We start from the raw sequence: 72,089 nt of genomic DNA, 5'->3' as shown, positions 1-72,089 counted from the left end.
CCTTCAATAACTTAAAAACTTATTTTTCAGAATAGGCTACAGTAGTGTTTCGGATTGATTCACCGGAGACTAGCTAAACATGTGTTTTCCTTTACTTTCGTATTACGTTTTATAACGCACCGGCAGTGTCTCATTGCTCTTTTTACTGAGCAGGAAGTTCAGATATTCACGGCGTTTTAGACGCCTGGTGAGTTTTTTCTCTCGTTCTTTTCTCTCGTATTTTGGTTTAATCTGATGGTATTTGCAACTCGCGAACACCTTTCAGCTTACACTCATTTTGGTCTCACAGGTTTTCAACGACCCGTTTTGACAGCAGCTCTGGGTTTAGACCCAGCTCCACATGTGGACTTTTTAATAGGTAGATTCTCATTTTGCATGGTACTAGGCACAGCGTTTTTTCAAGTACTTTGTGCACTTGGTGATTTGGCACTTTTTGGTTTTCTGTGAGCCCCGTTATCGTCTCACGTTACAGGCATTTCACATTGTGGCTAATTACTAACTTGCTCACTTCAGTTTACCCACGTTGTAGCTTTTAACCCTCCTGGATTACAGAGGTCTATCATCTTACCTCTTTTTCTTGTTTTAGTTCAATACTAAAGGTTTATTGAATGTAATAAATGTGATTAATTTTGCTGGTAAATATCCCCTGACGAAGGGTGGTGGATACACCCGAAATGCATTGAGATTAAGGAATGAGTTCCACCATATTGTTTTTGATTCATTTTACGGACTGTTGAAATTAATTTTGATTTGGATCTTCAATAGACGTGCCTATAAAAGAAGCACATCAAGAAGAAGGACACCGCCTATGGTTTATTGTCTGAACAGTAATATTGGACTGATAGAATGTTGATTGTGAATAACATTGTTTTTCATTGTGTAAAGCAATTAAGTCTTTGATGAATTGGTAATGCACACTCATGCATGAGTGTATTAGGTAGTGCGCATCCTGTCTAGAACACATTGGTCTAGTTTATACTTCTTTACTTTCTAAAAGTGGCATTTTCAAACACATCATTTAAAAAAACATCATTATTAAAGGATGTGTTATTAAATTCTGAGTTCAGAGAGCCTAAACTTTATTTCTCTTCCATGTCCCAATGGGAAGTTACACTTGTAAGATGTTACAAAGTATCTAACGTGTTATCATATGCAGCAGATAGTCTTTCAATAGTGAAAAATAGAATAAACTGTATTTCACTATCACACACACAGGTACATGTCCTACCTTTCACATACGCTGGGGGTACCTTGGGCCTACCATAGGGGTGCCTTACATGTAAGAAAAGGAGGGGTTAGGGCCTGGCAGGTGGGCGCAATCATCAGGTTGACATGGCAGTATAAAACCGCGCGTCACTACTGTAGTGGCAGGTCTGAGATAACTTTTCAGGGCTACTCATGTGGGTAGCACAATCAATGTTGCAGGCCCGCTAGTAGCATTTGATTTACAGGCCCTGGAACACTTTACTAGGGACTTAACAGTAAATCAAGTATCCTAATCAGGGAGAACCAATTATATTACAAATTAACACAGGGAGTACTTGTACTTTGACACTGATCAGCAGTAGCAAAGTGCCCAAAGCATCTAAGCCAGCAAAAAACGAAATCCAGCACAGCATCAAAAATACAGGAGGTAGAGGCAAAACATCAGGGGAAACCACGGCAAAGATGCCAAGTCGAACAGTCTTGATTACTTTAACTCTATCTATTTATTCTATCTACACTCAGTATCTCTGTATGTGTAGATAACACAATCTGTCATGCCAGATGACATCATCCATCATCTTTCATAAAGTCCCTTTTTTTACTCATTAGGGCCGTGGGTGTCTTGCAGTTTCTTTCTTTGGCATCTTTTCCTCTTCGTCTTTACTGTCTATGCAATTAATATTCAGAAAACTAGTTGCATGTGTAGGTTTAGCATCAATTACAAATGTAAACTCACTGCTAACATAGCCAAAAGAATATAGCACGAAATAGAAGGTCAGAGAACTCAAGGCCTGCACAAGTAAGTCCTAAGTTTTAAGAATTTGGGCAAAGAGGGTAGTGCAAAGAGCTGAGAACTTGACCTTCCTAGTTCTCACTAATTTGGATGAACAAAAACACAAGATACACAGTAGCTCAGCACCTACCTAAAGGTCAATATATAGCAAAAAATTAGAGAGTGTAACGTCTGGAATACTAATCAAACATGAAATGATCTCCCAAAAGAATGAATCGAGTCTTACGACTTCTTGTGAAAAGTTATTTTCCTTTTTTATCCATTTATGCGATACTTCTGATCTCTGATCTAATTGTACAGCCCCGGACGTCCGACCACGCATATTCTTGTCTCTGTTCTAATGTGGGGCTTCTATACCCCTCAGCATTATCAGCACACATACATTGTAAAGTGGTGCTTTTTAACATAAGAATTAGATTTGCAGTATTTCATTGGCCATAATGGGATTTGATCTTGTCTACTACAATTGTGATGAACTAAAAAAACACAAAAAGGCTTGAAGAAGTCCCGTGGGGACGAAACGCGTCACGTCGGCTATGGCTATGAACATTGCATTGTGTTTTTTTATGAAAAAAAAATCTGATGAAGAAGTATCACATAAATTAATAAAAAAGGAAAATAATTTTTCACAAGAAAACGGAAGACTCGATTCATTCTTTTGGTAGATCATTTCATGTTTGATTCGTATTCCACACGTTACACTGTATCATTTTTTGTATTATATTTACCTTTAGGTAGGTGCTGAGCTACTGTGTATCTAACATTCACAAAACCTGGTTTTGCATTTGTGAAGTGATTTACTCAAAGTGTGAATATCTTTACAAAACCATTTCTCAGACAAAATCTCCTTAAAAGGACACTCTCCCCCACTACTTTCTGAGCACTAAGGGAGAGGAAAACACCCTTAGTTCTGTTTGTGACAAGCTCTTGACACGTCATATGCATCAATGGCTTCATTTATTGCTTGAAGACCTGCCTGGAACAAACCTGAGTTTTGTGTCATGCTCGAAATATGTCAACATTTTCTTCACTCATAGCAAACACTTTTGCCAGGAAGATTCTAAATGCATTGATGGATCAGTAGCACTCACAACGCAATACTGTTATGTGTCGTTGAACGGAAACTGCAAGTCTTCTCAGACCTCGCTCAGGTCACTTGATCAGTGGGACCCATGGATTCCACATGACTCATAGATACACCGGTAACAAACACAAGACTTTGGGGAAATGAGGTACACCTACCTTCATGCAACACACCTAATTGTTGAGGCCACACTTCTTTGAACAATGGAAAAAAGGAGATAAATGTACAGCAGTGTTTTTATTTGTTTAACAATTCTTTATGAAGTTATTACAACATTTGCACATTTTGTTTTTCTTTTTATCAAGATGAAACTAACTAGAATTAACTATATTCCTTTAACACTCTGTGAGAAATTGCTTTGTTGGTTGGCTTGGGTGTGAGCCCTGGTCAAGCAACCACTACACAATACCTTGCAGGGTGAACCACAAAAAGTCAGTAAATTAACCTGTACTTAAAGCTGGGTAGCTTGGCACAAAAAGCAGTCAGGCTTAACTTAGAGACAATGTGTAAAGTATGCATGCAGCACATAAACAGTAATAAAGTGAAAACACAATGCAAGAAAACTCCCAAACCAATTTAGTATAATAGAGTACATTTTAAGAAATTGTTTGACTCCAAAATGACAAAATTCCAATTGGTAGAACAAGAGTTTTGAATTTTTTTTTTTATTGCAAACTAACCCCTAAAAGATCAAAATGCCAACAGTGGAGATATTGTCCAGCAAGGCAAGGTCAAAGTTGAAAATTAAGGCCGACCACGATGAAGAGCGGTTCAAATACAAGAAGTGGATTGGGCCTGGTCAGTGCTTACCTTTGGACTTAGAAAAATCCTTGAAGAAAAATATCTGAGTTCAGTGGGGCAAGGAGGTGCCTGAGGAGGGTTCATTGTTGTTGGATGGCCATGTGCCTTGTGTCTTGTGATGTGAAGATATCTTCGTTCGGACTTAGTCGCTGACATGGTAGCTAAAAAAAGGGCTGTAGCCGAAGACAGTTCCACGAGGTTAGATAACCCTTTGGTGAAGGACCACTGAAACAGATTTTCTGCTGTGGAGTTGAACATAGCAGGAGAAATCGCAAAATCAATCTGACCAGCGATACACCTCGGGCGGATAGGTGAGCAGGTTTGTGCCAATCTTCTCCTGGTTCTCAGAGCACTTTTTGGCCAAATTTTGTCTAAGGCTTCAGTTTCGGAAATTGCCATTTGGGCACCTTTAGCACTACATCCATGGGTCCAGGACAGGTAGGACACCGCTTGCACCTCTTGGGATTCAGGACTCACTCAGGCTGGGTCCAGGTGTGAGTTCAAGATGGTGGGAACCTTTTATGTTCCTGTGGCTCTGAACAGGAGACAAGAGTGGCCTAAATGTCCATGTGAACGTGGGTATTAACACAAAGTTTAAACAAGCGTTCGCATGGAACTCATATATGAAAATTACAGTACGGCAGCAAAATAACTGTTATGACTCAAGCTGCAAAGAAATCTGAAGAAAACCAGCATGAGAGCAATTCTTTCAATTAATTTGAATTGAATTTATTTGGAACACGAGAATTCCCTTCAATGAGCAGAGTTGCAAAAATGAGTGGTAAGTGCACAATGCCACAAGTGAAAAAATCCATAACCAGGCAAATGTTTGCGGGAAAAGTGTGTGTGGTACACGTAAATTGATATTAGCAGGCAGCCATATACAATATTTACCTCTACAAAATATAGTAACACTGAGGAAGATTTGCATAGTGTTATTTCAAGCAATTGTCTATTTGTGGAGATGCCGACAGTGTTACGACCCTGTGGGAGTATATTAGGGTCTCATCAGGACTGGGGATGACCTGGGGAACTAATGGTAAAAGTGTAAAGTTAGCTTTGAGGAATACTCACAAGATTCCAAAGGAATCGAAGGAATTGAAAATGGACATACATGTTAACTTGCGAAGAAGTGGAAAACTAGCTAAGCGAGTCCCTGTGTGGAATTAATGAATACCAGAAGAAGGTTAAATATTTATTCATTATGTTTGCATGAAAAACAATGCTTTACAGCTATTATTTATCTCCTATACATGCATTACATTATACATTCCAGTAGATACCATTGTACAATACGGCCCAGATTTATGAAGCCCTTGCATTGCCCTTTTGTCACGCAAGGTGACTGAAGGTAATTCAAGGGTTTCAGTGAGATTTATTAAGCCATGCAAAGCCACCTTGCGGGGCTCTGTGTTGTGTAATAAATCCACAGCAACTCAAGGCAGTGCAAATCGCTGCCTTGCGTTACTCTGCCTTAGGAAGGCATCCATGGATGGCGTTACCACTCATCCACCAATGAATTTTGGCGTTATCCCAGATTTACTGGGGAGTAAGCCTTGGATTACATCAAAATGGTACGCCATCCTGACAGAGGTGTAATACGGAGAAATATGTTTCATTCTCCTTGTTATTTCCTATATATGTGTGCTGCACCCTGCAGCACATGTAGAAAGAGGAAAATGTTTTGGGGTATTTTCAATCCTGCCTGTAACGCAGACACCCTTGCACCATGGCACCAGGTTACCTGCGTTGGCGCTAGGCAACACTCAGTGCAGCAGCGCAGTGAGAGAGCAGGAATCTGCCATATTTTAGTTCATATGGTGCATTCCGGCTCTCTCCATTTCACGCAGGCAGCCCAGCGCAGCAAGTTGCCTTGTTGCATTAAATCAATCAGGGTTCTTGTAAAGCAGGACTACTCACTCGTAAGGGTCTCAGGCACTGAGTGGGGGAGGGGAGCTGCAGTTCAGTTGAACAGCCAGGTCTTGATGTCCTACCTGAATTTAGGCAGCAACTGTGGTTGCCTGAGATGTAGAGGCAGGGCGTTCCACTCTTTGCAGGAAGGTAGGATAAGGATCTTCATCCAGCTGTGGTCTTGCGGATCCAAGGGATGGTGGCAAGGGCCAGTTTGGCAGAACAGAGCTGTCTGATGGATGTGTAGAAGCAGAGGTGGTGGTTGAGGTATGCAGGGCAGGCACTGTGGAGGGCTTTGTAGGCGTGCATGAGGAAGATAATTCTTTTGTTGATAGGCAGCCAGTAAAGGTCTCTCAGGTGACCGGTGATGTGGCTGCGGTGGGGGATGTTACAGGATGAGTCTGGGCAGAGGCATTCTGAATGTTCTGTAGAAGTTTTTGGGTGGTGCCGGCGTAGAGTGAGTTGCTGTATTCAATTCTGCTGCTGACGAGCTCATGGGTGACCATTTTCCTGGGCTGGGTGGGGATCCACTTGAAGATCTTCCAAAGCAGGTAGAGTGTGTGGCAGTAGGAGGACGAGACAGCGTTGATTTGGTGGTTCATTGAGTGTGAAGAGTCCAGGATGATGAGGCTTTATGCGTGGTCTGTGGGTGTAGCGGGGAGGCTTCAGAGCACTGCAAACACCAGGAGTCATACCAGGCAGAGTGGAAGGAGCTTTGGTCTTGTCTGAGTTGAGCTTGAGGCAGCTGTCCTTCATCAGGTGGTGCTGTGTCAAATGTTATTAAATCTGGCCCTGTGTGTTCTCTCTGGCATACCAACCCATTTCTTTAGATTCATACTTAGGCTAGTTGTTTCTTAAGGGCCCATTTAAATAAAAATGAAACAGTCTAACTGCTTAAAACAAATTTCCATTCCATTGCAATACATTGCTTCACCAGTATCAAAGCCAAAGCCATACGGAGGCTGCTGTGTTTTTTTGGGTAGTGGGGTGAATGCTTAATAAGCAATTAAGTCGGTTCTGGGGGAGGATGATTCCATTAACACCTGTTACACAACTCAGTACCTCCCTCTGCAATTCAGTAAGTATTGGACATATGACCTATGCATTTCGGGGTTAAGTAATATGGTGTAGAAAAATAAACTTTGTGTATCTAAGCCTGGTATTTTTTAAGATTCATTTCACTGAGCCTAGACTTTTTTTCGAAATGTCAAATGATTTTTTGTCTTAGTTTAGTCTTCTACCATTCTTTGAGTGTCCCTGACTTGGGTTAATTTTGTTCTAGCAGTACCTGGTTCAACAATGTTATCGCCTTCCTTTTGTGACCATGAGTTACCAATACCATCAACACAGGCATAGCCGTAGGCATATCACTCACAATTCCCCACATCTACCACATCAAGTAAGTCAATGCAGTGTATAATAAGGTTTGCCCTGGTCCCAGACCGTACGTTTCAGTCAGGTTCTCAAAGGGCTGCAGTTGCCCATCTTCTGCCAAATCTCTCCCCACCTCCAATCCCACCTCCATTTGTCTGTATGATATAGGGTCCTAAGAGTTCATGTTAGACCTATCAGCCTTAGGGTGGTCTTCCCCCAAACATTTTACCTTCACTCCTGTTTTGCTGACCCTGTTCTTATTGTTTTTTAGGACTCTGTGTACTTTACCACTACTAACCAGTGCTAAAGTGCATGTACTCTCTCTCTAAAACATGGTGAGATTGTCCTACACCCCACTGGCACATTTAACGTACTTAAAAGTCCCTAGTAAAGCGGTATAACATGTACCCAGGGCATGTAAATTAAATACTACTAATGGGCCTACAGCACTGATTGTGTCACCCACTTGAGTAGCCTTGCAAAGCATGTCCACAGCCTGCCATTGCAGCCTGTATGGGGAGTTTTAAACTGCAATTTTGACGTGGCAAAAGAAACCTTTTATCAGGCCTAAACCTTCCTTTTAAATACAGATACTTCACCCCTAGTGTAGGCCCTAAACAGCCCTTAGGGCATGATGCATTGTATTTAAAAGTTAGAAATGTACATTTATGTTTTATATGTCCTGGTAGTGCACAAAATACCTAAATGTATTTTTCAGTACTGGAGGTTCCACCTCTCCCACAAGTTAACATGGGGTTACTTTATTATATTTAATATATAATGCTTTCGCTAGGGATTAGGAAATTCATGTTTGGTGGCTAAATAATTGTAATTTTGAATCCTCGTTAATGGTATAGTCAAATATTAAATTGCGGTTTTAAAAATGTTTCACTTTTAGAAAAGTTGGCATTTTCTTTTCCTAACTATTTGGTGTGTGAAGCCTGACTCCTGAGCCACATGACTAGGTGGTATAGTTGGGTTGGCAGGTAACCTTTGCATATTCCTCCCAGACTGTGGCATATAGAGGGACTAGTTGTTGGAAGGATAGTCCATCTCTGGCAGGATTGGGGGTTGAGCTGTCACCTACCACACTTACACTTCAAAGGTTCTGGCCCAGCACAGTAACAATTAACTTCACACTTACCTATTGTGCCCTCAAACAAACAGGGATAATGGCAGGGAAGCAAGAAATTCCAGACACTTCTGTAAGGAGAAAACTCCAGAAGCTTTTTCCACTTTAAAGGGGGCAGCAGGTATAAAAATAGGACTCTCATACTCACTCTTCAGTACACTCCTGGACTTATGGATGCTACAGAAGTAGGACTGCCCGCTGCCCTACCGCTTGAGGCCTGCCCTGCTGTCTGAGAAGGAAGACTGGAGCTGCAACCTTCATCCCAGGCTGAAGTGACTCCAAGGGTCAGCTGACTTACTTCCTGTTCTGATCTACAGGGACACAACAAGCTCCAAAGACCTGTTTGCAACTTTCCAGCTGACATTCTACAACTAAGCGAGTGAACAGAAGAAGTATATAATGGGGGGACAAGCTACAAAATGAAACCTCAACACAGTGAAAACTCAAATTGATCACTAGTATAATTGTCTATTCATGACACAGTACGATTTATTTATTCATAAGCAAGCTCCATAACCTTCGCCCACTTCAATTGGATCTAAGAAAAATATGTATATTACCATACAAATACACATACGACGATGCACATACAAAGGGCATTAAATATCCCTGTTAACACATGAATACAAACAAATACATAAAATCACAGAGATGTGTAACAATTAAATACTCAGACCTGTCTTTCAAATGTTTAAAGTATATATGGCTGTTTCCCTAGTTGAGTGCGTGCAGTCCATTGCAGGCGGTAGTTTTCACACTGAGGATACATTTAGCATCTGGTTCTTTGGTGTGTCCCCCAAATATTTCTATCCAAGGATCAGATTCAGAGGCCTCCTCCAACAGAAGGTGTCAATGCATTTGGGCCCTTTCAATATGGGCCTTCTCAGGACTGTGGAAGAGTGAAAGCACCTATTAAAACAATATGCACAAATTGTAGCTTCATTTGTGGGTGCATACTTGGATATGGTGCACCCAATTAACCTGCTACAACAAGACCTGCCTGCACCTCCAACTGGACCTGCCTGAGCCCTGCTGGCATCTGCTGTAGTGAGTTTCGTGATACCCAAGAGGTGCCTCTCAGGTCCTGGACCCTTGGTGTGGTATCAGTTGAGCTCCTCTTTGAAGAAAAGGAGAAATCTTGAGGTTTTAGGCTGTTCATGATCATTAATGGGCACATTTGTGTCCGCGAACCTGACTCTATGTGCTACAGAGACCCCCGGCGATGACCAGCAACGTGAGATCTGCACTTTACGCTACAGCTTAGACAGCTCGCTGTGACTGTCAATGTGAATCTACAGCAATGGCCATCCATGATGCCAGCCTGTACTTCGCGCTACAGCTATGACCATCTGCAACGCTCTTCCTGTTCCTCACAGCATCCTCCACCGTGAGCTGGACTCCTCGTGCTGGACTTTGAGAAGCTAACATTTTCAGTGGGACTAACCTGGTCCTTGTATCCAGCCCCCACTCCATCACAGTCAGCCTGAACTTATGACTTTCACCAGGTGTTGCCGACCAGATATCCTCAAGTGGTCCTTTGTGCTCTTAGTTGCTCTACTCATCTTAAATCTTTAAAATTGCATATCTCCGGCTCCACAAATTAGATTTTTGTTGTTCTGGTGTCAAATAGTTTATTATGATTTACTCTATTTCTCTAAATTGGTGAGGGACTTTTCTAGTGTTGCGTTTTCTGCATGCATATTTTACACATTGCCTCTAAATTAAGCCTGACTGCTTTTGTGCCAAGCTACCAGAGGGTTAAGCACCAGTTAATTTAGTGACTTTTGTAGTTCACTCTAACAAAGATTGTGGCTGTTCCTCAAGAAGTACTCGCATGCCAGTCAACCAACAGCCCGGTTTCTCACAGTTCTACATTTAGGTTGCAACCATATGGGTAATTCATGTGAGCAAGGAACAGAGCTGGGAACCTGATTGTGTGTGCATGACCACTAGCCCCATTTAGATATTATCAGAAGCTTGTTGTATTGCTTTCTGGGCAGCAGGGAGCCCCAAATCCTATTCAGTAGATTATGTCCCTCAAGATCCGCAGGCACATCATCCAGCTCAGAATTATCCACATCTCCCTGTCATCCCATCGGCCATTGAAACTGCACTGCAGCATAATAGAGTTTGAACGTAGGTGCCCTGACCCCAGTGCTTAATTTGTAAAATAATAAGTGCCGGGGCTCAAAGTTTTCTCAAACGCTTACAGGCAGGCGCTCTGCCTGTAGCGTATTCAGTTGTGGTGCACGTGCCATAAAGATAACCCCAGCAGGATGCCCTTCCCGTGCAGAGTAAAGAGTTGTAGGGAGCCTTTTCAAGCAGATCAAAGCAACTGTGTGTTTTATTTGCCAAGAATACACATATGATCCTTGGTTTGACATTCAGAGTTCCTTGAGGTGTGCTTTGCAAGCAAAATATCTGGTCCTGTCCTGAAAATCTGGAGAATGCTGAAAGAATTCTCGGCTTTCATTCTACAGGTCTCCGCACACTGAACTCCGATAGCTGTGCATATTCACAAACCACGTGTTAACTGACTAATCTACCTGGGATTGCCAGGCTTATTTGGAGCCCTCAGAAGTCTCCTTTTTTCATAATGATAGCGTTTTTAATTTTTTCTGCACTTTGTCTCCTGCACGGCCCAAAGCATTTAACTCCAGCTGCCCCACCTTGGTGACAATCGTCAAGTAATATAGGTTCATTTCCTACAGTAGCTTCAAAAGTACTTACCTTTAGATGCATGTATTGTTTCAATGCCTACTAGCTACCAATCTGGTTCCCATTTAAAACTGGGATGTTCAGGGGGTTGTAGAGGCGAAGCACAACTAATTTGTATACATTTCCTCCGTCTGCATCTGATGACGTACAAATCGAGCAAACACAAACACCCACCCTGTCAGCCCCCTAGACCTTAAGTAACCAATAGGGAGCTGCTGAAGGCCTACGTGACAGGTAACCGACACGAAGATTCCAGCGTACTTCCAATCCTTACTTCCTCAAGAGGCTCTCTAACTTGCTTGGAGGGTGGAGGATTTTAACCGCAGAAATATAGATGGCTCATGGAGAACCCGTTTGCTTTTTTTATTTCTTATGAAAGCTTGAAAATTAAATCCAGTCACCGGTGTGCCAGGCAGGGGTGCCTGCATTGACGAATGTGTGAGAGTGAGTGCAGCACAGACAACATAGGAAGAGACTTGTGCATATATATTTTTTTAAATTACATTCACCACCACTGCCACGTAAAAGAAATTTATAGCCCCGGCCCTGTCAAAAAAGTGCCGGTGCTGAGCACCGGAAACCACCGGCACAAATTAAGCACTGCCTAACCCACCCTTCACTTGTGGGGATTATAAGTTTTCTAAGGCAACCCCGTGTCTGTCAGACCCCCATATCAAGGTTCTGCAGTCCCTTAAAGAAGAGTGTATTTAAAATTATTGGTAGGTTTTTAAACAAGTATAATGATCTGGGCAGGATCAACATCTTTGAAATTGCCCCTCTGCCTATTGGTGACAAAGGAAGCTGACAAAAATGTAATGTTACCCAGAAAGATGAGATAGCCTTTTCCAGGTTCTTCTCGCAGTGATTGTTCTCTGTATGGTAAATTTTAACTCTCAAATATTTTATAGTGTCTACTGTCCTTTGGAGCGGAGAGACTGATAGTGCCCGAGTTCCCTCCTCAGTTAGTCTGACCAAGGGAAGGAGGAGAGACTATTTTGAATACTGAAAGATGGCCAAATTCAGAGAGTAATTCTATCAATTGTGGGACTATGCCCCAGCCTGTCAATATATTAATGCAGCATTAGCATGGAGGGATATGATATGAGTCCCCAATGGGGTCCCTTTATTCATAGCAGCCATAGCCAGAGCAAAAATGATAGGTAGCAGTGGGCAACCCTGTCTGGTGCTTCTTTGTAATTGGGCAGGCTCCGAAATCATTCTTCCTGTTCAAAGCATAGCTTTTGGATCTTTATAAAGTAACTGCACCCATCCCAAGAAATCTGGTCCTAAACCTATTCTCCTCAACTCCACCAACAGGTAGGGCCAGCTCAGAGTATCAAAAGCTTTTTCAATATTGAAGAAGGCCACCCAGGCTTTAATACCACCTTGTCTGACCTAATACATGAGTCTAAAAAGTCATCTGACATTAAGGAATTGTGGGGCTCATTTATGGGGCCCCTTGGACCGTTGGAAAGTCACTTTTTGTGACCTTCCGTGGCGCAGGAGCCTGCTCCATATTTACAGGGCAGTACAAAGCCACTTTTTTGGTCTTAATGCTGCCTCGAAAATATTGTCCCCTTTAACGCAGTTTTCTACGTTAAAGGGGCATGCAATGGGTTTTCCAGGTGGCGTTCCTAGCAACATCCATGGTATTTTGACACTGCCCTAGACTTACGAGAAATCATAAATCTAAGGCAGCGCCAAAACCTTAAGTCTCCCATGGGAGGTGTAAGGGAGGCACAACAAGGAGAAATATTTTTATTTCTCCTTGTTTTTCCATTCTTTCAGCACACATAGAAAAAGGAAAAAGCCTCTTGCGATTGTTTTTGTGCAGGAAGGTTTCCCTTCCTGCACAAAAACAATCATCTCCTAAGTGCAGGCACCTTTGCACCATGGTGCATAGGTGCCTGCATTGGCTCATGGCAGCCCATTGTGCCCTGGGGGAAAAGGACGGGATTGCGCCCTATCCCATAGATACGGCGCATTCCTGCCCTTTTCTTTTACCGTAGGGCAATGCATCAGGGAGGCCTGAGGCACTGCCCTTCGGTAAACCTCATAAAAGAGGCCCTGTATCTTAGAAGTCCAAGAGAAATACAGCATTTAATGGACTCTACCTGGTTTTGTAAGGACTACAATCACGATATCCCTTATTGTTTCTAGCACTATTCCCCTCTCTTTGACCAAAGTAAAGGCCTGCAAGAGTCGTGGGCCAAACTAGATCTATATGCTGTGTAAAACTCTAACAGAAACCCATCTGTCCAAGGAGTTTTACATCCTGCTATTTGTATAAGTGAAAGATGGATTTCCTCTACTGTAATGGGTGTTGCTGGATCAGGTTTATAATTTACAGCGGAAGCCTGGCAAAATGCTCTATGACAGGAGATGGATCAGGGCCCACTGGCGCACTATACAAGCCCCTGCAGTAGTCCTTAAACACTTTTTAAATCTCTGATAGGGAATGAACCAGCATACTTTCCATGACTGAAGAGTGCACCTATAGAGAGTGTAGGGCTCAGCCTTTAATAACCATCCCAGTAGGCTACTGGATTTATCACCCTGTGCATGCTGGCGGGCAATGTATTCCCTGTAATCCAGGTGACATCATCTATTCAGCACCTCCTCATTTTCTATCCTATGTTTACTAAATGCCTGTGCAGCCTTAATGGGCAGTGGAGATTTCCAATATATGCATGCACTCCTTTTTGGTCACCAAAAGATCCCTCAACACCTTCTTTACTCTGTATCTCATTTTCATGCAAATCTCCTGAATTACTACCTTGAAGGCGTCACACTCTATTGAAATATCTGAGGCTGTGCCCGATTTTAAGTAAAATATTTCTATGGCCTCTCCCAAACATGTGTGGAATGCCATCTCTTCTGATACCTCACACTATTATTGCCATATTGAGTTCCTTGGGCGCGGCCTACCCCAGGCTAAAGTTAATTTCAGTGAGTTGTGATCAGAAAGGCTGTGTCCCAAATACTCCACGTCCACCACCTTCGACTCAATTTCTGCTGTGCAGTTGGCAATGTCAATTTGCGATTTTGCCTAAATTCAAACATGTGTCTTGGGGAAGCCACAGCTTTGTGCTCCACATCAAATCCTCCAAGAATCGTTTGACTTTTAGAAAATCTCTCAAAACCTGGCTATTTAACTCCTCATAATTCCTTTCTTTTTTGCCAGTCAGTAGCCAGTGCCAAGACACTCTCGCGTATTCAAGCACTAAACAAGTTCATTTATCTTAATATAATATGCAGTGCATGAACTCTGGAGTAAAAGGAAGTCTCCCTAGCATCAGGGTGCATCGCCCACCAAACATGCGTTACCTATGTGTGAACAGCTCACTGCTATAACTGGTGTGCATTTACGATAGATTCGGCACCATAATGTGGCAGAGTGGACAGGTCCCACAATTAAAGTCCCCACAACACACTGTAGCCCCATGAGGATCCTGAAGATTAGCTGGTGATAATGCAGTAAAGAATATGGTTTGGGTTGGATTCGGGGCATAAATCATTATAAGTGTGAAGAGGCCCCATCCAAAACTCCCTCAATAGGCACATAGCTGTCCTCTAGGTCAATCACTGATTTTTTTTGCACAAACAGCATCCCACGTAGAATTGATATGAGCACCCCCCTTGAGAACCATGAATGTGTGGTACTATCTCTTATGGAGCTTGTTTAATTCCCCAGCCCAAAACTACATCTCCTGTAAAAAAGTAAAGTGAATCTGTTGACATTGCAGGCATGTATATATTATATGTTTTTGTGTGGATGACCTTACCCTTAACATTTCAAGTCATTTACAATAATGACCTATACCCAATGCTTTTAGTGCGATGCAGCACGTAAACCGAGGTAGCATTCCTTCATCTGTAGGCCCGATAGTCTTAACCACTGTTCGCTTTGGTCCCCCCCAAGCAACAAGTATATATGCTGTTGCTGAAAAGCCTATGTTAACATGAACAAAATACAACCCTTAATGCCCGCACCCAGGCCAAGGATGTTGAATGTACTCGAAATACATACCACACCAACAAATATATGCAAATCAATAGATGTCCCACCCTCCCAAGACCTCTGCAACAGAGTCAGCACCTCAGCACAAGATTAAGATGATGTACGACAACTTCGATAACCAAGACTACCTCACTGCTCCAGCTCCCCCCTCATGCGACGCAACCCAACAGACCCTGCTCAAATGGATCCGGCTAATGACAGAAAACACCTTGAAGACCATGAAAGGCATCCACTCCAGGGCACCCTCAGATGCCTGCCCATACTACATCTTCCACAGAGCCGCCTCGGCCATTGCACCCGAACTACATCAGATGATCAACTGCTCCTTTAAGACCTCCACCTTCCCCGATGACTGGAAAAATGCCGAAGTCAACCCCCTCCTGAAGAAACCCTCCTCTGACCTGATGGACCTCAAGAACTTCATCGAAGATAACAACATCCTGGACATCTCCCAATCCTGATTCCGAAGCAACCACAGCACCGAGACCACCATACTCACTGCCACCGACGACATCCGTTCCCTCCTCCACCAGGGCAAAATGGCAGCCCTCATCCTCCTGGACCTCTCGGCTGCATTCAACACCATCTCCCACCACACCCTAGCTACCAGACTCCATGACGCCGGAATCCATGGATCATCTCCTTCATCACTAGCAGAATTCAGTGGGTCACACTTCCTCCCTACCTCTTGGACAGAGACCAACTGTGGAGTGCCCCAGGGATCCTCCCTCAGCCCCACCCTCTTCAGCGGCTACATGGCCCACTTGGCAACCATCGTCAGGAACCACGGGCTCAACATCATCTCCTATGCCAACGACACCCAGCTGATCCTCTCCCTCACCAACAAACCCAACATCATTAGAAACAACTTCCAAGAAGGGTTGAAAGCTGTTGTCACCTGGATGAAGAACAGCTGCCTGAAACTGAACTTAGAAAAGACAGAATTCCTCATCCTTGGCACCACCCCCTCCGCATGGAACGACTCCTGGTGGCCCTCCAAGCTCGGAAATCCCCGAACCCCGACGGACCAGGCCCGAAACTTCAGCATCATACTAGACTCATCGCTCACAATGAACTGCAAGATCAACGCCATCTCCTCGACCTGCTTCAACACCATCCGCTTGCTTCACAAGACTTTCAGATGGATCCCAACTGTAACCAGAAAAACTGCCACAAACGCGCTCATCAGCAGCAGACTGGACTACAGCAACGCTCTCTACGCCAGAATCAACAAGAAACTCCTTTGCAAACTCCAGACTGTCAGAACACCGCAGCCAGATTGATCCTTGAGATCCTCTATCGCAGCCACATCACCCGACATCTCCGTGATCTCCACTGGCTTCCAGTTGAACGAAGAATAACCTTCAAACTCCTCACCCATGCATACAAGGCCCTTCACAACACCAGACCCACATACCTGAACAGCCGCCTCTCCTTCTACGCAGCCAAAAGACACCGCAGTTCAGCCCAGCTCTCTCTGCCACTGTGCTGTGTATCAGCAAGACCAGAACAGGAGGAAAGTCCTTCTACCTCACAGCCAAAGCCTGGAACACCCTCCCCCTCCACATCCGGCTATCTCCACACTGCCCCAGTTCAGGAAGGACCACAAGACCTGGCTTTTCGGATGACCCCATAACTCAACGGAGCAGCCCTCCTTGCCCCCCAGCGCCTTGAGACCCTCACGGGTGAGTAGCTGTGGTTTAGCATCCCTGATTTATTGAGTCATTGATTGTGCGGACAAACAGTTTCACTTGGAAAATGGTGCCTGCCTTTGTGGAAATGTTCCATTTATATGTCCCTTTACCGACAGTAACCAACCCCAAAGCAGCTCATATGATAAGTGTGCTATGAGACAGTCAGTAACTGAATGCATGATAAAACAGTACATCAAAGAAAAAAATTATGGACATAGGATTTCATTATGTAATGAGCTCAGCATTCGGGTGAGTGCAGGGCCTCTTCTGAGGTCCTCATCAACGTTTCAGTTGCAGCTTTCTCTGGAGTGTCTTGTGCCTCTAGAGCCGGTGCTGAGTTACCGCCTGGGTGTAAAGTTACAGGGCGCAGGCACCAACTACGGTCGTGCTTTGCAGAGCAGGAAGGCGAAAGTAAAGAGGTTAGAACGCCCCTGCGACTGGTTGGTGGCTGGTATGTGGGCCCATAGCCCCAACTAGTCCGTTTTAAAGGTGTGTGTCCAGAGAAGGTGATCCTTGACCCCTTCTTGCCCTGATGAATTTGCCACAAATCAACTGGCAATGAAACATGTTGGCCGTCATTACTAAGGTATGCAACATGCTGTGTTTTTAAACAGTGGGATAGACTCCTAACCAGAATAAACAATTATTTGAGAGTCTAAAACCCCCCCCCCTTTTTTTACTGTCTTTGTTCGCACAGTTTGTGTGTTTCTTTGTTTTCACACTACACCGTCTTGTTATGTGTTTTTTCACCGGACACTGCACACTTTTTTCTTGAGAGAGAGTTACCAATGATGAAATAGACGTGGGCAAGCTGGTGAGAACCAACCAGTAGCTCCTCTGGTGGTGCGCACGTGAGGTACTCTCTCTCTCTTTACACATTTTTTCACCTCTTGATCATTGAGGGTTTGTGTAGAGTTTATTAATCTGTGGACTGACTTCACATTTCTTTCATTCTTTCTTTACTGACTTACACATTTTTAATTTTGTAGCATTCTGGATGGGGTGATACCATATAATATAATGAGCGTTGGTGGTTTGTGATTAAGCGCACTCTCTCCACCCATTCCAGAACAAAAATAAATATTTGCTACAGTGTGCCAGGACTTTTTTTGTTGAAGCCTCTAGAGCCGAACCAAGAGTGTCTGACAAGTCAGAGCCAGATCCCTTTCTCTCACCACCCGTTCTTTTTTATGTCTGCTGCACCAATTTTTTTAGTAGCAGGCTCTCCCCCTAGCTGGGTTCCAGGTTTCTTGTAACTCCCCAGCACCTAGTGAGAGTATTTACCCTTTGGTGTCCAGCCATGTCCATGCCCATGGTTCATGTGGTGTCTAGAAAAACAGAACATCCCCCTTGAACACTGTTAGTTTTATCGGGAACATTAGGGCATATCTTACGTTTAATTTATGAAGTCTTTCCTTCACCACGAGGAACAACTTTATTTGTGTAATCAGGCAAGGTCAGCATCTGTTTGTATATTATCTCTGCCCCGATATTTGAATAGCTGTGCCCCCCACTGGGTGCAGTGGAGTGGTTAAACTAAGAAGAATGTTGAAGTCATGTGCTGAGTACCATTTCTCCATATTTAGATCCATACTATGCCCCTAAATTTGTTCTGGCAAGCCCAAAACCCTCATGTGAATGGCCTTTTGCGTTGTTTTTCTTTTGCCTTAGATAATTAACCTAGTCTAGTAATGTTTTGATATGCTTTTGGGTGTCAAACAGAGAAGGTGTCAGGGTCCCCAATATTGATTCATTGTCACTCACTTGCCCCCTGAGTTTCTTATGGTGGTCTCTCAAAAGACCCACATCTATCGCCAATGTATCGATCTTAGGATCCAACGAGGATTTGATGCCTATTATAGCCTGCAACACTGATAAGAAGCGCTTGTTCCACTGAGCTCAGAACAGGCTTCACCAGCATGTTGAGGTCATCATTACCGACTGGGTCCCCCACTTTAGAGTTCTTAGGCTTTACCATTTTGTCTATTTGTGGGAATGTCCATTCACTATAAGAACATTTATCCCAGTTGTATGATGATAGCAGAAGGGTCCACACCAGGCTAACTAGTAGCCGAAGGGAACGCTAATCCTCTTCCACAGTTTATACCGCAATGACAGTGTGGAAAGTGGGTTTCAATGTCGGGATTGCCTTGATTCTTGTACCCCAGAAAAATACAGGAACCTGCAATGCCACACCCAATCCCCACCGCATGATCAAGTCAGCCCATTTAGAGGATCGTGTCTCTACTAAATACACAAAGGGCAGGGCATGCTTATCAGTGCCAAGAACCTCCAGCACTCTGTATCCACATTCAAATTCATGTGCCCCCAGTATACAATATGCCGCCAGCGTCCTTTGTCACCTCCCTGGTACCACTCATGTGTTGCCTCTCCAGTCCATATACTCTTTTCCCTGCAGACAGAGTCTCAATAGCACCTTCTCCACACAATAGCAACTGCCCTGTGCCGCCCCAGAGAGCCACCACAACACAGCAACATCCTCTTGAGGTCACCATCTGCATACAATCCCCTCCTTGGATTAGAGCTCGCAAAGCAGAAGATGGCAATACCCAGAGCTGGGCCCCCAGGACAATCCCTATCCAATGCTCCTCCAATTACCAGTGCCTTCACCCCAGTCCACCTCCTTGGTGGGTCCCAACTCAGTCCATCACTCCGGGCAGCTAGCAGCACTGATCGCTGCCTCCCTCTGACTTCGCACTCGGGCACAATAAAAACAAGAATGCAGGTTGAGTCCTACCTCCTACCACTGGCTGTAGTTTTGGGCCTTTCCCACAGCTGCACCACCGTCAAGCAGAACTAATGAGCCGCACAGCAGTTCAGAGGCTGCGAACCAGGTTCCAGTGCACCACACTGGCCGAGCCCTTAAATTCAGCCTCAATGGTGGGGAAGGGGGGGTCACAACTAGAGTCGCCCGGTCGCCATCTAGGCCAAGACTTCTCCCTATGCCCCACACATAAGGAGATATTAAGGGTAGACCACCGTCACATGTCAGAACTTACATTGAGGATCAAGAGTTCAATATTGTCCTTCACCATGTCGTTGAGTCCAGTATTAATATTGATCCCCAAGTTTATTAGCTTAGTCGTCTTCGCTTTAAAGAGATGTCCTCCCAGAGATGGCGCTGTGGGACATCTGACTAATGGCAGTGCCTCATACTTCCCCCAGTTTATTTTAAATTCTGAGAATATCAAAAATGAGTTAATGGTGTGAGTAGTATTGTTGATGGACATGATGGGTGCGGATAAAGTGACAGGCATGTTATCTCCATAAAAAAGCACTTTGTGCTTCCCTCTAGCAGGGGATTCCCTTGATGACTTTGTGTTGCCGGATTGTTATAGCAAGAGGTTCAAGTGTGAGTAAAAATATTAACAGCGAGAGGCAGCCCCCTTGTCTCATTCCTCTCTGAATTCCAAATTCTGGGGACATGTGATGACTGCAGCCCACAGCAGTCGTTGGGTTGGAGTAAAGCCATCGTACTCTGGTGAGGTATGCGCTAGATACTCCAAATCTCTCTAGAGTCCAAAATACATGGTGCCAGTCTAACCTATCGAAGGCTTTCTCCGCATCAAGCAAGAAAACCAGATATTGTCCTATACCTGGTGCACTCTAGCATGAGGTCAATGTTGGATTTTTAGTTTCCCGTAGAGGTTGAGTTTCCAAGGTTTCATTATGACGTTGTTTAAGGTGACAAAACAGAAAATGTCCCGAAGCACACCCGTATTATTCTTAATTATGTTTCATGTTATCTTCCTTTTTTATCGTTTGGCGTGCAGCACCCGTGTAAGTGCGCCATTCCTTTCGCACTTGAGCGTAATTCATTCAGGAATAATGGCCCGCAAGTTAGCGGGTCAAAGCGGGTTGCACAGCCGTATGCACATTGGTATCTCAAAGTAATACGCATCCACCTGAGTAATCTATGTTTATCCGTTTTCTTTTCTTCATTTTTCATCATTATTTCGCCACTTATTTATCCATCACGTCAAAAGCTGTGAAATTCGTTGAAAAACTTTAAGCGTGTAACTTGTTCTATGTATTGCCCATCCAGGCCTATGCATGAACGTGTTCCGAATTTCCTCCATAACATTCAATTCACATCCTACTCAATGCATTTCGGTTGGAAAACCTTCTTCAGGAGTATCTACAAATTGGCATGGAATTGGGATATGGGTACCTCTGTAAAAATTGGTCGGTATCAAAGAGGTATGGGATATTTTGGAGACAATTATTTTATATCTTGTGGGACAGAAATGTAATGTGACTGACATACACATATACCAATACCCATATCCCAATTCCATGCCAATTTGTAGATACTCCTGAAGAAGGTTTTCCAACCGAAATGCATTGAGTAGGATGTGAATTGAATGTTATGGAGGAAATTCGGAACACGTTCATGCAGAGGCCTGGATGGGCAATACATAGAACAAGTGTTGGACCCGGCCTCGTGGCGTGGCCCATTCAGACCCGTAGTGACACCAGGCTACCCCCTACACCCCACACTACACTGACTAGCGTAGCCTCCCCGACCCAGAACCCGGGATTACCCCTGTCCTCCCTTCCATCTTCCCGACACTGGGCACCCTTCCCATCCCATCGGCCTCGCGGCCTCCAGTACGCGGTCCAGCACCCCCGATGACCGCCTCGACCCCCGCACAACCCCGGCCTAGTCGCGCCATGCCGGCTGGGGGGAGAGAGGGCTCCTGGTGAGCAGGAGAGGGAGGAGTAGTTTACATTCACACCTGGCCTCCTCCCAAGAGATGGTTTCGATCGGCCCTCCGGCCACCCTGAGGGCTGGCTCCATGCCTGCTGCGTGTCTGGGATCCCTCCCGACCCCGCTTTGAAAGGATCAAAGGGCCGCGTGGCAGAAACCCCCAACACATGACCCCCAGGCGCTAAGACCCCTGCCCGTGAGGACTCCGGACATCAAAGAGGAGTCGACCTATAACAAGGGGCGCCCTGGGACCCTCGGCAGTTGAATCCTGGAACGAACGAGCCCTGCTGACGTGGTCGCGGCTGAAGAACATCCCTACAACATCCTACGGAATTCTTGGAACCTTGGTGAGCCCTGCAGACAGTGTCGCGGCTCTACCTGGCAGAGACGGACTTCTGCCTTACGACACCCGAGCCCTGCTGACGTGGTCGCGGCTCACCTTGCACCCTAGAGAACACTAAGCCCTGCTGAGTGACTCGCGGCTCCTGGAAGATTGTCCGACCTCCGACACCCGGACGCGAGTCCTGCAGAGCGGACACACTCAAGAGACATTCCGGTCCGGCTGGACCTCAAAGATCATCTCGTATTCCCCGGCTCGAGGATTGAGAACTGTGCGCCGGATACGCTTCCGCATTGACTCAGATCCTAAGACTGTCCCGCTACCCCTACCCCAACCGAGACTTTGTGAGCCCTTGCTCTACTTGTACATACTCCTGCGGATCATAAAGATCCTGATATTGCTAGATAAAGCATACGTATTCCAGAATCTACGGTGTGGTGTCTCTGTGTTGCCTGGTGCTGAATCAGCGTGTACGATCCTAGGTGTGAGACCCAGTCCTGAAGAGGGTCTCCGACCAGTGCTCGGCTATTTCTCCCGGAAGGGTGGGCGCAGGGTAGCCAAGTACATGTTCTGTCCTCCCCTGGGGCTAGCCCTTCTAACACTGGTGGCAAGCGACAGGATCCGAGCCTGCAATCTAGAGATCGTACAACGAACGGCTGACGCACTACCGAACAAAGACGACAGAAGAAGCCACCATGAGCACCACTGAAACCGACGCGAGCGCTACGTTTTGTGTACAGCGGTTAGAAGAATATACACACAAGGAGCTGAAACAATTTTGCAAACAACGGAAGATCGCTACCACTGGTCTAAACACCAAGGAAGACATGCAACAAGCCCTGAAAGCCTGGGTGGAGTTCGGAGCCGCCCTTCCCCTGACTGAGGAGACAAAGCGGCCGGACGAGCGAGCTGCCAGGCCTGTCGCCACACTTTTCTGTGGTCCCAAGTTTCGGCCTTCTCAACACCCCAGGATAGCTTTAAAGCAGCCCTAATAAATGCCAGATCTGTACCGAAGCATGCCGAGCATATCCAGGACTTATTGATAGATGACAATTTAGATTGTCTCTTCATTACGGAGACATGGCTTAAACCCTGGTGCACCCCTGATGTGGTTCACACCCTGCCTCCTGGATATGAAATACAAAGAGTAGATAGAGAGAATGAACAATGCGGGGGAGGAGTGGCCATTATATATAGGGACTCCCTCAGCTGCTCGACGATACCACTGCAAGAGCTAACAGATGCAGAAGGGATGGGTTTCATAATTAAAATTAATGATAACTTCTCCTTCTCGGGGGCTTTGATCTATCGCCCAGCAGGACCCTGTGCTGGCTTCCTGGGTAACATCGGAGAGGTGCTCAGCCCATTGATTCTTAGATATTCTAATTTCACTCTGATGGGTGACATAAACATCCACCTAGAGTCCACAACCGATGCACCTGCTGCCTCCTATCGGGAAACCATGGAGGTTTTGGGCCTCACTATTCGAGACACCCTAGCCACCCATGAGGCAGGGCATACAATAGACTGCATTGCCACTAACCTAGACACTTTGACAACTAACCCCCTTAGACCCCAAATTTGGACTGACCATATGCTGATTCCTTTTATGCTTCCCCTTATGTCCTACCGAGAAAACGATCATAAAAAGGAACACAGCAAGGTCACAAGGGATGAATGGAAAACGATACTGTCCCACCCAGAACTTATAACTATAGCCAGGAACTGTAGACCCCAGCTGGTAGTACCTGTAAATCCCATCAGTTTCAGAACATGGATGAATGATCTGAAAGGTACAGTTGGGCAGGGAAAAAATAGAACGAGGCAGGGTAGAAAGAAAACATCTGCACCCTGGTTCGATCGAGATCTCAAAGATAAACAAGGGGAGCTTAGAAGAGCTGAACGAAGCTGGCGGAAATACTACTCTAGCCTAGAACGTAGCAAATACAAAAGGATAAAAAATGCCTATCATGCGCTAATTAAACAGGCTAAAAAAAGGTACTTCTTGTTGGCAATAGAAACAGCCAGCAGCAAACAAAAGGAAATATTTAAAATTGTAAACGGCTTTAATAAGCCTAAATGTTTAGCGCAGGATATCCCGCCCTCGCAGGCACTCTGTGACAAGATCGCAGATATCTTTGAGGGAAAAGTACAGGGGCTGACGAAGGACTTCGATGTCCCTATATTAGAGCCAAGAACAGAGGATGATATAGTGAGGCAAGGGGCCACGCAGTTGACAACTTTCCTTCCAGTTAGCCTGGAGGATACCAAAAGAGGAATTCTGGCAACAAAATCCGGATCCCCCTTCGATCCATGCCCAGTTAGACTTTTACACCTCATTGTGGACATTGCCAATCCAATAATAAATGCCATTGTCAACACCTCACTGTCCACAGCCAAAGTCCCCCCAGAGTGGAAACTGGCAGCGCTGGAACCACTGCAAAAAAAACAACTCCCTGACCCCACCACATTGTCGAACCTACGACCCATCTCACTGCTTCCGGCTCTGTGCAAAGTCACAGAGTCAATTGTAAATAAACAACTTACTCGTTTCTTGGAAGATAGTGATGTATGGCACCCCAACCAGGCAGGTTCCAGGGCCCAACATTCCACCGAATCGGCCCTCCTGTTCACTACAGAAACTATCCGCTCAGCCCTAGACCAAGGCAAGAAGGCCGTCCTGATTTTATTAGACCTATTGGCGGCCTTCGACACGGTCTCACATGCCATCCTATTAGACCGGTTAATAACATCTGGTGTCACAGGGACAGTGCTTGAGTGGATAAGAAACTTTTTAAGTGACAGGAGGCAAGTGGTGACCCTGGGGGAATTCTGCTCCAGTGAAAAAGCGCTGTTGACGGGAGTTCCGCAGGGTTCGAGCCTGAGCCCGACCCTGTTTAATGTTCATACTGCACCCCTGATAAAACTAATATCGTCATTTGGCATAGACGCTATAGCCTATGCCGATGACACACAACTTATCCTGGTAATGGATAAGGATAACCAAGCCTGGGAGGATAAGCTCAAAGGTTGCCTAACGGCCACCTTTGAATGGATGCGCCTAAATCACCTGAAATGCAACACAGGTAAAACAGAGATCATGCCTATAGGCCCAAAAAATGAGTTCACCCCACGATTATGGTGGCCAGAAAAAGCTGAAATACCACCTCATACAACCAACTTGGCCCGTAATCTGGGGGTGCATTTTGACTCTGACCTGTCTTTTAGACAACAAGCAGCTAGAGTGGCAGGCATGTGCTTTGGGGTAATAAAGGGACTGAGAAAGTTCTTTGATCTTTTGCCCCTTGAAGCAAGGAAAACAGTTACGGTTGCACTTGTAACATCGCGCATCGATTACTGCAACAGCCTCTATGCTGGTACAAATAAAGTTGTCACACACAAACTTCAGATGGTGCAACATGCAGCAGTGAGGCTGGTTCTAAAATGGCCGAAAAGATCATCTGCAACCAAAGCCCTCAAGGCATTACATTGGCTGCCCATTACAAAAAGGGTTTTGTTTAAAGTACTGTTAATTACTTTTAGAGCTGTTCACAACCTAGGCCCGTCCTATCTGAGGAAAAAATTCAGCAGATACTGTCCAACCAGAGCACTGCGTTCTTCAACGGCCAACCTGCTTACCGTCCCGAGTTTTAGACTCAAAACTCGAGGGGGCAAATCCCTGGCGGTACTGGGAGCAAAAGCATGGAATACTCTTCCCCCCCAGTTGAGATTACTGGATAAAGAAATAGACTTCCGTAAACATCTAAAAACCTGGATCTTTAATCTCCAAGATATAACTGCCAGAAGCCTAGTGTAATTCGGGTTCTCGGTCAAGTAAGCATAGGGACTACCTAACATCTGGTGGTCCTTTCTGGGCGCCTAGATGCTCCTTGGAGCGATTGCCGCGCGATACAAATTAGCACTTACATTACATTACATTACATTACGAGCTCAGGAGCTTCCCGAGGACAAGCAATAACCCCCAAGCACAAAGCAACGCAGCGGGTGGGGGCTGGTCCCGGAAGACGCCACAGACAGAGAAAGGGACCAAAGTCATGAACTGGAAATGGCCAAACTGAAAATAGAAGGCGAGATAAGGCTAGCCGAGAAAAAGCTAGCGGTAGAACAACTCCGAGTACAAGGAGAGCTAGAGGAAAAGAAGTTACAATGGGAACATGAGGAAAAGAAACTTCGGCTGGAGCACGAGCGCAGCTTGAAGGAAATAGAGTTCAGAGCACGGAGCGAGGGAGCTCGACCCTCGGGGAGCCAAGAACCCGCACTCCTGGGGGAACCGAAAGTCCACATCCCTAAGGATGTGGTCAAAGAGTACTATCGGAACGATGACATTCAGCAGTGGTTCAAAGCCTACGAGGTAGCCATGACCTCCCACCGCGTTCCACAGAAGGACTGGGGGGCCAGGTTGTGGGGGCGATTCCTGAGCGAAGGACGAGACACCCTCCTCGACCTACCGGCCTCCATGCAAACATCCTACAGCCACATAAAGGAGGCCCTCCTCACGAAATACGGCCTCACCCCCGAAATGTATCGGCAGCGGTTCCGAGACTGCCGAAAGATCCCAGGCACCACCTGGGTGGAATACGTAAACGTTTACAGCCGAGCGCTGGAAGGGTGGATCAAGGGCAGCAAAGTAACCACCTTCGAAGAGTTGACCGACCTCATTGCCTGGGAACACTTGTCCACATCAAAACTGCCACCTGGATAAAGGGTCTAAGGGAAAAATGTTTAAAGACCTGCCCAAATTCTAATCCCCATAACAAGACTATATAAACACAACAGAATAGGGGGTCTAGTAGTCAACAGCACAGGATTAGAGAAAAGGAAGAGTAGTGTGTGAGATATCAAACCCATACATAGTTAGAGCAGAGCACGGAAAACCATCAAACCGACTCAACCAAAGAGACCAAAATTGAGAGCAAAGTCACCTCTCACGATCAGTTATTATCATGTGGTCTCCACCTTGAGCCGAGGTATGCCTCTTGATCATAGAGACTTCCTCGTTAGTGTACGGCTCTATTGCTCATTTGGGTTGATAAGGAAAGGTCTAAGAGTCACGTGACAGACTGTGACCACCAGACAGAAGAAGTGCAGTGCAAGAGAAAAGTGAAATTTAAAAAGAGATTGTGTGAAGAGTACGATATAATTCACTCATTTCTGCACATCTCGATTAAAAGGTGTGTGAACAAAAAATATATACCAAGCAGTGCCAACTAGTCACTGTTGAATGAGGGTCAACATGTTTCAGCCTACACGGGATTAATGCCCACGGCTTTCTTCAGGACCTATATAAATTAACGCTACTGCATTCAAATGATGGATTCCAAGTAGTGCATACTTAGCATAAGAAAAAGTAATAAATACGACCTCACTTCGTCCTAATCCTCTAAATCACAGGGTGCTAGCATCACCTGAGGAGAAAGGACAGTTAAACACACATAATAGACCAATTCAGAAAAAACGTGCCATCTACAAACAAGCAAATTTAATTTAAAAGTGCCTGGTTAATCACTGTGAATGAAACAACGCAATGCTTACCCAGCTTGATCAGGGATTACACCTCACCTACCCTGGAACCTGGCTCAGGTTAAGGAGGCCCCGCTCTAAATCGTGGGTAGAAAAACAAAACACCTCTTTTTTTGTATTTTATTTATTTTGTAATTATTTATTACCAAATTGGAGCAACAAAGAGCCAAAATGTACTCCTAGTTGTTCAAACGTTATGTTAAACGCAAAGAACTCCTAACACCCTCAAAGTGCTCTCCCATACAGTGCAGATAGCCCCTCCCAGTGAATCAACTCTTGAAAATGATATCGTTATTACAAGTACAAAGGTGAATAGTATAGGCCATCATGAGTATCTCTGGCTTGTAAGAGACCCGAAATAGTCATCATCTGTCTCTTTTGCACCCACAGAAAAAATGACAGCCATTCTACCTCGTTGTACCGGTCAGGTGTCTTAGTTCTAGAGAGTGAGGCGCGCTTGTAAGCATGCCTCATCCGAACTCTAATAATGACTAGTAAACGAAAAGAAATCAGAAAAAAACGAGTGTTAAGCGCTTGGTTAGTAGCACCTCTCACCTGTCCGTCGTTGCCCCTGGCTTTCCTAAGCAGGGTGAGAGGCAGCGTACCGGAACCGGGATTGTGTTCAAATACTCTCACCCCACAGTGCACGCCTTACGCTGCGTAGCAGGAGACTACGGTGAGCACCGCGTCCAAATTGATAAAACTACAGAAAAGCAGCATGCCTCATGGGAGATGTAGTTAATTTCTGTCAGTGCGCTTCAAAATTAACGCCTTACGCTGCGTAGCAGGATACTACGGTGGGCGCCGTGTCCAAATTAATAGAACTACAGAAAAATGGCATGCCTCATGGGAAATGTAGTTGAATACTATCAGTGCGCTTCGAGAATGACTACGCGCAAAGTCTGAAAACAGACAGACCACTGTAGATACAGGGTTGCCGTTGTATTTACCCTTGAAAAACTTGCCAAACTACAGTTTTGCTCTACTTCTATTGTAATCCCAAGCAGACCCGGGAGTCCCAAATCAAAATCATCTACTGTTCAGGTGTCATATAGAGTACTAACTGGGCAAAGTCAGTTGTGGCGTTGCAGTGGGAGGAGAGCTCATTATGTGTACTCTGCTTACTGGCTAGTGTACTCAGTGCACGTCGTGTATTGTAAAACGTTCATTAGCATGCTGGTATAGCGCAAAGGTTTAGTAGTTGGTAAACTCCTCTCTGTTAGTTTATATTTAGTTGCAGTAGTTCACATCTAGTGTTCCTATTACCTACTAAATGGGTAATGTGGTATATTGAAAAAAGCTCATTTGTGTGTTGGTGTACCGCAAAGACCAATAGTTTCTATTTAGTTGCAGTAGTTCACATCTAGTGTTCCCTCTCAGGGTCCTGAAAGTCAACACATAGTGGAACGAAGGGCCGAGGTTAGTTCCTCATCCATTGTGTCAATACACAACATATGTGATAAACTAAGACCCGGAGTATCACGATGTATCATAGTGCTGCCACGCACAGTTATGCAAAGACACTCCTTAATATTGGATGCTCGTCCAGGGGATATCATCATTTAATCCCAAGGTGTCACAACATAGCCTATGAACCCATTTCTGTTCTTTGGTGAACAAAAACCTGGAGATATCACTGATGTGTTGTGGAATAATCGGTTTCTCCAGTATTGTCCAGTGGAACTCATCTGCAGTGTGATTGGCTTCAGTATAATGTCTGGTGAGTTTTGTGTTGGATTTACGGCACCTGAAGGTGCTCTTGTGCTCTGACATGCGGAGCCTCACCTTTCGGGTGGTCATACCCACATATCTTGTCTTGCACGGGCATGTGAGTAAATAGATGACATTACTGCTGTTGCAGTTTGTGAAGTGGGTCTGCATCCAAGGTCTATCGGTCCCAATATCCACCGAAGAGCTGTGGGTGGTTTGTGGGCACACCGAGCAAACCCCACAGGGGTGGTGTCCTGTCACTGCTGGCAGGTCCCATAAAGTACCTAATGGTCTACTGGGCCCAGTTGGTGGTCGTGTATGGACCAATCTGTCCTTAATGTTACTTGATCTTTTAAAAGCAAAGAGTGGCATCGCTATTTTCTCCTGGCAACTGTTTAATATCCGCCAGTGTTTTTTGATGCTTTTCTTTATATCATTAGATAGTGTGCAGAAAGTACTGACCATCGTGAGACGTTCCAATGGTGGCTTCGGTACAGGCGGTTCCAACAATGCTTCCCGATTGTTATTTGAGGCCCTTTTAAGAGACCGTTTGACCAGCTTGCGGGGATAGTGTCTCTCCATCAGTTGCTCTGATAGTAAATTGGCATGTTTGGTAAAGCCATCTGTAGTAGAACAGTTTCTGCGCACCCTCAGAAACTGGCCATAGGGTAAATTATCCCTAAGGGCCTTCGGGTGCTGACTGTCATAACGCAAAAGCGAATTGCGTGCCATGGGCTTGCGGTATAATTCACTACCTAAGCCCTCAGGGGTTACAAAAATTGATAGGTCCAGAAATGCCAACCGGTTCTTGTTCACTTCAACTGTAAACTTCAAATAGTCATTCCGTGAGTTAAGCCACTGGTGAAAAAGGCCAATGGACTGTTGATCTCCTCTCCACACCACCAAAACATCATCAATATACCGCTTCCATAAGCGGATTGATGAGAAAAAGGGGTTGGTGGGAGCCAAGACGTGTTCCTGCTCGAACGCATGGACAAACAGATTCGCTAAGCTGGGCGCGAAAACGCTGCCCATGCTGGTCCCTGACGTTTGCAGGTAGATGGTGTTCTCAAATTTAAAAAAATTCTCCTTCATCGCCATTCTGGCCAACGTCACAATGAAGGGTACAGGTGTAATAGACTTTAAGTCGGTACCCTCTAGGATGGAACGTATTATATCCAGTGTCTCATCTTGGGGAATGGATGTATATAGAGATTCGACATCGAAGGAGACTAAAAAGTCTCGCTCCGGGTCGAACTCTACCGTGGGAAGCAAGCGCAGGACATCCTTGGTATCCTGCAGATACGTAGGCATCTTCTGGACGATAGGTCTTAGGAAGCGGTCCACAAACATAGACAGTGGTTCCAAAAGGGAACCCTGTCCAGAGATGATTGGTCGCCCAGGAGGAGGTCTCTGGGCCTTATGTACCTTCGGTAGTACATAGAAGTAGGGGATGACGGGAAATTTGGTCTGTAGGAACTGTGCTTCGTGGTTGGTAATCCAACCTTCACAGAGAGCTTCTTCGGTGATTTCACCGATAGATTTAAGCAGTCTAGCAGTAGGATCATGACTTAGAGTCCTGTAAGAACGCTCATCGCTCAATTGGCGCAGGCATTCTGCTCTGTATTCAGCAGTGTCCAGAATAACGATGGAACCCCCCTTGTCTGCAGGTTTGATGGTAATTTCTTCTGCTCTGGACAAGGAAGTAAGTGCCTGCCTTTCATCTCGTGGTAAGTTACTAAACCTCTCACTCCTTGTGTTACACATGGCACTGATCTCGCACGTGACCGCTTTTTCGAAAGTCAGAACTTGTGGAGGAACCAGGTGTGTGGGAGGGTTGAATGTTGACTTAACTCTGAGTCCCGTGTTTGGTTCATTCTCTTCAGGATCAGCTATTGTTTTGTCCCTAAAGAAGTGATGAAGCCTCAGTTTTCTAAAAAACTGTGCCAATTCGCATTGAATCTGAAAAGCGTCCCCTGTGGAGGTGGTAACGAAGCCAAGGCCCCTGTTGAGAACAGACTGCTCGTCTGTTGATAGGATGCGCTTACTCAGATTCACAACGAGGTTGGATTGGCACTGCCCGCGGGTGGAGCCGAGTTCTTCCTCGTGTTGCTCCGTGTCCCGGCATCAGGACCTGAGGGTGGACCTGAAGCTAGATCCCAATGAACTTGGGCTTGTGCGTTTCTTCGCCTGCCTCGCGCTCTTGGGGGGCCATACCCTAAAAAAGACTGGTTGTCAAATTCTGGTTGATATGCTGTCATGGGTGGTGGAAAAGCTTGTGGTGGAAAGCCCCAAGGGGTGGGTGGCCACCACTGTTGAAATTGTGGTGTCCCGTACCCTCTTTGATGGTAGGGTCTAGTGTATCTGCCTCTACCTCTGGAACGTTGTGTAGGTCTCTCAGTGTCGCTAGATGTTTCATCAGAGCTAGAGCCTGAATAGGAAGAACCATATCTTCTCCCATTACTCTTAAACTCAGGAGGTGTGTAATTCTCACTGGTATAAGGGTAAACCTTTTCGTGTTTGAACTTGGCCAAATCTTTTTTAAATTTTTCAATTTTAGAAAGGAGAATAGAGTCCTTAAACTCCTTATTGTTCTTATTTGCTTCGTCCAAGTTCTTTTTGAATAGGGTGGCAGTGATGGTAATTTTGATTTGGGCTTCCAGGGCCTGTATCTCTATAAGGATGGAGTCAGCCACTCTCTTCGCTGTGCTGATAATTAAAATCAGCCAGTCACGCGTGCAGCGCCATGCTATAAGTGACCAGTCTTTGAGAAACACTCTATCATCCAGAAAAAGCCTAGGGGCATTGGTTACTATCAATCCGGGGGGCGCACAGTTAGCTCTCAAATATTCAGCCATGATGGCGCCGTGAATAGAAGAGCGTGAATGAGATTTCTTAAGGACGAGGACTCTGCCCCAATCATTACCTGTCTCTGTGAGGGGAGCATTCGAACCTTCAAGTATGCTAGGTGTATTGTCAAGAATGGATTGAAATATCGCGTCATCATACGCCAAACCGCTGAATTCAGCCATTTTGTTATGATCAAGGCAAAAGTTGAAACACAGCAAAGAGGCTAAATGCTAAAAGAAAGGAGATAACAAAAAGGTGTAGGTTACGCAGTTAATTAAATCTGCGTTGAAAAGAGGATTATCCGCAGGAGCAGTGTAATCCTTGAAATAGACCCGCAGCCAAAAAGCTGCTCAAAAACATCAAAACTGCCACCTGGATAAAGGGTCTAATGGAAAAATGTTTAAAGACCTGCCCAAATTCTAATCCCCATAACAAGACTATATAAACACAACAGAATAGGGGGTCTAGTAGTCAACAGCACAGGATTAGAGAAAAGGAAGAGTAGTGTGTGAGATATCAAACCCATACATAGTTAGAGCAGAGCACGGAAAACCATCAAACCGACTCAACCAAAGAGACCAAAATTGAGAGCAAAGTCACCTCTCACGATCAGTTATTATCATGTGGTCTCCACCTTGAGCCGAGGTATGCCTCTTGATCATAGAGACTTCCTCGTTAGTGTACGGCTCTATTGCTCATTTGGGTTGATAAGGAAAGGTCTAAGAGTCACGTGACAGACTGTGACCACCAGACAGAAGAAGTGCAGTGCAAGAGAAAAGTGAAATTTAAAAAGAGATTGTGTGAAGAGTACGATATAATTCACTCATTTCTTCACATCTCGATTAAAAGGTGTGTGAACAAAAAATATATACCAAGCAGTGCCAACTAGTCACTGTTGAATGAGGGTCAACATGTTTCAGCCTACACGGGATTAATGCCCACGGCTTTCTTCAGGACCTATATAAATTAACGCTACTGCATTCAAATGATGGATTCCAAGTAGTGCATACTTAGCATAAGAAAAAGTAATAAATACGACCTCACTTCGTCCTAATCCTCTAAATCACAGGGTGCTAGCATCACCTGAGGAGAAAGGACAGTTAAACACACATAATAGACCAATTCAGAAAAAACGTGCCATCTACAAACAAGCAAATTTAATTTAAAAGTGCCTGGTTAATCACTGTGAATGAAACAACGCAATGCTTACCCAGCTTGATCAGGGATTACACCTCACCTACCCTGGAACCTGGCTCAGGTTAAGGAGGCCCCGCTCTAAATCGTGGGTAGAAAAACAAAACACCTCTTTTTTTGTATTTTATTTATTTTGTAATTATTTATTACCAAATTGGAGCAACAAAGAGCCAAAATGTACTCCTAGTTGTTCAAACGTTATGTTAAACGCAAAGAACTCCTAACACCCTCAAAGTGCTCTCCCATACAGTGCAGATAGCCCCTCCCAGTGAATCAACTCTTGAAAATGATATCGTTATTACAAGTACAAAGGTGAATAGTATAGGCCATCATGAGTATCTCTGGCTTGTAAGAGACCCGAAATAGTCATCATCTGTCTCTTTTGCACCCACAGAAAAAATGACAGCCATTCTACCTCGTTGTACCGGTCAGGTGTCTTAGTTCTAGAGAGTGAGGCGCGCTTGTAAGCATGCCTCATCCGAACTCTAATAATGACTAGTAAACGAAAAGAAATCAGAAAAAACCGAGTGTTAAGCGCTTGGTTAGTAGCACCTCTCACCTGTCCGTCTTTGCCCCTGGCTTTCCTAAGCAGGGTGGGAGGCAGCGTACCGGAACCGGGATTGTGTTCAAATACTCTCACCCCACAGTGCACGCCTTACGCTGCGTAGCAGGAGACTACGGTGAGCACCGCGTCCAAATTGATAAAACTACAGAAAAGCAGCATGCCTCATGGGAGATGTAGTTAATTTCTGTCAGTGCGCTTCAAAATTAACGCCTTACGCTGCGTAGCAGGATACTACGGTGGGCGCCGTGTCCAAATTAATAGAACTACAGAAAAATGGCATGCCTCATGGGAAATGTAGTTGAATACTATCAGTGCGCTTCGAGAATGACTACGCGCAAAGTCTGAAAACAGACAGACCACTGTAGATACAGGGTTGCCGTTATATTTACCCTTGAAAAACTTGCCAAACTACAGTTTTGCTCTACGTCTATTAGAATCCCAAGCAGACCCGGGAGTCCCAAATCAAAATCATCTACTGTTCAGGTGTCATATAGAGTACTAACTGGGCAAAGTCAGTTGTGGCGTTGCAGTGGGAGGAGAGCTCATTATGTGTACTCTGCTTACTGGCTAGTGTACTCAGTGCACGTCGTGTATTGTAAAACGTTCATTAGCATGCTGGTATAGCGCAAAGGTTTAGTAGTTGGTAAACTCCTCTCTGTTAGTTTATATTTAGTTGCAGTAGTTCACATCCAGTGTTCCTATTACCTACTAAATGGGTAATGTGGTATATTGAAAAAAGCTCATTTGTGTGTTGGTGTACCGCAAAGACCAATAGTTTCTATTTAGTTGCAGTAGTTCACATCTAGTGTTCCCTCTCAGGGTCCTGAAAGTCAACACATAGTGGAACGAAGAGCCGAGGTTAGTTCCTCATCCATTGTGTCAATACACAACTTATGTGATAAACTAAGACCCGGAGTATCACGATGTATCATAGTGCTGCCACGCACAGTTATGCAAAGACACTCCTTAATATTGGATGCTCGTCCAGGGGATATCATCATTTAATCCCAAGGTGTCACAACATAGCCTATGAACCCATTTCTGTTCTTTGGTGAACAAAAACCTGGAGATATCACTGATGTGTTGTGGAATAATCGGTTTCTCCAGTATTGTCCAGTGGAACTCATCTGCAGTGTGATTGGCTTCAGTATAATGTCTGGTGAGTTTTGTGTTGGATTTACGGCACCTGAAGGTGCTCTTGTGCTCTGACATGCGGAGCCTCACCTTTCGGGTGGTCATACCCACATATCTTGTCTTGCACGGGCATGTGAGTAAATAGATGACATTACTGCTGTTGCAGTTTGTGAAGTGGGTCTGCATCCAAGGTCTATCGGTCCAATATCCACCGAAGAGCTGTGGGTGGTTTGTGGGCACACCGAGCAAACCCCACAGGGGTGGTGTCCTGTCACTGCTGGCAGGTCCCATAAAGTACCTAATGGTCTACTGGGCCCAGTTGGTGGTCGTGTATGGACCAATCTGTCCTTAATGTTACTTGATCTTTTAAAAGCAAAGAGTGGCATCGCTATTTTCTCCTGGCAACTGTTTAATATCCGCCAGTGTTTTTTGATGCTTTTCTTTATATCATTAGATAGTGTGCAGAAAGTACTGACCATCGTGAGACGTTCCAATGGTGGCTTCGGTACAGGCGGTTCCAACAATGCTTCCCGATTGTTATTTGAGGCCCTTTTAAGAGACCGTTTGACCAGCTTGCGGGGATAGTGTCTCTCCATCAGTTGCTCTGATAGTAAATTGGCATGTTTGGTAAAGCCATCTGTAGTAGAACAGTTTCTGCGCACCCTCAGAAACTGGCCATAGGGTAAATTGTCCCTAAGGGCCTTCGGGTGCTGACTGTCATAACGCAAAAGCGAATTGCTTGCCATGGGCTTGCGGTATAATTCACTACCTAAGCCCTCAGGGGTTACAAAAATTGATAGGTCCAGAAATGCCAACCGGTTCTTGTTCACTTCAACTGTAAACTTCAAATAGTCATTCCGTGAGTTAAGCCACTGGTGAAAAAGGCCAATGGACTGTTGATCTCCTCTCCACACCACCAAAACATCATCAATATACCGCTTCCATAAGCGGATTGATGAGAAAAAGGGGTTGGTGGGAGCCAAGACGTGTTCCTGCTCGAACGCATGGACATACAGATTCGCTAAGCTGGGCGCGAAAACGCTGCCCATGCTGGTCCCTGACGTTTGCAGGTAGATGGTGTTCTCAAATTTAAAAAAATTCTCCTTCATCGCCATTCTGGCCAACGTCATAATGAAGGGTACAGGTGTAATAGACTTTAAGTCGGTACCCTCTAGGATGGAACGTATTGTATCCAGTGTCTCATCTTGGGGAATGGATGTATATAGAGATTCGACATCGAAGGAGACTAAAAAGTCTCGCTCCGGGTCGAACTCTACCGTGGGAAGCAAGCGCAGGACATCCTTGGTATCCTGCAGATACGTAGGCATCTTCTGGACGATAGGTCTTAGGAAGTGGTCCACAAACATAGACAGTGGTTCCAAAAGGGAACCCTGTCCAGAGATGATTGGTCGCCCAGGAGGAGGTCTCTGGGCCTTATGTACCTTCGGTAGTACATAGAAGTAGGGGATGACGGGAAATTTGGTCTGTAGGAACTGTGCTTCGTGGTTGGTAATCCAACCTTCACAGAGAGCTTCTTCGGTGATTTCACCGATAGATTTAAGCAGTCTAGCAGTAGGATCATGACTTAGAGTCCTGTAAGAACGCTCATCGCTCAATTGGCGCAGGCATTCTGCTCTGTATTCAGCAGTGTCCAGAATAACGATGGAACCCCCCTTGTCTGCAGGTTTGATGGTAATTTCTTCTGCTCTGGACAAGGAAGTAAGTGCCTGCCTTTCATCTCGTGGTAAGTTACTAAACCTCTCACTCCTTGTGTTACACATGGCACTGATCTCGCACGTGACCGCTTTTTCGAAAGTCAGAACTTGTGGAGGAACCAGGTGTGTGGGAGGGTTGAATGTTGACTTAACTCTGAGTCCCGTGTTTGGTTCATTCTCTTCAGGATCAGCTATTGTTTTGTCCCTAAAGAAGTGATGAAGCCTCAGTTTTCTAAAAAACTGTGCCAATTCGCATTGAATCTGAAAAGCGTCCCCTGTGGAGGTGGTAACGAAGCCAAGGCCCCTGTTGAGAACAGACTGCTCGTCTGTTGATAGGATGCGCTTACTCAGATTCACAACGAGGTTGGATTGGCACTGCCCGCGGGTGGAGCCGAGTTCTTCCTCGTGTTGCTCCGTGTCCCGGCATGAGGACCTGAGGGTGGACCTGAAGCTAGATCCCAATGAACTTGGGCTTGTGCGTTTCTTCGCCTGCCTCGCGCTCTTGGGGGGCCATACCCTAAAAAAGACTGGTTGTCAAATTCTGGTTGATATGCTGTCATGGGTGGTGGAAAAGCTTGTGGTGGAAAGCCCCAAGGGGTGGGTGGCCACCACTGTTGAAATTGTGGTGTCCCGTACCCTCTTTGATGGTAGGGTCTAGTGTATCTGCCTCTACCTCTGGAATGTTCTTTAGGTCTCTCAGTGTCGCTAGATGTTTCATCAGAGCTAGAGCCTGAATAGGAAGAACCATATCTTCTCCCATTACTCTTAAACTCAGGAGGTGTGTAATTCTCACTGGTATAAGGGTAAACCTTTTCGTGTTTGAACTTGGCCAAATCTTTTTTAAATTTTTCAATTTTAGAAAGGAGAATAGAGTCCTTAAACTCCTTATTGTTCTTATTTGCTTCGTCCAAGTTCTTTTTGAATAGGGTGGCAGTGATGGTAATTTTGATTTGGGCTTCCAGGGCCTGTATCTCTATAAGGATGGAGTCAGCCACTCTCTTCGCTGTGCTGATAATTAAAATCAGCCAGTCACGCGTGCAGCGCCATGCTATAAGTGACCAGTCTTTGAGAAACACTCTATCATCCAGAAAAAGCCTAGGGGCATTGGTTACTATCAATCCGGGGGGCGCACAGTTAGCTCTCAAATATTCAGCCATGATGGCGCCGTGAATAGAAGAGCGTGAATGAGATTTCTTAAGGACGAGGACTCTGCCCCAATCATTACCTGTCTCTGTGAGGGGAGCATTCGAACCTTCAAGTATGCTAGGTGTATTGTCAAGAATGGATTGAAATATCGCGTCATCATACGCCAAACCGCTGAATTCAGCCATTTTGTGATGATCAAGGCAAAAGTTGAAACACAGCAAAGAGGCTAAATGCTAAAAGAAAGGAGATAACAAAAAGGTGTAGGTTATGCAGTTAATTAAATCTGCGTTGAAAAGAGGATTATCCGCAGGAGCAGTGTAATCCTTGAAATAGACCCGCAGCCAAAAAGCTGCTCAAAAACATCAAAACTGCCACCTGGATAAAGGGTCTAAGGGAAAAATGTTTAAAGACCTGCCCAAATTCTAATCCCCATAACAAGACTATATAAACACAACAGAATAGGGGGTCTAGTAGTCAACAGCACAGGATTAGAGAAAAGGAAGAGTAGTGTGTGAGATATCAAACCCATACATAGTTAGAGCAGAGCACGGAAAACCATCAAACCGACTCAACCAAAGAGACCAAAATTGAGAGCAAAGTCACCTCTCACGATCAGTTATTATCATGTGGTCTCCACCTTGAGCCGAGGTATGCCTCTTGATCATAGAGACTTCCTCGTTAGTGTACGGCTCTATTGCTCATTTGGGTTGATAAGGAAAGGTCTAAGAGTCACGTGACAGACTGTGACCACCAGACAGAAGAAGTGCAGTGCAAGAGAAAAGTGAAATTTAAAAAGAGATTGTGTGAAGAGTACGATATAATTCACTCATTTCTGCACATCTCGATTAAAAGGTGTGTGAACAAAAAATATATACCAAGCAGTGCCAACTAGTCACTGTTGAATGAGGGTCAACATGTTTCAGCCTACACTGGATTAATGCCCACGGCTTTCTTCAGGACCTATATAAATTAACGCTACTGCATTCAAATGATGGATTCCAAGTAGTGCATACTTAGCATAAGAAAAAGTAATAAATACGACCTCACTTCGTCCTAATCCTCTAAATCACAGGGTGCTAGCATCACCTGAGGAGAAAGGACAGTTAAACACACATAATAGACCAATTCAGAAAAAACGTGCCATCTACAAACAAGCAAATTTAATTTAAAAGTGCCTGGTTAATCACTGTGAATGAAACAACGCAATGCTTACCCAGCTTGATCAGGGATTACACCTCACCTACCCTGGAACCTGGCTCAGGTTAAGGAGGCCCCGCTCTAAATCGTGGGTAGAAAAACAAAACACCTCTTTTTTTGTATTTTATTTATTTTGTAATTATTTATTACCAAATTGGAGCAACAAAGAGCCAAAATGTACTCCTAGTTGTTCAAACGTTATGTTAAACGCAAAGAACTCCTAACACCCTCAAAGTGCTCTCCCATACAGTGCAGATAGCCCCTCCCAGTGAATCAACTCTTGAAAATGATATCGTTATTACAAGTACAAAGGTGAATAGTATAGGCCATCATGAGTATCTCTGGCTTGTAAGAGACCCGAAATAGTCATCATCTGTCTCTTTTGCACCCACAGAAAAAATGACAGCCATTCTACCTCGTTGTACCGGTCAGGTGTCTTAGTTCTAGAGAGTGAGGCGCGCTTGTAAGCATGCCTCATCCGAACTCTAATAATGACTAGTAAACGAAAAGAAATCAGAAAAAACCGAGTGTTAAGCGCTTGGTTAGTAGCACCTCTCACCTGTCCGTCGTTGCCCCTGGCTTTCCTAAGCAGGGTGGGAGGCAGCGTACCGGAACCGGGATTGTGTTCAAATACTCTCACCCCACAGTGCACGCCTTACGCTGCGTAGCAGGAGACTACGGTGAGCACCGCGTCCAAATTGATAAAACTGCAGAAAAGCAGCATGCCTCATGGGAGATGTAGTTAATTTCTGTCAGTTCGCTTCAAAATTAACGCCTTACGCTGCGTAGCAGGATACTACGGTGGGCGCCGTGTCCAAATTAATAGAACTACAGAAAAATGGCATGCCTCATGGGAAATGTAGTTGAATACTATCAGTGCGCTTCGAGAATGACTACGCGCAAAGTCTGAAAACAGACAGACCACTGTAGATACAGGGTTGCCGTTGTATTTACCCTTGAAAAACTTGCCAAACTACAGTTTTGCTCTACGTCTATTGTAATCCCAAGCAGACCCGGGAGTCCCAAATCAAAATCATCTACTGTTCAGGTGTCATATAGAGTACTAACTGGGCAAAGTCAGTTGTGGCGTTGCAGTGGGAGGAGAGCTCATTATGTGTACTCTGCTTACTGGCTAGTGTACTCAGTGCACGTCGTGTATTGTAAAACGTTCATTAGCATGCTGGTATAGCGCAAAGGTTTAGTAGTTGGTAAACTCCTCTCTGTTAGTTTATATTTAGTTGCAGTAGTTCACATCTAGTGTTCCTATTACCTACTAAATGGGTAATGTGGTATATTGAAAAAAGCTCATTTGTGTGTTGGTGTACCGCAAAGACCAATAGTTTCTATTTAGTTGCAGTAGTTCACATCTAGTGTTCCCTCTCAGGGTCCTGAAAGTCAACACATAGTGGAACGAAGGGCCGAGGTTAGTTCCTTATCCATTGTGTCAATACACAACATATGTGATAAACTAAGACCCGGAGTATCACGATGTATCATAGTGCTGCCACGCACAGTTATGCAAAGACACTCCTTAATATTGGATGCTCGTCCAGGGGATATCATCATTTAATCCCAAGGTGTCACAACATAGCCTATGAACCCATTTCTGTTCTTTGGTGAACAAAAACCTGGAGATATCACTGATGTGTTGTGGAATAATCGGTTTCTCCAGTATTGTCCAGTGGAACTCATCTGCAGTGTGATTGGCTTCAGTATAATGTCTGGTGAGTTTTGTGTTGGATTTACGGCACCTGAAGGTGCTCTTGTGCTCTGACATGCGGAGCCTCACCTTTCGGGTGGTCATACCCACATATCTTGTCTTGCACGGGCATGTGAGTAAATAGATGACATTACTGCTGTTGCAGTTTGTGAAGTGGGTCTGCATCCAAGGTCTATCGGTCCCAATATCCACCGAAGAGCTGTGGGTGGTTTGTGGGCACACCGAGCAAACCCCACAGGGGTGGTGTCCTGTCACTGCTGGCAGGTCCCATAAAGTACCTAATGGTCTACTGGGCCCAGTTGGTGGTCGTGTATGGACCAATCTGTCCTTAATGTTACTTGATCTTTTAAAAGCAAAGAGTGGCATCGCTATTTTCTCCTGGCAACTGTTTAATATCCGCCAGTGTTTTTTGATGCTTTTCTTTATATCATTAGATAGTGTGCAGAAAGTACTGACCATCGTGAGACGTTCCAATGGTGGCTTCGGTACAGGCGGTTCCAACAATGCTTCCCGATTGTTATTTGAGGCCCTTTTAAGAGACCGTTTGACCAGCTTGAGGGGATAGTGTCTCTCCATCAGTTGCTCTGATAGTAAATTGGCATGTTTGGTAAAGCCATCTGTAGTAGAACAGTTTCTGCGCACCCATTGGAACGTCTCACGATGGTCAGTACTTTCTGCACACTATCTAATGTGCACACTATCTAATGATATAAAGAAAAGCATCAAAAAACACTGGCGGATATTAAACAGTTGCCAGGAGAAAATAGCGATGCCACTCTTTGCTTTTAAAAGATCAAGTAACATTAAGGACAGATTGGTCCATACACGACCACCAACTGGGCCCAGTAGACCATTAGGTACTTTATGGGACCTGCTAGCAGTGACAGGACACCACCCCTGTGGGGTTTGCTCGGTGTGCCCACAAACCACCCACAGCTCTTCGGTGGATATTGGGACCGATAGACCTTGGATGCAGACCCACTTCACAAACTGCAACAGCAGTAATGTCATCTATTTACTCACATGCCCGTGCAAGACAAGATATGTGGGTATGACCACCCGAAAGGTGAGGCTCCGCATGTCAGAGCACAAGAGCACCTTCAGGTGCCGTAAATCCAACACAAAACTCACCAGACATTATACTGAAGCCAATCACACTGCAGATGAGTTCCACTGGACAATACTGGAGAAACCGATTATTCCACAACACATCAGTGATATCTCCAGGTTTTTGTTCACCAAAGAACAGAAATGGGTTCATAGGCTATGTTGTGACACCTTGGGATTAAATGATGATATCCCCTGGACGAGCATCCAATATTAAGGAGTGTCTTTGCATAACTGTGCGTGGCAGCACTATGATACATCGTGATACTCCGGGTCTTAGTTTATCACATATGTTGTGTATTGACACAATGGATGAGGAACTAACCTTGGCCCTTCGTTCCACTATGTGTTGACTTTCAGGACCCTGAGAGGGAACACTAGATGTGAACTACTGCAACTAAATAGAAACTATTGGTCTTTGCGGTACACCAACACACAAATGAGCTTTTTTCAATATACCACATTACCCATTTAGTAGGTAATAGGAACACTAGATGTGAACTACTGCAACTAAATATAAACTAACAGAGAGGAGTTTACCAACTACTAAACCTTTGCGCTATACCAGCATGCTAATGAACGTTTTACAATACACGACGTGCACTGAGTACACTAGCCAGTAAGCAGAGTACACATAATGAGCTCTCCTCCCACTGCAACGCCACAACTGACTTTGCCCAGTTAGTACTCTATATGACACCTGAACAGTAGATGATTTTGATTTGGGACTCCCGGGTCTGCTTGGGATTACAATAGACGTAGAGCAAAACTGTAGTTTGGCAAGTTTTTCAAGGGTAAATACAACGGCAACCCTGTATCTACAGTGGTCTGTCTGTTTTCAGACTTTGCGCGTAGTCATTCTCGAAGCGCACTGATAGTATTCAACTACATTTCCCATGAGGCATGCCATTTTTCTGTAGTTCTATTAATTTGGACACGGCGCCCACCGTAGTATCCTGCTACGCAGCGTAAGGCGTTAATTTTGAAGCGCACTGACAGAAATTAACTACATCTCCCATGAGGCATGCTGCTTTTCTGTAGTTTTATCAATTTGGACGCGGTGCTCACCGTAGTCTCATGCTACGCAGCGTAAGGCGTGCACTGTGGGGTGAGAGTATTTGAACACAATCCCGGTTCCGGTACGCTGCCTCCCACCCTGCTTAGGAAAGCCAGGGGCAACGACGGACAGGTGAGAGGTGCTACTAACCAAGCGCTTAACACTCGGTTTTTTCTGATTTCTTTTCGTTTACTAGTCATTATTAGAGTTCGGATGAGGCATGCTTACAAGCGCGCCTCACTCTCTAGAACTAAGACACCTGACCGGTACAACGAGGTAGAATGGCTGTCATTTTTTCTGTGGGTGCAAAAGAGACAGATGATGACTATTTCGGGTCTCTTACAAGCCAGAGATACTCATGATGGCCTATACTATTCACCTTTGTACTTGTAATAACGATATCATTTTCAAGAGTTGATTCACTGGGAGGGGCTATCTGCACTGTATGGGAGAGCACTTTGAGGGTGTTAGGAGTTCTTTGCGTTTAACATAACGTTTGAACAACTAGGAGTACATTTTGGCTCTTTGTTGCTCCAATTTGGTAATAAATAATTACAAAATAAATAAAATACAAAAAAAGAGGTGTTTTGTTTTTCTACCCACGATTTAGAGCGGGGCCTCCTTAACCTGAGCCAGGTTCCAGGGTAGGTGAGGTGTAATCCCTGATCAAGCTGGGTAAGCATTGCGTTGTTTCATTCACAGTGATTAACCAGGCACTTTTAAATTAAATTTGCTTGTTTGTAGATGGCACGTTTTTTCTGAATTGGTCTATTATGTGTGTTTAACTGTCCTTTCTCCTCAGGTGATGCTAGCACCCTGTGATTTAGAGGATTAGGACGAAGTGAGGTCGTATTTATTACTTTTTCTTATGCTAAGTATGCACTACTTGGAATCCATCATTTGAATGCAGTAGCGTTAATTTATATAGGTCCTGAAGAAAGCCGTGGGCATTAATCCCATGTAGGCTGAAACATGTTGACCCTCATTCAACAGTGACTAGTTGGCACTGCTTGGTATATATTTTTTGTTCACACACCTTTTAATCGAGATGTGCAGAAATGAGTGAATTATATCGTACTCTTCACACAATCTCTTTTTAAATTTCACTTTTCTCTTGCACTGCACTTCTTCTGTCTGGTGGTCACAGTCTGTCACGTGACTCTTAGACCTTTCCTTATCAACCCAAATGAGCAATAGAGCCGTACACTAACGAGGAAGTCTCTATGATCAAGAGGCATACCTCGGCTCAAGGTGGAGACCACATGATAATAACTGATCGTGAGAGGTGACTTTGCTCTCAATTTTGGTCTCTTTGGTTGAGTCGGTTTGATGGTTTTCCGTGCTCTGCTCTAACTATGTATGGGTTTGATATCTCACACACTACTCTTCCTTTTCTCTAATGCTGTGCTGTTGACTACTAGACCCCCTATTCTGTTGTGTTTATAACACTTGTCCACAAACTGTTTTGTAGAACTACGCCAGCACCTACTCGACAGCAAACTCACAGACCCAAGGAAGCCAGCTGTCAAAGCAGATCGCTGGGTAAACACCCGGGTCCCCCGGAACCCCGTAGGAGACTACACCCGCAGCCAGCAAGGACCTCCCCGTCAGAGAGGGGGGGAATCAAGGGAAACCGTGGGAGTTCCCATCCGGGCCCCCGCGTAGCCCTCCGAGGAACCCACCCCCGGGGTTCCCAGCTCCTCCGCCAGGCAGTGCCGCCACCTCCGGCAGACAAGGACCTCGGGTGAATATCACATGTTTCCGCTGTCAACTGCTAGGGCATTACGCCAGCGACCCTCAGTGCCCCATGGCCCCGAAACCCCCCACGACAACTCCCCCAGCCCGACACCTGGCCACCGTGACCCTAGGGGAGGAGTTTGAGGACCCCGAGGGATGGGAACCTGCAGCCATGGCCCTAGTCTCTTTAGGAGATCGAGATATGATTCCCGGGGCCCCCCTACCCGCAAACAGCAAGAAGTACCGCCAGATTGTAAAGGTCAACGGCCACCCGGTGGAGGCCCTTCGCGACACCGGGGCGAGCATCACCGGTGTCCTCAGCCACTTAGTCCAAGCGGGCCAGATCATCCCCAATGTCTTTTGCCCTGTGATAGCTTCCGACAACACTGAGAGTCTGTGTAAGGTGGCCTTGGTACCATTCGAATGGGGGGGAGTAACCGGAACCTTATGGGTGGCTGTCTGAACCGCACAACCCGTGGACTGTCTCCTGGGAAACGACCTGGAAAGTTCCCCCTGGGGACAGGTCGAGTGCAAGACCCACCTCGGGATGATGGGTCTACCAGAATGGATGTGCGCAACCACCCGATCCATGGCGACCCGACTACCCCCCGCGGGGGAGTCGAAGACGAAACCCCCAACACTCCCTCCGTGGCCCAACCCGGAGATGATCCTGTTGAACCTCACCCCCTATCCCCAGGAGAAGAGCCCCCCGCCGACGATGGGTCCGCTCCACCCGACCACCCGCAGTTCACGGAGTTAGGTGAGCTGCCCGAGTTGGCCCAGTGGCGCCACGAAGGGGGCCCCTCCCGAGAGGAGTTCTGCAGAGAACAAGCGACCTGTCCTTCCCTGGTCGGACCCCGACAGCAGGCCGCCGCCTAAGCCGCGGGCGACCAAACAGGAACCCACTTATTGTATTGGGAGAATGACCTCCTGTATAGCGAGCAGAGGGCTGCCGAGCTAGGGTCAGCCCGGGTCCTGGTGGTACCCCTACGCTTCCGAGACTTCCTCCTGGGCTTGGCCCATGATGTACCCCTGGCCGGCCACCTGGGCCAGGACAAGACCTACCATCGCCTAGTAACGCACTTTTATTGGCCAAAAATGCGAGCCCACGTAGAGGCCCACTGCAAGTCCTGCCCCACGTGCCAAGCCAGTGGGAAAAGTGGAGGGAAGCGCAAGGCCCCCCTCCAGCCCTTCCCAGTCGTCAGTACCCCCTTTGAGCGGGTCGGAATTGACATCGTGGGCCCCTGGATCCCAAGACCGCCCAGGGTCACCGCTTTATCCTCGTCCTAGTGGACCATGCCACCTGATACCCGGATGCCATCCCCCTCCGCACCGTCAAGGCCCCCGTGGTGGGCCGGGCCCTAATGGGGATCTTCTCCCGGGTAGGGTTCCCCCGAGAGGTCGTGAGCGACCGAGGTACCAATTTTATCTCCCGATATATGAGATCCCTGTGGCAACAGTGTGGAGTCTCGTATAAATTCACTACCCCTTACCATCCCCAAGGCAATGGTCTAGTGGAGCGGTTTAACAGGACTCTGAAGGGAATGATCATGGGTCTCGAGGAGCCCCTGCGGCGTAAGTGGGACGTCCTCCTCCCCTGCCTCCTGTTCGCCTACCGGGAAGTCCCCCAGAAGTCCTTGGGGTGCACCCAGTCCGAGGCCCCCTGAGCTTGGTCAAAGAGGGATGGGAGACGGCACCCTGGAAACCCCCACAGGACGTGTTCCGGTACCTGTTGACTCTCAGGAACCAGACTCGGAAGTTCCGAGAGCTGGCCGAGGCCAACCTCGAGGCGAGTCAGGAAGAAATGAAGCGCTGGTACGACCAGAACGCCACGCTGGTCGAGTTTCAGCCCGGGCAGCAGGTCTGGGTGATGGCCCCCGTGAAGCCGTGCGCCCTCCAAGACAAATGGACCGGGCCCTTCAAGGTGATCGAGCGAAAAAGTCAGGTGACCTACGTGGTGGACGTCCAGTCCCCTCGGATCACCTTCGGGTCCTCCACGTGAACCGCCTCAAGCCTCACTTCGTGCGGACGGAGTTGAGCTTGCTCCTGGCCACAGACGACGGGGCGGAAGAGGAAACGGAGCCTCTTCCTGACCTCCTGCGGGCCAAAGAAAAAGACGGCTCCGTGGAGGGGGTGATCCTCTCCCCCTCCCTCACACCCCGACAACACGAGGACTGCCGCCGGCTCTTGGGCCAGTTCTCCGACCTGTTCTCCCTCGTCCCCAAGGTCACCGACTACCGGGGGCTCAATGCGGTCACCAGCACAGACGCTCACCCTCTCCCCCGCGCAGATGAACTCATTGACCGCCTTGGGTCTACTCAGTTTCTCAGCACCTTCGATTTGATCTGCGGATACTGGCAGATTGCACTCACGGAGGGCGCCAAGGAGCGGTCCGCCTTCTCCACCCCGGATGGGCACTATCGCTTCCGAGTGATGCCATTCGGGATGAAAAATGCCCCGGCCACCTTTCAGCGAATGGTGAATAGGGTCCTGGCCGGGCTGGAAGAATTCAGCGCCGCCTATCTGGACGATATTGCGGTATTCAGTTCCGAATGGGGTGAGCACCTCCAGCACCTCCGGAGGGTCTTGGGGGCCCTGCGCCAAGCCGGCCTCACAGTGAAGGCCAGCAAATGCCAGATTGGGCAAGGATCAGTGGTCTACCTGGGGCACCAGGTTGGCAGCGGACAGGTCGCCCCTCTCCAACCTAAGATTGACGCCATCCTGGCCTGGGAGCCACCCACCACCCAAACCGAAGTCCGAGCCTTTCTGGGCCTCACTGGTTACTACCGGAGGTTCATCCAAGGTTACGGCAGCCTCGTAGGACCCCTCACGGAGCTCACGTCCAAAAGACAACCTAAAAAGATGCAATGGACCCCTGCCTGCCAGGAGGCGTTCGACGCCCTGAAACGCGCCATGTGTAGAGCCCCTGTACTCCAAGCCCCCGGTTACTCCAAAGAGTTTGTGGTCCAAGCGGATGCTTCCGAGCACGGCATCGGAGCCGTCCTCTCCCAGCTCAATGAGAAGGGCGTAGATCAGCCCGTGGCCTTCATTAGCCGAAGGTTACTGCCCCGAGAGCAACGATGGTGCACCATTGAACGCGAGGCGTTCGCCGTAGTCTGGGCTCTAAAGAAACTGCGACCCTACCTCTTCGGAACCCACTTCTGAGTCCAGACGGATCATCGACCCTTACGGTGGCTCATGCAGATGAGGGGGGAGAACCCCAAATTGCTACGCTGGTCCATCTCCCTCCAGGGGATGGACTTCACAGTAGAGCATCGCCCTGGCAACGACCACGCCAACGCTGACGGCCTCTCCAGGTTCTTCCGCCTCAGCGAAGAGAACCCCCAAGAAGATGGGTAGTTCTCTCCGGCCTTCAGCTGGGGGGGACGCGTTTTGGACCCGGCCTCATGGCGTGGCCCATTCAGACCCGTAGTGACACCAGGCTACCCCCTACACCCCACACTACACTGACTAGCGTAGCCTCCCCGACCTAGAACCCGGGATTACCCCTGTCCTCCCTTCCATCTTCCCGACACCGGGCACCCTTCCCATCCCATCGGCCTCGCGGCCTCCAGTACCCGGCCCAGCACCCCCGATGGCCGCCTCGACCCCCGCACAACCCCGGCCTAGTCGCGCCATGCCGGCTGGGGGGAGAGAGGGCTCCTGGTGAGCAGGAGAGGGAGGAGTAGTTTGCATTCACACCTGGCCTCCTCCCAAGAGATGGTTTCGATCGGCCCTCCGGCCATCCTGAGGGCTGGCTCCACGCCTGCTGCGTGTCTGGGATCCCTCCCGACCCCGCTTTGAAAGGATCAAAGGGCCGCGTGGCAGAAACCCCCAACACATGACCCCCAGGCGCTAAGACCCCTGCCCGTGAGGACTCCGGACATCAAAGAGGAGTCGACCTATAACAAGGGGCGCCTTGGGACCCTCGGCAGTTGAATCCTGGAACGAACGAGCCCTGCTGACGTGGTCGCGGCTGAAGAACATCCCTACAACATTCTACAGAATTCTTGGAACCTTGGTGAGCCCTGCAGATAGCGTCGCGGCTCTACCTGGCAGAGACGGACTTCTGCCTTACGACACCCGAGCCCTGCTGACGTGGTCGCGGCTCACCTTGCACCCTAGAGAACTCTGATCCCTGCTGAGTGAATCGCGGCTCCTGGAAGATTGTCTGACCTCCGACACCCGGACCCAAGTCCTGCAGAGCGGACACACTCAAGAGACATTCCGGGCCGGCTGGACTTCAAAGATCATCTCGTATCCCCTGGCTCGAGGATTGAGAGCTGTGCGCCGGATACGCTTCCGCATTGACTCAGACCCTAAGACTGTCCCGCTACCCCTACCCCAACCCAGACTTGGTGAGCCCTTGCTCTACTTGTACATACTCCTGCGGATCATAAAGATCCTAATATTGCTAGATAAAGCATACGTATTCCAGAATCTACGGTGTGGTGTCTCTGTGTTGCCTGGTGCTGAATCAGCGTGTACGATCCTAGGTGTGAGACCCAGTCCTGAAGAGGGTCTCCGACCAGTGCTCGGCTATTTCTCCCGGAAGGGTGGGCGCAGGGTAGCCAAGTACATGTTCTGTCCTCCCCTGGGGCTAGCCCTTCTAACAACAAGTTACATGCTTAAAGTTTTTCAACGAATTTCACAGCTTTTGACGTGATGGATAAATAAGTGGAGAAATAATGATGAAAAATGAAGAAAATAAAATGGATAAACATAGATTACTCAGGTGGATGCGTATTACTTTGAGATACCAATGTTCATACGGCTGTGCAACCTGCTTTGACCCGCTAACTTGCGGGCCATTATTCCTGAATGAATTACGCTCAAGTGCGAAAGGAACGGCGCACTTACACGGGTGCTGCACGCCAAACGATAAAAAAGGAAGATAACATGAAACATAATTAAGAATAATACGGGTAGGCTTCGGGACATTTTCTGTTTTGTCGTCATACATGCCGTTTCACCACCTGGTGTTACAACAAACAAATGATGGACGGAATGCTGACAATGCATACATTCTCCCCCAGTCAAGAGATCTGGGTTAAATCCATCGTTCTTTTGCCCACTACAACACCCCAGTTTAGACATGGCCATATGCAAATCAGTCTTGACCCTGTGCCTCATGGGAACAGTCCAGCCCGAACTGCCAAGGTCCAGGGAAGACATGGCTTGGCAGTTCGGGCTGGACTGTTCCCATGAGGCACAGGGTCAAGACTGATTTGCATATGGCCATGTCTAAACTGGTGTGGTGTAGTGGGCAAAAGAACGATGGATTTAACCCAGATCTCTTGACTGGGGGAGAATGTATGCATTGTCAGCATTCCGTCCATCATTTGTTTGTTGTAACGCTTTTCACCCTAAGTGGGATGGGTATTCCCAGACGTGGGACCCGTGCTCACTACGCCACTGGAGTCAAGCTATCCTGGCTGATGACGGCTGATAGCCAGAAACCGGTCCTAGGATGCTTGATTCCGGTCCAGGGAAGACATGGCTTGGCAGTTCGGGCTGGACTGTTCCCATGAGGCACAGGGTCAAGACTGATTTGCATATGGCCATGTCTAAACTGGTGTGGTGTAGTGGGCAAAAGAACGATGGATTTAACCCAGATCTCTTGACTGGGGGAGAATGTATGCATTGTCAGCATTCCGTCCATCATTTGTTTGTTGTAACGCGTTTCACCACCTGGTAGCACCCCGATATAAGTGAAGATTACAAATTGAGATTACAAGACAACAGTGTGATTCACGTCAAAAGCAGTTCACTACGTTCGGATCACGGATTAGTCATTAACATGGACTGCTCACATACATAGGGGCCGATTCCGATCCTGGAAAAATTGGCCCCGTACGAATCGTATCCGGAGTTTTTACCGTACGAATCGTACAAGTAGCGTACAAACTGCCAAGTACGATTCGCATGGGAAAAAGTCCATACGAATCGCATTGGGAAAATTTCCCCACACGTCCTCGGGTCGGAAAATGTGTCCGACACATCCCCGGACGATTTACCGTACGAATCAGAAACATGAAGTCCGACCGCGCAAGTACGATCACTCCCGTCCTTTCGATTTTACAACTGGATGGAGAAAACACCGTACGGACCGAACTCCTATAGCAACCATGGAGACATGTGCCCGCATACGCGCCGAACACCCCACCACAGACCCCGTATGTACACGCAGAACACCCCCCCAGCCTCCCGTATGTACGCGCCGAACCCCCCCCCATCCCCCGCATGTACACGCAAAACGCCCCCCGGCCGCGGATGTACGCGCCGAACCCCCACCAGTGTATGTATGGAGCATACCCCCACCCGTGTATGCATGGAGCATACCAACTCCCCACCCGTGTATGTACGGACCGTACCCCCACCCGTGTATGTACGGACGGTACCCCCACCTGTGTATGCATGGAGCGTACCAACTCCCCACCCGTGTATGTACGGACTGTACCCACACCCCACCAGTGTATGTATGGTGCGTTCCCCCACCCGAGTATGTACGGACCGTACCCCCACCCGGGTATGCATGGAGCATACCAACTCCCCACCCGTGTATGTATGGAGCATACCCCCACCCGTGTATGTACGGACCGTACCCACACCCCACCGGTGTATGTATGGACCGTACCCCCACCCGTATATGTACAGACCGTACCCCCACCCATGTATGCATGGAGCGTACCAACTCCCCACCCGTGTATGTACGGACCGTACCCACAACCCACCCGTGTATGCATGGAGCATACCCCCACCCGTGTATGTACGGACCGTACCCACACCCCACCAGTGTATGTACGGACCATACCCCCACCCGTGTATGTACGGACCGTACCCCCACCCGTGTATGCATGGAGTGTACCAACTCCCCACCCGTGTATGTTTGGAGCGTACCCCCACCCGTGTATGTACGGACCGTACCCACACCCCACCAGTGTATGTACGGACCCTACACCCAGCCCCCCCTGTATGTACGGTGCGAAACACCACCACCGATGGACGGTGCGGACCAACACCCTGCCCGTGTTCGTACGCACCCTACCCCAGGCCCACACACCAGCACCCTCACCCAACATCACGCATGTATGAGTCGTACTAAGCCATAGCAAAGGACAGCACTGTACAACAACATGGCCCATGTACGCACCGTACAGACGCAAAAAACACACGTACTGAACCAGAACAAACCAAAAAAACAAAAGGAGAGTCAATTCGATGCACACAACACCACTAAACATATCCAACAAGCCCAAATACATCCTATACACTGACCTGCAACTGACAAACAGCTAAACAGAGGCCCAAACAACTACCACTCCTTATAACACACCCACCTAAAGTTCAAACACAGCCACACCCACAAATGGACCAATAAAAAGGCCCAGCACACACAAACCATGATCCTTTGCAACAGATTCCCTACTGCCAGACCACAGAGACAACACACTGCACCATACTACATACATCAATACACCTTACACTTGCACTCCTTCACACAACCACCATCACAAACACACCCTCATCACATTCACACACACACACCTGAACAACCACACTCACACACCCACAACCATCCACACCCACACCCCCACAACCATCCACACCCACACCCCACACCATGCCCACTAACAAGAATCCAAAGTTCACAAAGGAGGAGCTGGAGGTCCTTGTCGACGAAATCGTCAGAGTCGAGCCACAGCTCTTTGGAACATTGGTAAGACGGACCAGCATATCCGAAAAATCTGCCATGTGGGAGAGGATTGTCAATTCTGTGAATGCTGTTGGGTCCACCAGAAGGACCAGGCATGAGTGCCAAGCCAGGGGGTACGATCTGCGGAGGACGGTCCACCGCAAAATGACGGACGACCACAACCAGGCCAACATCACTGGAGGAGGTCCGGCCCGCAGACCGGTTCACTACCATCCCTGGGAGGAGAAGGTGATGGCCACGCTGCCACCGGTGGGAGTAGACGGAGTAGAAGGAGTCCGAGAGCCTGGTGAGTACACAAACAACTCACCTCACATGGGGGGAACGCCATATACAACCCAAATACCAATCATGCACGCAACCCCCCCAAAGCCTGCACCGTACACAACCACACTCCAAAAACACACACATGCCACTAGCGCCTCCATGCCCCATGCCCCAAGCAAGGCCATGCCAAGTCACAGGCCACACAAAACACCAACACAAGACAGGATGTCCCCGATGCCGGGAGGGTGGGCCTCAAAACTAACATAGAGCAACTCTGAAGCACACAACAATGCCCTCAGCCCATATGGCTTAGGGCACAGCCATACAAACAGTGTGTCCCCACACAGTACTGTTTTGCCTGCTAATGGTGGCCGCGTTGCCGGACGACATGGGTATGAAGGCACAATTTGCACATAACAGCAGCTAATGAAGACGCATCACTCTGAAAGAGTGTCAGCACACACCGCCACAGCAGCAGCGCAGACTCAGACACTCCGCCCAATGGGTGCCCGCAGAGAAGAAACAAACCCACATGAACAAGCCAATGGCCTTTGAAAGACCTGCAAACTGTGTGTGCCCAGGAAGCTGGGCTGAGGTGACAGAGGGTGACACACAGAGGGAGGGAGAGGGGCAGAGAGAGGGACAGAGACAGAGGTGGACACAGGGAGACAAACAGAGGGAGGGAGAAAGGGAGATGGACAGAGGGAGGAGGCTGACAGAGGGAGGGAGAAAGGGAGACGGACAGTGAGAGGAGGCTGACAGAGGGAGGGAGAAAGGGAGACGGACAGAGGGAGGAGGCTGACAGAGGGAGGGAGAAAGGGAGAAGGACAGAGGGAGGAGGCTGACAGAGGGAGGGAGAAAGGGAGACGGACAGAGGGAGGAGGCTGACAGAGGGAGGGAGAAAGGGAGACGGACAGAGGTAGGAGGCTGACAGAGGGAGGGAGAAAGGGAGACAGACAGAGGTAGGAGGCTGACAGAGGGAGGGAGAAAGGGAGACGGACAGAGGGAGGAGGCTGACAGAGGGAGGGAGAAAGGGAGACAGAGGGAGACGGACAGAGGGAGGAGGCTGACAGAGGGAGGGAGAAAGGGAGACAGAGGGAGATGGACAGTGGGAGGAGGGTGACAGAGGGAGGGAGAAAGGGAGATGGACAGTGGGAGGAGGCTGACAGAGGGAGGGAGAAAGGGAGACGGAGAGAGGGAGGAGGCTGACAGAGGGAGGGAGAAAGGGAGACAGAGGGAGACGGACAGTGGGAGGAGGGTGACAGAGGGAGGGAGAAAGGGAGACAGAGGGAGACCAAATCACCCTTGGGTGGTGTGGCCATGTCCGCACGTCAGCAGGTGGACTGTGTGCATGTAGACAAGGTTTGGCAGTGCGTAAACCCCCCCTTCAACCTTTGATAAACACTGGGCCATGTGTCAATCTGTGCACGAGTACATCCGTGCTGCAGGCACAAACAGAACCTTACACTCAGTATACCCACCCACTGTGTTTGTTAGAACCCTGTCACAAATTGCTAATTTACCTACCTGCATTCTCAAATAGCATGGAAAAAACACCATTTGGCCACGTACAGTGCAACACGTAAGGCGGCTCTGCATGGCTTGCTACGCCCGCTCACTACACTGCTGACTGCGTTCCCAAAAGATGCATCAACTAAGATTGTGTCACACATAGGTAAAGTGTCGAAAGCTGTGGCCAAGGGACATACCCATGCACAAGTGCACTGTGAGAGGAATGCTAGCCAAATCCAACCACCCAGAGGAACTGTGCCTAATCAAAAATGAATGAACATGGATGTCGCATGTAACACAATTAACACTGTCTCTCTCACACACAGGTCAACGTCGTCGATCTCCCCCCAGCACTGGGGGGGAAGACTCACAGGACCAGGCTCTGTGTGAAGAGGACCCCACCGGCAGCGACGACTCTCACCACTCCGTGGATGACCCAGACCAACCTGGCCCCTCTGGCGTCCAACCACCTGCAGCACCTGCGTCAGGTACAACTGTGCCAACCACCACCCCCATTCCTGCCACATCCCAGGAGACACCCAGGAGCCCTGCCCGCACACAACAACACAGCCAGTCTGTCCACGAGGGACAAGGTGCTCCGGGCACCCAGGAGGAGGCAGGCGACACCGCAAATGCCATCCCTCAGGGGTCCCGGAGACCCGATGTGCCCAGAACGGCAGGCCAGGCGCAAGTGGTCAGGGGTGGTGGGAGTGGAGGACGGCGGAGGCGCGAACCTGACCAGTTGGCTCAGGAACCGGTAATGTCACATGTCAGCACCATCCTCGACTCATACCGGCGTGACACCAGGGGCATCAGCCAGGTTGTGTCCACCCTCGAGGAGATGAAGACCCTGCAGGACGAGCAACATGCCAGTCAACAGCTACACCAAGGACGGATGGAGGTAAGCCTGGCTGAGCTCGTGGCGGTGCAAACGGACATGACCCGTGTACTCCGTCGGATTGCTGAAAACATGGGCAACCCTCCCTGTGCCACCAGGCGTAGAACATCACCACCCACAGGGAGGGATCAGGAGGAGGAGGATTCATCCGACGGAGCATCCCACGCATCGTCACGGCCTGCTTCTGAGGGTCCCCACAGGAGGGTGGGTCGCCCACGCAAAAGACCGTGAGAGTTAGCGGAACATCACCATCTCCCAGGTCACCTGGCCTGGCACCTGGCCCTCTGGCCCAACAGCAGCACATCAGCAAATGACATTCTCTTCCACATGGCTTTGCTGGTCACTGTCTGACCAATGTAGACAAAGACTGTGGCATAGACTCTGATGACTGTCAATGGCAAGGATACCAACTCCCCCTGTGAACTTTGGATTCTACACCCCCGCCAAGCACCTCTTGTCATCCCCCCAAACACGTGCCCCACCACAAATAAAAATCATCACAATCACCAGATGATGCCGTCATTTTGCATTATTTCACTACATGTGTGTGTTGTAAAGTCAAACCATGCCTGATTTCAGTAGTAACTCCAACCATCCATACCCTGGGGTCTGAGTCTGGCACAGGACACACATGGGTCACAATGTATCATCCAAGACAGACATGGAGCACCATACTCACCCGTGATGGGCCCAACCAGCTGAGGGGGTGCCCGCACAACATTGCCTACAGACCTATTTAGAAGAGCAACAGTCATGCGCAGAGGTCAGGGATCATGTGGAGTGTCCTGGGGTGGGAGTCCCAGGTATGTGTAGACACGTGGCAGAACCATGTCCTGCATGCTTGAGTCAGGTGGATGTGGAGAATGGTGGGCCGGCCAAGGTTGGATGCATGGAGATGGCACAATTGGGTGTTGGATCACAGTGCCACAAGGTTGTGTTGTGGTTGTGGGCTGCATCCTGAGTGTGTGCGTGGATTGAGAAGGTCATCCTGCAGCTGGCAGTGATCCACTCCCCCCATCTCTGTTGGACATTGATGTGGCCTGGTCGCCGGATGTAGTAGCAGAGCTGTGCAGATGTACCCTGGATGTGGACAAGTATCATGGTATTTCTAACGCACATGTCCGTAGAGTGCAGGGTAGGATTAGACACGGATGTCATAGTTGACCTGGGGGATGGTCTCCCTCTTGCCTTGAGGTTGATGGAACTGGGGATCTTGTGCATAATGCAGAGTGTGCTGCCACATGAGGCACAGATGCTGCTGATCAGCATAGCACATGTCAGCAAGCAATCCATGATGAACACCAGCTCGTTTGCGTGGACACTGGGTGCCCTTGCTGCAGGGCCTGCAGCAGCATGCGCCATGTCAAGAAAACAATGCCACAAGTAGCACACAAAGACAAGGATCTCAGGAAGGAACTATGCAAAAGGTGTATGTCAAGGAAGGAATGTCTGGTTCAACATGGCACACACACACACAATGGATTCACATGCAGCACAGTGGCCGTCGTGGAGACTGACATGCCACAATACCTACACAGCCATGGACATCATGCACAATACAGAATCTAATCCCTGACAAACAGCTTGCATCTTGCTACTCTACACATAGACTCATATGCACCATCTCTGAGAACAATGCCAGACATGCCGCATGCACAGTGGCAACAGACCACCACTGACAGAGATGAGGCACCTTGGAGGCAGAGGGACACCTTTATTACTCATATGTGTCGGAATGCTAATGCAACTCTGTCAACACATACATAGGTCATGTGGATGATCACGTGGGACCAACACTGGCACTCCCCTTAGCACCACAGATGCTGGAAATCCATGGCACTGGCACACAAGTGACGGGTCACAGCTAAACAACCCCTGCTGCTCACGGAGAGGCTGCTATACACCATTGAGCCCCTAATGGGGAATTCACACACCATGTGAACCCGGTGCAACCCGTATGTTTCCGAGGGCAGTGTTACACACATTGATGGCTCCATCACAATCCACAATCCCATTACAGATGACTGTCACCAAGTCTGACCATCAATTCAGGTGAATTCAGCTCCATGTCATGTGCCCCATGGTGATTCTACATGTATGTAAAGTATCCAAACAAGAACAGGAGCAGTGCACACACATTCAAAACAAATACCACTCCCAAAAAGCCGTGCTGCATCCCTTACCCTAAGGAGATTTTCAAACTTGTCCGTGCATGTAACGCTGATTCAGCACATGTTGCTGTGTTCATGAGGAATAGCAGGAGCACAACAATGCCACCAGCAGACAGCATGCGCAAGTACCTGTGGATGAGAGACACACCAGAAGTCAGCCAAAAGAAGCACATCCGCATGCATGTGCATGTACTCGACACGTATAAGGTTGTCAACATGCTAGGTGACAATGATGACTCTGGAAAAACATTCTTCTATTGCACCATCACTCGAGTGACACATCCAAACACACCTCTGACTCACTTGGCAGACATGCAGATGGACACACACATTGCAACACATGCCACACACGGCCCAATACGTGCACACTCAGACACTGGAACTCACCACTAAGCAAAGAAGTTGCGTATGAGCCGACTCTGGATGTCCTCTACCACCTCCTCCTCCTCCACATCACTTGCCTCGTGACCAAGCCCTTCATCCTCCACAGGTGGATGGTCCTGCTCATCTGGATCCAGGATGAGTGGCACAGCTTTCTCCACTGCCATGTTGTGCAGCATGCAGCACACGAGGAAGATCTTGCAGACCTTCACCGGTGCATATGGGAGTGCGCCACCGGTCTTGTGGAGGCAACGGAATCAGCTCTTCAGGAGGCCAAACGTCCTCTCTATCACTCGCCTGGTCCGCCCATGGGCGTTGTTGTAGCGGTGATCGGCAGCCGTGCTGGGGTTGCGGAGAGGCGTGATCAGCCATGGCATGTTGGGATAGCCAGCGTCCCCTACATGGAAACATCATGGACAACAGTGGGTCAGGAGAAGCAGTAAGACAGGAAGATGATGTTAAATACAGGACTGCCAGAGTATACCCACCAACAATACATGCTCGTTCGTTGCGCAGCTGCAGCATCATTTCAGGCACCCTGCTACGCCTCATGATGTAGGCATCGTGTGCTGATCCTGGAAAACAAGCACAGACATCTGAAATCACCATGTTGGCAAGACACACCACAAGGGCATTAATGGAGTGGTAATGCTTGCGGTTCCTATACGCTACCTCCTGTGCCTGTGGTGGTACCAAATCCACATGTGTTCCATCCATGGACCCAATGACATGGGGCATCCCTCCCAGGGCATAGAACTCACGCTTGACACCTGTCAACTGCTCAGGAGTTGGGAATGTTATGAACTCATCCAGGTGATCCAACATGGCCTCTAAAAAATCATGCAGAACACGGCTGAACATGGTTTGGGACATGCCACCGACATGGGCAATGGTATGTTGAAAGGTACCCGTGGCAAAGAAATGTAGGGCTGCCATCACCTTCATCTTGGGTGTCAGTGCAGTAGGATACCTGTGTAGCGGTTGGAGGTGTGGTGCCAGCCGTGTCGTCAAGTCCTCAATCAAACGTTGGGGGAAGCGGTAGCGGCGTATACAGTCATGTTCCCTCAGGTCAGCCAAGTCCGGAATTGGTCGAGGGAGAGGCGGAGCCCTGCAGTGAATTAGAAGGGACAACGAAGAGTGAGTACAGTACACCACCAATGTCAATGTACTGAGCACATGCTCAACAGGCAATACACATATGCTACATACAGAGTCAGGTCTGTGCAATATGCCCTGGACACGTATGCCAGGCATGTGACACTCCTACCAAGAGCCAGCTACAAACGTTGATTCTCAACCTCAATACGCCATGCCATGTAACTAGCTGTGGGCCAGTGCAAGTGAGCAGGCAGACGCATTACAGGTGTTACAGACATCCAAATATGTGCAGAAGAAGGGTGTTTATTGTACAGACAGGTTGCGGAACACTAGAGGCACAGGTCACATGTCATAGAAAAAGGACAGACCACACACCTTGCCATGAAGGATTACATGTCAAGACTGATCACACATACATTGAGAGTATGCAGATATGTCCTTGTTTTGAAACTCCGTGTCGATGCATACATACACACCTTATGTCGGATTACACATGTGTGCTGGTGTGCGTAACAGTGTGCCATACCCATCTACACACAGACACATGTTGGTTGCAGCAACTGCAGATGCATTTGACCAAACACCTACAGCAAACCTATGGGAACACATGACACACACATGACATAGTTACAGCGTGCAACGCGGGCATTCACTTGTCAGGGGTAATATACCGTGTACCTGGCATCAGGGGACATTTGCGGGTGTCGGTGACTGTGCCATGCCAGTGACGCATGGCTCACCAAGTCTGTACTACATGCACACATGTCAAAGGAGTGAAGGGGATGTGTGGCACATAGGGCACCATCACACATGACATGTGTACACAGCTCATCATACTTTAATTAGCTTCACACCTCAGGAGTATAGTGCCACATCACAGCCTGACCCACCTGTGCCTGACACATGTAGTACTGCACAGACAATGCCTTGATGTCCAGCCTTGGCCAAGTATAACAGCTCAATTCCTTTCTGTGTGCCGCCTGTCACCACTGTCAGGTGTGAAACGCACCGTACATACGCTCTGAGGGCGTGTGTAGGGTCCCTGTAACTATGGGAGTGCTGGCGAATGCGTACGCCACAGTGATACGGACCGTACACGTGTGTGTAGGGTCCCTATCACTATGGGAGTGCTGGCGTATGCGTACGCCACAGTGATACGGACCGTACACGCGTGTGTAGGGTCCCTATCACTATGGGAGTGCTGGCGTATGCGTACGACACAGTGATACGGACCGTACACGCGTGTGTAGGGTCGGTCCATATCACTATGGCATACGCATACGCCAGCACTCCCATACTGATACGGACCCTACACACGCGTGTACGGTCCGTATCACTGTGGCGTACGCATACGCCAGCACTCCCATAGTGATAGGGACCCTACACACGCATGTACGGTCCGTATCACTATGGCGTACGCATTCGCCAGCACTCCCATAGTGATAGGGACCCTACACACGCGTGTACGGTCCGTATCACTATGGCGTACGCATTCGCCAGCACTCCCATAGTGATAGGGACCCTACACACGCGTGTACGGTCCGTATCACTGCATTTGGGGTGCCCTAGGGCCATGGAACGGACCGTACCTGTGTGTAAATCTTGAAATAACATAGGGGACACATGAGGGACAAGTATAAGGGCCTAAATGCATGCTGGTTGTCATGGAGACCGAGTTTAAAGTTTGAATTATTGCATCAGGTGGCCAGCAGAAGTTGATTGGAAACGATATACTTTGTTGCAAAGTGGTTGTTGACTTGATATCATGCTCAATTTTTAAACCATGCAAAGCAACTCACTGGGTAGGTTTACAGGGATTGGAGGAAACGTAGGATGCTAATGTGACTGACCAATCACTCTGTACTCCTGTGAATGAAACAGGCCAGCAAGGCAGAAATAAGGCAGCCAGGTCCCATGAGAGAGCACTTGCCTGCACATCCTTTCATTCCACAACACTGCTGCTGCTCGTGATTCCTCTGGCACCATGTCCAGGTCTGTGGAGAGGGCCCAGCCATTCACCATGGAGGAGAATATGGCGTTGGTGGATGTGATCCTCCCACAGTACACCATGCTGTATGGTCGACCAGGGGAGCAGGTGAGTGCAGACTCCACTAGCTTAGACTGTGCCCCTGTTTTGTGACTGTGACTTCTGGCATTGTGTCCCTGTGTGACAGACATGCAATGTTGTTTGGAGTGGGTCACAGGGTGGGGAAGGCCTCATGTCTCCCATGCAGAGCATGCTGTGGTTCCTGTGTGCACTCCTCACTTGCATTGTGCTTACTGTGACAATCAATGCATGGTGCATGGTGCATGCCACATTCTGCCTGGCTACTCCTCCTGGGAATGTTGTTGCTACAGTCCTGATGTGATTCTGTGGTCCCCCCCCAGTGTGACAGGTGACAGTACCCATAGATGTGTGTTTGTTTAGTGTACCTGTGCTGTGAGTGTCCAAATGATGTGTTCATCCCCTGGACATTGGTGTGTGTGTAAGTCCCCTGTCATGTGGGTGAGTGCATATGGGGAGTGTTGCACACCAGCTGCATGAGGGATGGATATACCCTGCCCATGTGATGTGAGCAGGGAGCAGTGCTGTGTGACTGCGGTGCTGAGCCAGCCCCACACCCGTGACACCCCCCAGTCTAGTGGCACATGGGCAGAGTGAGGTTTGTACCCGCAGTTGGCAATGGCAGCTGATTGTCCTGTGCCTGTGTGTGTCTGTGTACTCTGCTGAGGTAGCGTCAGTGGGCTGGGACATGTGACTGCTTTGAGGTGTTGTACATAATCCTTGTGTAGCTTGTGATGCACAGTGTGATCCAGGATCATTGATTGTGTGGCACCCCTCATGCCACCTGTGTACCTTCAGTGCCACGTAGTGCATTTTGCCTTCCACAGTGGATTATGTCCCTATGACTAATGTGCAATGAGTTGCCTGCATACCATGGCCTGTTCAAAGAAGACAATTTGTTAATATGTGTGTCTCTGTGTCATTGCTCAGGTGAATTAAAGTATTCTCACTTTTGCATCCTCACAGGTAGGCGTCCATGCCAAGGGGGAGATATGGAAGCAAGCCGTCAGTGCCGTGAGGAATACGGAGGGTCGGAAGCGGCGCATAGCCCAGGTGAGGAAACGCTGGCAGGATATCCGGTGCTGGACGAGGAGGATTGCACGGGTCCTGCTGGGGGACTCACCTGAGAGCCGGAAGAACCGTGGGCGCCGGCGTCTGACCCACATCCAGAAGCGTGTGCTGGCGGTGGTCTTCCCCGACTTGGATAGGCGCTTACTGGAGAAGCAGCAGCAGGAAGGGGGTAGGTACATGTGTGTTTGTTGTGTGTCACCAGCTTTTGGAAGTGCGCAGTTGCATAGATACACTGCCAGGATTTACATGTGCAGTGCATAACCAGTTCCCCAAAGTAAACCGGTGCTGTTCTTCCTCCCTTCCCCTCCTTGCCATGTGTTCCCTGGTCTGTGTGTAGTCACTCTTGCACAAGGTAATCTAGGCTGGCAGTCAATCCAAGTGCCCAATGCTTGCAGCATCATGTGTGGGGGTGGAGTGTTACAGGTTTTGGTACCTTGGCTGTGCCCTGGCCAGTTCAGTCATTGTGGGGTCCATGTCAGTTGGCACTCATGCTGAGTCCCAACATAGGAGTGTGTCTTTAAAGTGTACTGCCTTCCAGCATGCATGTCCAATGTTGTGCCCTCTGACATGATGTCCATGAGTGGGATTAATGCATAGTGCAGGGACGGTTGCTTCAGTTGCAGTCATATCCATCCAGGACCATGTAGGTGTGTGGCCACTACCGTGCCCTGGGGCACCTTTCCCTAGGTATCATGTGTGTCATCCAACTATGTGGACATTTTCTGTGTCTTCGGCATAGGTTGGGCTCTGTGGCATTGTACCCTGGCCTCATCTGTATTGACGTAAACTGTGCTACATGTGTCCACTGTACAGTGTGACCCAATTTTGCTTGTGCATACTCACAGTGGGCAGTGCCTGTGTGTCTCGGAACGACAATCTGATGATGGTTGATTGTCAATGATATATGTGGACAGGCGCACCAGGGGTAGTTTGTGTACAATCAGGATTTAGTGCAGGCTGTTAGACGGACCGGGAGGGTCGGCCGAGGACAAGGGGAGAGGTCTCCGGGGAGAGCCGTCTCCAGCGATCGTACAGATGAATAACTTCCCCCCCACAGATATACACCACACAAGGATAAGATTCAGCGTTCTTTATAGGTGATTTCTTAAGGTACGATGAAATGGTACAAGGAGGTCTGGACTCAGGGGTCCCCTCGATTCGAGTCTCTTGGTTTGGGGAAAGGGGGTAGCGGGACAGTCTGGTTACCAGTCTGGTAGCTGAGGTGGTATGGTGGATAGCTCACAATCCTCGAGCTCGGTGTTCTAACTTGGACGGGCCGCGGCAGCGCCAGCAGGTCCCGGTGAAGATGGTCGTTACACGGTCCGCGGCAGCGCCAGCAGGTCCCGGTGAAGATGGTCGTTACACGGTCCGCGGCAGCGCCAGCAGGTCCCGATGAAGGTGGTCGTTACAACGGTCCGCGGCAGCGCCAGCAGGTCCCGACGAGGATGGATGTTGCAGAAGGCCGCGGCAGCGCCAGCAGGCAGGACGATAGTTCACAAGGCAGGGCTACGGCAGCGCCAGTAGTCCGTCAAGGATGAGTTCTCTCGGTGTCTCTCGACTCCAGGATACAACTGCCTTCCTGCTCTGGAGCTGCCCTAGTTATAGGTCTGGCGCCCTTTGATGTCCGGACCCTCGCACTTGGAGGTCGGGGGGTCCGGGATGAGGGAGTCCAGACACCCAGCAGGGGGTGGAGCCAGCGCCTGGGGGAGCTGGAGGGTGATCGGCACCTGGCGGGGGAGAGCCCTCGACGCTTCTTTCTCCCATTGACCTGCCAAGTGGTCCGTTCACCTCCTGGGTGGATGGTGGTGCCGGGATGTCGGGGCCGGCCAGGCCCAGGGTTAGGGTCGGGCTGAGGCCGCGCGGCCTCGTGGCGCAGTGTCCAAGATGGCGGCTGATCCGGCCGGGGGAGCCGGTAGTGGTTCGGCCCCATGATACATGGATGTCCGGGGGCAGGAGTTCCGTTGGGAGACGGGGTGCGGGTTGCCCTTGGGGGTAACACCTGGGAGTCCGGGGTTTGGGCCCTGTCGTGCGGGGAGGGAGCAAGCCCTTCATGTGGCCTGTCCAACATGCGTCCCCCCCAGCTGAAGGCGGGGAGAGTCACCCATCCTCTTGGGGACTCTCCTCGTCGAGGCGGAAAAAGCGTGACAGGCCATCTGCGTTGGCGTGGTCTTGGCCCGGTCGATGTTCCACAGTGAAGTCCATTCCCTGCAGGGAGATGGACCAGCGCAATAGTTTTGGGTTTTCCCCCCGCATCTGCATTAGCCACTGCAGGGGTCGATGATCGGTTTGCACCCAGAAGTGGGTACCGAAGAGATAGGGCCGGAGCTTTTTGAGGGCCCACACCACTGCGAAGGCCTCCCTCTCGATTGTGCTCCAGCGCTGTTCTCGGGCCAGGAGGCGTCTGCTGATGAAGGCCACCGGCTGGTCAAGACCCTCGGGGTTCAGCTGGGAAAGAACCGCCCCGATGCCGTGGTCGGAGGCGTCCGTTTGTACAATGAATTCCCGACTGTAATCGGGGGCCTGGAGCACAGGGGCGGTGCACAGGGCGGCCTTCAGCTTCTCGAAGGCCGCTTGACAGTCGGGGGTCCAGTTAATCTTCTTCGGGTGGTTTTTGGACGTGAGACCCGTGAGGGGCCCCACAATGCTGCCATAGTCCCTCACGAACCGCCGGTAGTAGCCGGTGAGTCCCAAGAAGGCTCGGACCTCGGTCTGCGTGACGGGGGGTTGCCAGGACTGGATGGCAGCAATTTTGAGTTGCAGAGGGGCCACCAGACCGCTTCCCACCTGGTGTCCGAGGTAGGTCACGGACCCTTGACCAATTTGGCACTTGCCGGCCTTAATCGTGAGGCCGGCCCGCTGGAGGGCCTGCAGGACCTCTTGGAGGTGGTGGAGGTGGTCGGACCAGTGACGGCTGTACACAGCGATATCGTCCAGGTAGGCGGCGCTGAACTCTTCGAGCCCCGCCAAGACCTGGTTCACTAGACGTTGAAAAGTAGCTGGGGCATTCTTCATGCCGAAGGGCATGACCTTGAAGTGGTAGTGGCCATCGGGGGTAGAAAAGGCGGACCGTTCCTGGGCCCGGGGTGTGAGACTGATCTGCCAGTAGCCCGCTGTCAGGTCGAAGATGCTGAGGTAGCGGGCGGCCCCCAGGCGGTCGATCAATTCATCCGCTCGGGGGATAGGATGAGCGTCGGTCCGGGTGACAGCGTTCAAGCCCCGATAGTCGACGCAGAATCGGAGTTCAGGAGTGGTGCCGGGGGCAGCGGCTTTGGGGACCAGCACGACCGGGCTGGCCCAGGGGCTGTCCGAGGGTTCGATGACCCAGAGCGTGAGCATCTTGGATACTTCCTCTTGGATGCAGGCCCGCACCCGATCTGGTACGCGGTAGGCCCGGTGCCGGATAGGGGGACTGTCCCCGGTGTCCACGTCGTGCAAGCACCAAGGGGTGATCCCTGGGGTGAGGGAAAACAGTGTAGCAAACTGCAGCAGGAGGTCCCGGCAGCCCTGGCGTTGCTCTGGGGTGAGGGCATCGGAGAGCCGGACCCCGTCCACGGAACCGTCGTTCTCCTGGGTCTTCAGGAGATCAGGGAGGGGCTCGGAGTCTTCTTCCGCCCCACTGTCTGTAGCCATCAGGAGGCTGAGTTCCGAGCGCACAAAGTGGGGTTTGAGTCTGTTGGTGTGGAGGACCCGGAGGGGGTTCCGGGGGGACTCCATGTCGATGAGGTAGGTGACGGGGCTCTTGCGTTCGACCACTTTGAAGGGCCCCGTCCACTTATCTTGCAAGGCACATGGTTCGGTGGGGGACATCACCCACACTTGTTGACCAGGTTCGAATTCGACGGAGGAGGCATTCTGATCGTACCATTTTTTCATGTCCTCCTGACTGGCCTCGAGGTTCGCTTTTGCCATTTCCCTGAAGCGCCGGGTCTGATTGCGTAGTGCCAGGAGGTCCTTGAAGACGTCTGGGGGGGTCTTTAGGGGGGCCATCTCCCAACCTTCTTTGACTAGGCTGAGGGGCCCTCGCACAGGGTGCCCGTACAGGAGTTCGAAAGGGCTAAAGCCGAGGGACTTCTGGGGAACTTCTCGATAGGCGAAGAGGAGGCACGGGAGTAGTACATCCCACTGGCGACGGAGGGGCTCTTCCAATCCCCGAATCATTCCCTTGAGTGTGCGGTTGAATCGCTCAACTAGTCCGTTCCCTTGAGGGTGATAGGGGGTCGTGAATCGGTAGGTGACCCCGCACGGTTGCCAGAGGGACTTCATATATTTCGAGATAAAGTTTGTGCCTCGGTCGCTGACGACTTCTCGGGGGAAGCCCACACGGGAGAAGATCCCCATTAGGGCCCGGCCGACCACCGGAGCTGTTACAGTTCGCAGGGGCACAGCCTCGGGGTAGCGGGTGGCGTGGTCCACCAGTACCAGGATGAACCGATGTCCTTGTGCTGTGCGGGGGTCCAGGGGCCCCACAATGTCTATTCCTACCCTCTCGAACGGGGTGGTGACCACTGGGAAGGGTTGCAGAGGGGCTTTGAGCTTACGGCCGCTCTTTCCGCTGGCCTGGCACGTGGGGCAGGACCGGCAGTGGTTGAGGACGTCGTTCCGCATCTTCGGCCAGAAAAAGTGGGTCACCAGGCGACTGTAGGTTTTGTCCTGGCCCAGGTGTCCAGCCAGGGGAACATCGTGGGCCAAAGTTAGTAGGAAGTCTCTGAAACGGAGGGGCACCACCAGCACTCGACTGGCCCCTAACTCCGCGATTCTTTGTTCACTGTATAGCAGGTCGTTATCCCAATAGACCCAATGGGTTCCGGTGGAGTCCCCTGCGCTCTGGGCGCTGGCTTGCTGGCGGAGTCCCTCGAGGGAGGGGCAGGTCTTCTGTTCCTGGTGGAACTGTTCCTGGGTGGGCCCCCCTTCTTGACGCCACTGAGCCAGGCCGGGAAGGTCCTGGGGCTGGGCGACCCCTTCGGGCGTTGGCTCTGGGGGGTCGGTATAGCCGTTGTCCTCTACTGGAGCGACCGGGGGAGGAGGTGCTGGCCATTCTGGTTCTTCTGGTCGGGGGACGGCACGGGCGGCCATGGACCGGGTGGTTACGCAGGCCCAGTCTGGGAGGCCCAGCATCCCCAGGTGCTCTCTTCTTTCGACGGCAGCCCGCGGGGAACTCTCAAGGTCATTCCCCAGGAGACAGTCCACGGGGGCATCATCCCGGACCGTCACCTTCAACATGCCGGAGACCCCTCCCCATTCGAAGGGGACGCAGGCCATCCGACACAGACTTTCGGAATTGTCGGCTGAGCGGACGGGGCAGAGAATGTTCAGCAGGATCTGCTCTGGTTTCACCAGGTGACAGCGGACGGCCGTCACACTGGCCCCTGTGTCACGTAGGGCTTCGGCCCGGCGCCCATTAATGTTCACCCACTGGCCATATTTCCGGGTGTTGGCGGGTAGGGGAGCCCGCGGGACCATGTCTTTTCCCCCTAGGCACGCTAGAACCATGGCGGCCGGTTCCCACTCTTGTTGTGCCTGCTCATATTCTTCCTGTTCCTCGGAGATTTGTTCTCCCCCCAGGGCGGCGGCAGCTACCTGGCGGGGCTTTGGCGTTTGGTTCTGCGGGCAGCTCGGGTCATTGGCGTAGTGGCCGACTCGCTGGCATCGGTGACACGTGACGTTGGCTCGGAACCCCGGGCGCATCGGGGGGTTGCCCCGGCCGGCCGGGGGCGGGGTGCTGGCCGCGGGAGTGGCCGGGATGGTGTCTCTCCCTCGCCCCTGGCCTCCTCCTCCTCCTCGGGGACGGTGCTGACCTTGGTGGTTTCGGTTTTGCTCGTGTGGCCCTCTCCGGCCCACTCGGGTGCTTTCCCACCGGTCAGCTTCGGCGGCGAGTTGCCGTGGGTCAGTCAATTTACTGTCGAGGAGGTGCTGCCTGAGCTCGACGAAGCAGTTGTTAGACAGGTGCTCCCACACCATAAGATTAAAGAGTTGCTCGTAGGTCGTTACGTGGCTTCCCTTGATCCAACCCTCGAAGGCTCGGCTGAAATAGTTGACGTATTCCACCCAAGTTGTACCCGGGATCCGGGTGCAGTCTCGGAACCTCTGGCGGTACATTTCGGGTGTGAGCCCATATCGGGTGAGGAGGGCAGCCTTCATGTGGTCATAGGATGACATCTGATGATCTGGGAGCTGTAGTAGGGCATCGCGGCCTTCGTTGACGAACCTCCCCCATAGGCCAGCTCCCCAGTCACTCCGATCGATCCGGTGGGAGGTCATGGCGATCTCATAGGCTTTGAACCACTGTTGTATGTCGTCCTCTCGGACATACTCTCGGACAACATCCTTGGGGATGTGGACTTTCTTCTCGGTTGCTCCCGGGGTGTGCGGTCGCTCAGGCACCCCCGGTTCTTTATTCTGTTTCCGAAGTTCTATTTCCGCCAGTTTGCGCTCGTGTTCGAATGTTAGTCTTTTTTCTTCGAGCTCTCTCTGCCTCTGTTTTTCTTCCCGTTCTTCTCGGAGCCGCAGATGTTCTAGATTTAGTTTTTGCTCGGCTAACTTTAGTTCACCGTCCATCTTGAGTCGTGCCATTTCCAACTCATGTAATCTGGTTCTTTCTCTTTCTTGGATCTCTCCCTGCGAGAGGCCCGTTCCTCGCTCCCCGGGAGCTGTGGCGTTCCCCTCTGGTGTTACACCGTTTTGGTCGGGGGATCCGGCGACCCCGGTTTCCGCCCACGACTCAAGGGCGTGCTTCAAATCGTCTTTGGTACTCAGGCCGGTGGTAGCAATGCCTAGTTCCATGCAGAATTGTTTAAGTTCGCGATGGCTATACTCTTCCAATTTATCCATCTGGAATTTCTCAGTGGAACCGCTCTCTTTGGTTGACATCGTGGTTTTGTCGTGGGGTGAGCTACTCTCTGTACGATTACGCGTTGATTCGGATCGCGCCGCTGGCCACCAATGTTAGACGGACCGGGAGGGTCGGCCGAGGACAAGGGGAGAGGTCTCCGGGGAGAGCCGTCTCCAGCGATCGTACAGATGAATAACTTCCCCCACACAGATATACACCACACAAGGATAAGATTCAGCGTTCTTTATAGGTGATTTCTTAAGGTACGATGAAATGGTACAAGGAGGTCTGGACTCAGGGGTCCCCTCGATTCGAGTCTCTTGGTTTGGGGAAAGGGGGTAGCGGGACAGTCTGGTTACCAGTCTGGTAGCTGAGGTGGTATGGTGGATAGCTCACAATCCTCGAGCTCGGTGTTCTAGCTTGGATGGGCCGCGGCAGCGCCAGCAGGTCCCGGTGAAGATGGTCGTTACACGGTCCGCGGCAGCGCCAGCAGGTCCCGGTGAAGATGGTCGTTACACGGTCTGCGGCAGCGCCAGCAGGTCCCGATGAAGGTGGTCGTTACAACGGTCCGCGGCAGCGCCAGCAGGTCCCGACGAGGATGGATGTTGCAGAAGGCCGCGGCAGCGCCAGCAGGCAGGACGATAGTTCACAAGGCAGGGCTACGGCAGCGCCAGTAGTCCGTCAAGGATGAGTTCTCTCGGTGTCTCTCGACTCCAGGATACAACTGCCTTCCTGCTCTGGAGCTGCCCTAGTTATAGGTCTGGCGCCCTTTGATGTCCGGACCCTCGCACTTGGAGGTCGGGGGGTCCGGGATGAGGGAGTCCAGACACCCAGCAGGGGGTGGAGCCAGCGCCTGGGGGAGCTGGAGGGTGATCGGCACCTGGCGGGGGAGAGCCCTCGACGCTTCTTTCTCCCATTGACCTGCCAAGTGGTCCGTTCACCTCCTGGGTGGATGGTGGTGCCGGGATGTCGGGGCCGGCCAGGCCCAGGGTTAGGGTCGGGCTGAGGCCGCGTGGCCTCGTGGCGCAGTGTCCAAGATGGCGGCTGATCCGGCCGGGGGAGCCGGTAGTGGTTCGGCCCCATGATACATGGATGTCCGGGGGCAGGAGTTCCGTTGGGAGACGGGGTGCGGGTTGCCCTTGGGGGTAACACCTGGGAGTCCGGGGTTTGGGCCCTGTCGTGCGGGGAGGGAGCAAGCCCTTCATGTGGCCTGTCCAACACAGGCCATGTGTTTTTATCCCAGAGTAAGAGGTGTAAGTACTTCCTCTGTCACAATCACATTGTCTCAGGTAAGGGGTGCTTTGTGCGGGCAAGGCCTACATGTCCAAATCTGAAGTCTCCCTGCTAGGTCTGGCCTGTGTGTGATGTTTGTCTGGACATACACTCAAGGTGCAGTGACCCAGTCATGTTGTGCATGTTTTAATGTATTGGCTTTGCAGCATGTGCAAAAAGTTAATAGACATGGTTCATGCTCATCCCTTTTTTGTCAACGCTGTGTGGTACAGATGCTGTGCACGATTGTCCCCAGAGCCTGGCTCCTCTGTCCTATTTGATAACAAGTAATTTGCTGTTGGGTCATGCTCTCCATTGTTTCTCAGTGGCATGGTGGGTCAACCAGCTGGGTGTTGCAGGGCCTACATATGTACCTTGTGTTGTAGATGTTACTCATGTTGCTTTTCAGGCTATGCACTGTGACCTATGTCGATTTGACTCATGTGACATATGTATACAGGTGTCTGATCATTTCCTGTCTCTTCACCTTGCCCACAGCATCGTCGGGGGACTCTGAGGGAGACACTGGCACGGACCGTGAGGAGGGAGCAGGCACCAGTGGCAGCAGTGCTGTCTTGTCTGGCGCATCGAGTGGCACGGAGGCCGAGGGGAGTGAGGCGGAGAACCTGTCCAGTAACACCACCGACTATGATGCTGACGGGTCCGAGGCTGATCTCCCAGAGGGGGCGGAGGCTGCTCCCACAGCTGACAGCAGCACTCTATCTCTACCCGCCCCCTTGATTCCCATCACCGGCCTCCCACTTGCTCTGGTCCCTTCCCGCCATGCTAGGTCACCACGTGTCTCCTTCTTGCCAGGCACCGCACCCCCTGCCCCGTCTCCACTGCTGCCGCCAATGCCGAGTCTGTGGACATCCTGCGCCAGTTGCATGTTGGTCAGACTGCGATGCTTAATGTCCTCCATGGCCACACACGAGTGCTCACCCAGATGGAGGCATACATGGAGGGCATCTCAGCTGCGCAGTCTGACCAACGCCAGTTGCTGAGGTCCATTGACTCGACACTGACTGCAGCAGTGGGTCTCCTGCAGCGCTACGTTCCCCCCTACCCCTGCACCATCCACACTTCCCACTCCCATGCCTGTCCAAAGCACATCCAGACGTAGCCATGCACGCACCCCACCAGACACAGGCACCACACCACCAGGGAAGGCCAAACGCACACCTCCTCTCACGCACACACAGGGGGAAGTAGGCACACCCAATGGGTCGGGGGCAAACGGAGACACGCAGCCACAGTGGGAGTCCACATTCATCACAACCCACTACCTCCAAATCCACTCCCCTCAGCTCTCCTGGCCAGGATTCCACCAAAGACTCCTTCATGGCCGCTCTGTCTCTGAGCCCCAAAGTGACACCACCCCGCAAGCGGTCAAAGGAGTCCCCGGTCAGGGTGGTTGAGTCCCCCCCCTGTCCACACCCTCCCCCAGTAGCGCTGCGACCCATCCCTCCGACCCCCCCCTCCTTGGGGCCTGTGGTTCCTTCGGGTGCAGGGGAGACGCTGGGGGACCTTGCAACCGTGTGCAGCGCCATTCTGACCTCCACCTTTGGCGCTGCCCCACCCCCTGTGGTGGAGTCCTCCGTCCCTGCACCCACAACACCTACCCTTGCCCCTCCTGTCCCTGCGGTGCCTGGTCCTCCCCCCCACATGATGCCCCCCCCTGTGGAAGCAAAGGAGGTATGAACTGTGCAGGCAAGCTAGGGGACACGCGTCCCTATGTGTCCCCCACCAGGAATTGGACTATGGACTGCCCTATGGGCCTTGTACATATTCAACTTTTAATTACAAATCGTTTTTTTATGCTGAATACAGCTATGTTGTTTTCCCTTTGCACACTACTGCTTTTCTGGTATTGCTGTTGGTGGTGCTGCTCCATGTTTGGGGTGGGGATAATGTGTTAGGTGTCTGTCAAATGTAGTGGTGTGCTGCTCATGGGATGGACCCTGGTATCTGTGTGCCATCACAAGGTATTTGCCAAATAACTTTGTTCATGTATGCTCTTACTGCATGGTGACATTGTCCCAAGGTGTGTCCCTTCCTCTGTGGACCCTGACATCTTCCCTGCAGGGTGTTTCCTAAATGTTGTGCTGAGCTGTGTTTACATATCCTTAGTGTATGACGGATCCGTTCTACTTTGGCCATGCATGCTGGGCAATGTCTCCACCTGCATCATTTGTGGCATCCTTGGTGGTCACTGTACTTGTGTGTGGAGTATATTGAAGTTACTTCATGTGGACATGTTCCCTTTTACACACTATGCATGTGTGTACTCCCAGGCTCGCACACATGTTACGTGTTCTGCAGGGTCTTTGAG

Source organism: Triturus cristatus, chromosome 6 (assembly GCF_964204655.1).
Source record: "Triturus cristatus chromosome 6, aTriCri1.1, whole genome shotgun sequence".
Lineage (NCBI taxonomy): Eukaryota > Metazoa > Chordata > Amphibia > Caudata > Salamandridae > Triturus > Triturus cristatus.
This window is presented reverse-complemented; position numbering follows the sequence as displayed.